Source organism: Lathyrus oleraceus, chromosome 2 (genome assembly GCF_024323335.1).
Source record: "Lathyrus oleraceus cultivar Zhongwan6 chromosome 2, CAAS_Psat_ZW6_1.0, whole genome shotgun sequence".
Classification (NCBI taxonomy): domain Eukaryota; kingdom Viridiplantae; phylum Streptophyta; class Magnoliopsida; order Fabales; family Fabaceae; genus Lathyrus; species Lathyrus oleraceus.
In genome coordinates this window covers 120,078,764-120,150,852 of record NC_066580.1, presented here as the reverse complement: position 1 = coordinate 120,150,852, position 72,089 = coordinate 120,078,764, and the positions used below count along the sequence as shown (strand labels likewise).

General features: G+C 35.8%; 3 protein-coding genes across 5 annotated transcripts; 1 reads left to right on the top strand and 2 right to left on the bottom strand.

Annotated features, from left to right (window-relative positions):
• Positions 1-20,555: 20,555 nt before the first annotated feature.
• Positions 20,556-28,558, bottom strand: LOC127118409 (nibrin homolog). 3 transcript variants are annotated; one of them, XM_051048602.1, is made up of 14 exons: positions 28,421-28,558; positions 28,239-28,292; positions 26,800-27,040; positions 26,535-26,617; positions 26,164-26,294; positions 25,149-25,195; positions 24,909-25,017; positions 24,281-24,367; positions 23,882-24,053; positions 22,403-22,881; positions 22,127-22,188; positions 21,914-22,016; positions 21,731-21,788; positions 20,556-21,471 (listed from the first exon to the last, which is right to left on the bottom strand). In XM_051048602.1, exons 1-13 carry the CDS (start codon positions 28,458-28,460, stop codon positions 21,732-21,734), a joined length of 1,665 nt encoding a protein of 554 aa, XP_050904559.1. In that variant the 5' UTR covers positions 28,461-28,558; the 3' UTR covers positions 20,556-21,471; position 21,731. The 3 variants fall into 3 exon arrangements, with proteins under 3 accessions (XP_050904559.1, XP_050904560.1, XP_050904558.1); XM_051048603.1 differs by lacking the exon at positions 20,556-21,471 and adding an exon at positions 27,156-27,692 and having other exon boundaries at positions 21,539-21,788; positions 28,421-28,514; XM_051048601.1 differs by lacking the exon at positions 20,556-21,471 and having other exon boundaries at positions 21,539-21,788.
• A 14,241-nt stretch (positions 28,559-42,799) lies between these two features.
• On the top strand, positions 42,800-44,998 carry LOC127122189 (uncharacterized). Its single transcript, XM_051052568.1, has 3 exons — positions 42,800-42,899; positions 43,463-44,320; positions 44,421-44,998. The coding sequence occupies exons 1-3, from the start codon at positions 42,800-42,802 to the stop codon at positions 44,996-44,998; spliced, it is 1,536 nt and encodes a 511-aa protein (XP_050908525.1).
• Positions 44,999-53,448: 8,450 nt separating this feature from the next.
• On the bottom strand, positions 53,449-55,527 carry LOC127118408 (2-methylpropanoate--CoA ligase CCL4). Its single transcript, XM_051048600.1, has 2 exons — positions 53,645-55,527; positions 53,449-53,603 (listed from the first exon to the last, which is right to left on the bottom strand). The coding sequence occupies exon 1, from the start codon at positions 55,391-55,393 to the stop codon at positions 53,702-53,704; it is 1,692 nt and encodes a 563-aa protein (XP_050904557.1). The 5' UTR covers positions 55,394-55,527; the 3' UTR covers positions 53,449-53,603; positions 53,645-53,701.
• Between the last annotated feature and the right edge of the window lie 16,562 nt (positions 55,528-72,089).

Below are 72,089 nucleotides of genomic sequence, written 5' to 3'. Positions count from 1 at the left end.
AGAGAGAGAGAATTTAATTGATATACACTGACAGTGTAAAAAAAATTTACACTGTCGGCTAATCACAACCATTGATTTATTTAAAATGTTTGAATTTTATTTTAATCACCTAAAAAGTAATACAAACGGATGATTGTGATGCATTGACAGTATAAAACTTTTTACACTAACAGTGCATAACAATTAATCTCATATATATATATATATATATATATATATATATATATATATATATATATATATATATATATATATATATATTTCACAACAAAATTGAAACAATTAAACAATTAACACATATTACAAAAATAAACAATTTCATTTTGCTAACTTATACAAATATTTGCGATCTCAGTATATTACTTCCACGTATATCTCCATCTAGGGGTGGTAAGACCCGGTCCGTTCGGCGCGTCCGTTTTGTCCGTACTTTAGTGCGGGACAGTTTAAGGATTTAGGTCTTCATCCTCTAATATGTTCGTCCCGCCCCGCCCCGTTTTCTTCGCAGGCTTTTACGAACATGAGTATTTACATAAACTTTTGTATTTTTTAAACTTAAATAGTGCAGTATCCGCGGACTTTCTTCGTCCGCCCTCACTTTTTTATAGAACGAGCTAAATTTTAGGCCAACGTCCTTAAATAAGACCGTCCCTCATCGCCCAATTTTTTCGAGCCTTTGACGGGACGGATCTAAACAGGACGACGGATAAGCCCGTTTGCCACCATATATCCACCTAATTTTAGAAAATTAAAAGATTATATTATATGGAGGGTTTGGGAGCCTCCATTTTCCTTCGATCAAATTCTCAAATAAAATCTTAGTGCTGCCATCCAACTCTTTGCGGTGATAATATACGCAGATATTCACATATCCAATCTATTAAATGTGGAAATGACAATTAAAAGAAAATAAAGGAAGGACTGAAGTTACCTTTTATTTCAAAATAATTAGTAGAAAAATAACGTGAATTTTCTTAACAGAAGTTTTAATAGCATATATTATTAATAAATAACACAGTTAATTATTTTTCTAAAATATCTAAAAGGAGTTCAATTTAAAAAAATGACTTTCACTTAGTTTCTTTCATTTTCTCGCCTTCATTTTCCATTGCTTTTGGTTGGTGTTGGTACATAAGATTTTGATCTAATTGAAATTGATGTTGAAGAGACTATTTGTTTGAATGTTCTAACTCTAAAATCAATTTCGTGAAAAACTTTATTCCACAAAAAGGCAATGATTCTTAAAACTCACCCATCCTTAGACGAAGAAAAAAAAACATTGTAGCTCTTGAAAATTTTGGTTATCTAGAACAAAAAAGACTATTAACTTTATAGTATAGACCAGTGCAAAAAGTGTAAATGCCGTTTATGGTTTGGAAAATATGAAACTAAAATTAATCTTTAGTATGTGAGACCACGAGAGTTGAAATAGCATGTAATAGGAAAATGTTGCAGTTGCTATAACCACATAATTTGGACGGTACACATTCTAGGATAAATAAACAGTTCAAAATTTAGCCATATAGAAATGTTTGATAATATCAGAATATTTGAATCGCATGACTACGACAAATGTAACATATTTCTATTACAAAGGAAGAGAATAAATATAATATTTATCATACAAAATATTAGTTACCTTACCCACATACTAATTAAAATCAACCAGTGAACCCACAATTTTTCAATGCCACAAACCCTCGCATGCAGCCCAACCTGAAACATAAGTTACATATGTTTATTCCGTATGTTAACAAGGGAAACAAGATAGATCCTTCAAGCTCCCTCTCAAAGTTGAGAGATGTTGAAATGAAATTAAAATTCAAGTTAGTTTGCCGAGTTTAATTTGAATTTCATTTATATTTGAATTTGAGTAACTGCATATAAACTCAGTTAATTACATTTGTAACAAATTGAGAATTTCTGAAATTTAGTTTTGAACGGTGGTTCCAGTTTTCATTCTCTCTATCTGCAATGTTTTCATTGTTCATCATCTTCTGCATTCTTGTGCTTCAAAGGAGTTTAGTGTTAACTCCAACAATTGATATCCAGAGTTTCGGTTCTGATTCACGGGAAACACGAGTGTAATGAGGTGTGTGATTGATTTCGTTTCTCAAAATCGCGTTGAATTGAAGATCAAAATCAAAGAGAATCACAAATCTTGATTCTCAAGGTTTGCAAAACACGAGTGTTGGTGAGAACTGAGTGAATTGCACAAGAACGAAGATGAACGGCGAAAACGATAGCGTGAATACAAAGCTTCCAGTATTTGACATAAAGAATTGGAATCAGTGGTTGATTCATATGTGTGTGTTGTTTGGAGTTGAAGATGCTCTTGATCTTGTTAATGACAGTTACACACTGGTTGCAAAAAATACAACAGAAGCACGAAGAAATATGCAACGTGAAACGAGGAAGAAGGATCAGAAGGCATTGTTATATATCCATCTGTGTATGGATGCGAAGGTGTTTGAGAAGAATGTTGATTCGACGACAGCGAAGGCGCTGTGAGATACACTTGTTTGGTACTATGGTGGTGCGACATCAGTGAAGAAAGTAAAGTTGCAGTCCCTACACAAACAATACAAAAATCTCAGCATGAAGAACAATGAGAATGTGCTTTATTACATCTCCAGAGTGATTGTGGTCACGAATAAGATGAAGTCTTGTGGAGGAACGTTCTCTGAACAAGTAATCATTGAAAAGATACTTAGATCACTTACTCCTCATTTTGATTATATAGTTGTAGCCATAAAACACTCTAAAGACACCAGCACCATGAAAATTGAAGAGCTTCAGAGTAGTCTATAGGCACAAGAGTTGCGTCTGACTGAAAGAAACTATGAAAGTGAGCTAGAACAGGTTCTGAAAGCTCGGACTCTTAAAGCTTCTTTTGTCAAGAAGAACCAGAAGCAAGTTTGGCTAGAAAGTAAGAAAAAGTATAGTGGTGGTGCTCATAAGTCAGAACTCTCAAATTCAGATGAGAAGAAACATAAGAATGCTCAGAAGGGAAAGTAGAAGTTTGATAAGAGAAAGGTTCAGTGTTACAGTTGCAACAAGTTTGGTCATTTTGTTGCTGAATGCTGGTCAAACAAGGTTAGCAAGGGTGGGAAAATGGTAGACTGGTGGTATATGGACATTGGCTACTCAAATCACCTAACTGGAAACAAGAAATGGCTTGTTGATTTTGACTCTTGTAAAAGGACCAAGATCGGATGTATTGATAATGAGTATCTGTCGCAACCTGAAAAATACAGTGCGCGAAAAAAACAACCGGCGAAAGAAAAGACAGAAGAGTCGCCACCGTGCGTTATTCATCCCAAGAGAGGGAAAGGAAACGCTCGAAGTAAACCTGAAAAAAGGAAAGGACAAGACAGGGTCTCGCAACCAAATCTTGGGTTCGGGAGTCGGTTATGCGAAGGGAAGGTATTAGCACCCCTACGCATCCATAGTACTCTACGGGATCCACTTTTGTAGTTCTTGTCTAAAGGGTGTGAGTTTATCTTGTGCTGTTTACCCAAAAAAAAGGGGTTAAATGAAAATGACTCGCGCGGATGTCGCATCCACTGCATACGTATCTCATCTGAATATGAGAATCAGAGTCTTCGTAGCTCGGTTGACCTATGGGTTGGGGGATGTGTGCTCGCTAAGACATCGCGTCTTATGCCTACGTATCTCATCTGGAATGAGAATCAGAGCAAGCCGTAGTTCGGCTAACTACGGGGTTATGGATTGGGTTTTGGACGAACGACGTCACTACGCAATCTACCGGATGCTCGACCTTCGGAGACTTACTCGCCTGTAGTAGAAGGAGTAAACGTGTTGCTTTGGGTTTTAGGGTTTGGGATGCTCGAGGGCAAACAGGCAGTCCTTGACGTAGGAACCGCGCTACATGTGGGGATATGAATACAAAACACAAAACATGTATCTCAAAGTAAAATGCCACCAAGGGGCTCAAACATTGCCTCCTATCGAGGTCTTCCAGCTAAGAAAGCGATAAAGTATGAGAGAGAGAAAAAATTACCACACGGATAAAGATCCGAAGTTACAGCAATTAAAGGAATGGGAAACCCAGGGATCCTTCCAAGCTAAACACCATTAAAGAAAGTGAGTCAGTACAGGTAATCGGAATGAAACCTCCAGGGGGTACCCCACAAATAAAGTGGGAAACCACGCAAGTTATCCCTGCAAAAGTTAGGTGCCTTCACAAAAACTCAACAAAAGGGTTAGTGAAGCAAAATAGGGTAACCAAGAGTTGCCCTCAAATCAAAATGTAATCACATAAATCATGCCCTTTCAATTCACTAAAAGCTCATAAAAAGCAACCAAAGGTAGGAGGCCTAAACCTCTTGTCAAACACATGCATCAAAAGGGTATCAAATTCACCCATAATACCTCATATATTTAGAGCATTCAAATTAAAGGCATAAAGATGATGGATATAGGGCAAACCTGATTGGAGAAGAAAAATCAAATGGCAGGGTTTGCTTGAGCTGAAAGTCTGTAAGTCAGAATGAACCTTTCAGAGTTGCCTGGAGGTTGCTGCAGAGTAGCTTGTAGGTTTCCCTTCAGGTTTTGTCCAGTGTTTTGTTCCAAGGAAACCTCAGAGTATTTTGCTTCTCTCCCTTTTTCTCAAGTGAATCTCCCAGTGTAACTCCAAGTGTCTTTTCCTCTACTGAAACCTCAGTATTTATAGACTGATTTTCGTGGGTAATGGGCTCAAATGAGGGAGACCCAAGTCCAAAATAATTTGTTATATTTTATTTATTTATTTTAATTATTTAATTAATTAATTAATTTTTATTTTTTTTTCGTTTTCGTTTTTTTTTTTTTTTTTTTTTTTAGGAAAAATGAAGGGTAAATTTTGGGGTATTACAGCTGCCCCTATTCAATCAACTGGAGACCCGGAAGGAAGATGACAGTTGCTTTCGTGCTTTCGAGGTATCAAGGGATTGAATATAATAAAAGCCCAAAAATTTGCACTGAAGTGAAGTGAAGTAACAATGTCTGTCAGAATCGGCAAAGAGGTGGTCTTGAAAGAAGAATCCGTTTGGTACGGTGAAAGTCAGTCTGAATATCGAAAAAAGAATGTTAAACTGGATACCAAAATAAATGGTAACACAGAAATAACCATGGCCTGAATGCCGCTCAGCAGTCTGAATACTGGAAAGGATTTCGATCTGAACATCGGAAAATTGCCCTGAATGCCACAAGTCGCATCGACCTGAACGTCGGAAACTTCTTCGATCTGAATATCGGAAAATTGGCCTGAATGCCACAAGTCGCATCGACCTGAACGTCGGAAACTTCTTCGATCTGAACATCGGAAAGACTTGGCCTGAATGCCGCAAGTCGCATCGACCTGAACGTCGGAAACTTCTTCGATCTGAACATCGGAAAGACTTGGCCTGAATGCCACAAGTCGCATCGACCTGAACGTCGGAAACTTCTTCGATCTGATTATCGGAAAATTGGCCTGAATGCCACTTCGATCTGAATATCGGAAAACTTCATGCCTGTCAGCATTGGCAGAAATAGGGAATGATAATAGAGGCGGCGCATGGGTCAATGACACTTGCTGGGGATAACAAAGGTAAGTCATGAACAATCTTCAGTCTGAGTACTAGAAACAACTTCTAGCTTATCACTTGGGATACCGAGAATGTTTTATGCTTACATGCGTATGTTTGAATTTTTCAATGGCGTAATGCTCCATGAAAATGGAAATGCTACGCGATTTGGAAGGATGCAATGCAATATGATTCTACATGCAGGGATGCGAAATGCTGGGTAGAATGCCAAGCCGGGGCAAGGGGATCTGCTGGGGAAATGATTACCATCCTCTGGGCTCTGGCCAGGCTGCTGGAGATACACACCACAATGAACTCTGTGGGGAGATGACTAGCCATGCGGTGTTCTGGCCATACCGAGACTCTGATCGGGGAAAGAATGACATTGGAAGCCTGCTGCTGAGGAGAGCTACAATGATTATGGCAACCACGGTTTGCGAGAGATGACTCAGGAGGGGGAGCAAACACTGATACGGTACCGAGGTTCTGCTTCAAGAAAAGAAACCATGGATCTGGCATTGGGATTATCGATCTGGTATCGAACTCTAAGGAGCAACCACTTCTGCTGGGAAGATAAAGTCTGGCACTGTCAACTCCGCTGGGGAGTGTATGATCTGGCACTGTCAACTCTACTGGGGAGTGTATATTCTGAAACAACCGCTTGGGGAAGTACGGTGGTGAGAAACTGCTGGGGATTAAAGAATCCAACCCTCTGATCAGCTCTGGAGGGATAAGACACCGAATTTGTCTGTTGGTGACTTCACTGGGGAAGATATTCACGATCATCTGCAGGGATTTTAAGGAAATGCCCCGAGGGTATCTGTTCTGAATAGACGATCCAAAGCACTTAAAATTTACAGCAATTTTAAATGTTTATTAAGCATGTACCTGTAAAGCCCTTATGTGTCATGATGCAATGTTTATCAAAAATTCGGACGTCATTTTTGCAAACAAAACAGTAAAATGAAAATGAAAACAGAGATATACTGAATAACATGATTTTATTGATTGAACAGCCTCTGAATAGGCATTTACATCAGGAAGCAATCCCTAGAAAGAGGTAATCGCACAAAAGATAAAAACAAAAATTAATCTAATGGCAATGTGAAATGGATTTCTATTGGGTTCCAATTCTGCTATGACTTGCCCGTCTTCAAGATCCTCCAGATGATCAGCTTTCTGAAAGAGTGATTGGACTGTTTCCTATCCTTCAAAAATTTCCAGTCATTAGCACGAGATGAGATTCAGAACTACTCAGAACGCAGTCATTCGCTTAATCCCTAACTTTTGCCTGGATCGCCCTTTTCGGGTTTTCAATCCACCGGGATGCCCATTTTTGCCTAAGTTGCCTTTTCAGGTTTTCAACTTACCGGGTGTACAATCTTTTTTTATTTTTGTCCCTAATTTTTGCCCGAACCTTTTCATTTTCTTGGTTCGTCGGGATGCCCATTTTTTGCCTGGACTATTCTTTTTACTGTCCAGCGGGTCTATTTTATGCGAAGTATTTTTTAACTGCGTCTGAGTTCACAGGGGAAGTGAAGTTTTCACCATCCATAGTTGCAAGCATTAAGGCCCCACCATCAAAAACCTTGGTGACAATATACGGTCCATCATAGTTAGGAGTCCACTTGCCCCTGTGATCTGTCTGAGGAGGAAGGATCCTTTTCAACACTAAATCTCCGACTTGGAAACAACGAGGACGCACCTTCTGATCAAAAGCTCTCTTCATCCGACTCTGATACAACTGCCCATGACAAATGGCTGCCATTCGCTTCTCTTCGATAAGACTCAACTCATTGAACCTTGTCCGAATCCATTCAGCTTCATCTAACTTGACATCCAACAGGACTCTTAGAGAAGGAATCTCCACTTCAACAGGTAGGACTGCTTCCATACCATACACAAGGGAGTAAGGGGTTGCCCCGGTCGATGTACGTACTGAAGTGCGGTACCCATGCAAGGCAAAAGGTAGCATCTCATGCCAATCTCTGTACGTGACGACCATCTTCTGCACAATCTTCTTTATGTTCTTATTTGCCGCCTCAACAACGTCGTTCATCTTAGGGCGGTAAGGGGAAGAATTGTGATGCTGAATGTTGAAGTTCTGACACAACTCCTTCATCATTTTGTTGTTGAGATTAGAACCATTATCAGTAATGATTCTTTCGGGAATCCCATAGCGACAAATGATTTCTTTCTTGATGAAACGGGCAACCACATGCCTGGTGACATTCGCGAACGACGCCGCTTCGACCCACTTGGTGAAATAGTCGATGGCAACAAGGATGAAGCGATGCCCATTGGAAGCAGTCGGCTCAATCTTTCCAATCATATCAATGCCCCACATGGCAAACGGCCACGGCGAAGACATCACATTCAGAGGATTCGGCGGTACATGCACCTTATCAGCATAAATCTGGCATTTATGACACTTCCGAGCATATTTGAAACAATCAGATTCCATGGTCATCCAGTAATAACCCGCTCTCAACAATTTCTTAGCCATTGCATGTCCGCCGGCATGAGTACCGAAGGAACCTTCATGAACTTCCTGCATTAACATGTCCGCCTCGTGTCTGTCCACGCATCTGAGCAAAACCATGTCGAAGTTCCTCTTATACAGCACATCGTCTTTGTTCAAGAAGAAGCTGCCTGCCAATCTTCTCAAAGTCTTTCTGTCATTGTTGGATGCCCCTGCAGGGCACTCTTGATTCTTCAGAAAGCACTTGATATCGTGATACCAAGGCTTGTCATCGACTACCAGTTCAGCAGCAAACACATACGCGGCCCTGTCAAGGCGCATCACATCGATCCTGGGAGTATGGTTCCAACGAATTACCTTGATCATGGAGGATATAGTAGCAAGTGCGTCTGCCATCTGGTTCTCATCACGAGGTATATGATACAATTTTACCGTTGTGAAGAAAGTCAAAAGTCTTCTCGTGTAATCTCTGTAGGGGACCAGAGTGGGTTGGAGAGTATTCCAATCACCATTCACTTGATTAATCACCAGAGCTGAATCTCCGAAGATGTCCAGAGTCTTGATTCTCAGATCAATGGCTTGCTCAATGCCCAAGATACAGGCCTCGTACTCAGCTTCATTATTGGTGCACTCGAAAGTCAGACGAGCGGTGAAAGGCATGTGGGCACCTTTCGGAGTTGTAATGACAGCACCAATTCCACTTCCTCTAGCATTGACAGCCCCATCAAACAACAAAGTCCACTTTTCGTTTGGATCAGGTCCCTCCTCAACAACTGGCTCTTCACAGTCTTTCATCCTGAGGAACATGATGTCTTCATCTGGAAAATCAAACTTCATCGGCTCATAATCATCAATCGGCTGCTGAGCAAGATAGTCTGACAGGATACTCCCTTTGATGGCCTTCTATGACGTGTACTGAATATCATACTCTGTTAAAATCATTTGCCAACGAGCGACCCTTCCGGTGAGAGCTGGCTTCTCGAATATGTATTTCACTGGATCCATCTTAGAAATCAACAAGGTAGTATGGTTCAACATATACTGCCTCAGTCGGCGAGCAGCCCAGGCCAAAGCACAGCAAGTTTTCTCAAGCTGCGAATATTTGACTTCACAGTCGGTAAACTTTTTGCTAAGGTAGTATATGGCATGCTCTTTTCGACCAGACTCGTCATGCTGTCCCAATACACACCCCATCGAGTTCTCAGTCACTGATAGGTACATTATCAGAGGTCTCCCAGGAACTGGAGGTATAAGGATCGGAGGTTTCTGTAGATACTCTTTTATCTTCTCGAAAGCCCTTTGACAATCTTCATTCCACCTGATAGCCTGATCTTTCCTCAGCAATTTGAAAATTGGCTCACACGTGGTTGTTAGGTGGGAGATGAACCTTGCAATGTAGTTCAACCTCCCTAAGAAACTACGGACTTGCTTCTCTGTTCTTGGCTCAGGCATTTCCTGTATCGCTTTTACTTTGTCGGGATCCACCTCAATCCCTTTTCCGCTAACAATAAAACCCAGCAATTTTCCCGATCTCACCCCGAAAGTGCACTTGTTCGGATTAAGTCTCAGTTTGAATTTCCTCAAACGCTCAAACAGTTTCTGCAAATTCAACAAATGTTCTTCTTCTGTCTGAGATTTGGCAATCATATCATCCACATAAACCTCGATTTCATGATGAATCATATCATGGAACAGAGTTACCATAGCTCGTTGATATGTTGCTCCGGCATTTTTCAGACCAAACGGCATCACCTTGTAGCAGAAGGTGCCCCATGGGGTTATGAAAGTTGTCTTTTCCATGTCTTCTGGTGCCATCTTGATTTGGTTATAGCCAGAAAAGCCATCCATGAAGGAGAATACCGAGAACTGAGCTGTATTATCCACCAAAACGTCGATGTGAGGTAATGGGAAATCATCTTTAGGGCTAGCTCTGTTCAGATCCCGGTAGTCGACACACATCCGTACCTTTCCATCCTTCTTAGGTACTGGGACGATGTTTGCAACCCATGGCGGATAATTGGTGACTGCTAGAAACCCTGCATCCAACTGCTTTTGTACTTCTTCCTTTATCTTGACAGCCATCTCTGGTCTTGTTCTTCTGAGTTTCTGCTTGACCGGAGGACAACCTTCTTTGAGAGGCAAGCGGTGTACCACGATGTCTGTGTCCAGCCCAGGCATGTCCTGATAAGACCAGGCGAAGATGTCAACGTATTCTTGCAGCAATTCAATCAGCCCTTTCTTCACATCATCTCCCAAAGCAGCCCCTATCTTGATTTCTCTCTTGGCGTCCTCGGTGCCGAGATTAATCACTTCAACAGACTCTCAATGCGGTTGAATGACCCTTTCCTCCTGTTTTAATAACCTGGTAAGTTCTTCAGGGAGTTCACAGTCTTCATCACCCTCTTCTTCAGCTTGAAAGATTGGATTTTCAAAGTCGAAGCGAGCCATAGCAGAACCGTTATCAATAGGATCCGGTGTTGTGCATCTGCATGAGTGATGGTATGTGCTTATGAGTGTGAAAGAAAAAAAAGTGGAAACTAAACAAAACATTGCCATTTTTTTTTTTTTTGAAAACCTGCAAAAATAGAAAGACAAGGAACGAAATATTTGAATGCAAAAAGACGTCCTTTATTTATGATAAAAAATGCAAGTGTCACATATACGGGCCCTACAATGAGTCATTACGCCCTGGGCGGAACGTAAGACTTGGATATGCATGAATAAACAAAGAAAATTACTCTTCAAGAAGAGTGACTTGGATAATCTCTTCAGAAGACCAATTGTTAATGACTTCACCTGGGATCCTCTGACGCATCCAGTTGTCAATGTCACAATCACTATCCCCATCTTCATCGTTGACTGCAGAGACTTGGCCATACTGAAAGATGCCAGCACTGGAGAAAGTAATCGGCCCCTAACGAGTCTGAGGCGTTGAAGTACACACGTCCGAAACATCGGAATCAAGTTCAATTACATCATGGATTACAGAATTAGTAGGAACAACATCTGCGAATTCATCAGTAGCATCTTCAAACCCTTCTTCCTCAACCCCTTCCACAAACTCTTGGGCAGACAAACCCTCAACCTGGAGGATACCTTTGTCGAGCAAGGCCTGGATACCCTGCTGTAACTTCAAACAACCTCCTCCCTGAGTAGCACAATCCAAACAACCCTTCCCACAACCGGGGAAAACATCGGCCTTCAGCAAGCATCCTTTGACATCCGACAATGGAGTCTTCAGCTTCAACACATCCTTAATGGACTTGGCTTCTCCCTCTACCAAATTAACGTTCGCACCATCATGCTGGGGCATGGGATTGTTGACGACATTCGGAGCCGGTGCAAGGTCGATGGCCTTTGAATCTATGAGGTCTTGAACTACGTGCTTAAAAGCTTTGCAGTTCTCAATATTGTGGCCAGGTGCCCCAGAGTGGAAGCTACACCTAGCGTTGGCGTCGTAACCCACTGGAAGTCTACCAATAGGAGGAGCCAGAGTGTGCAATTGCACAAGTTGTAGGTGTTGAAGACTAGAAAGCAACTGGGCGTACGACATTGGAAGGGTGTCGAAACGCCGGTCCATCATCCTTTGCCTCTGTTGATAAGCGGGTCTGTTACCCGGTTGTTGCTGCTGTTGATATTGAGCTGGTTGACGTTGTGATTGTTGTTGTTGTAGTGGTGCTTTAGCTGGAATGGTCACCCCTGCGGCAGTACCTGTTATGCAAGACATGCTAATGAATATGCAAATGCAATGACATGTTCATCAATTCCAAAGGTATTCTAACCCCTTGATTCCAGTCTCACATTTGATAAACAGTGTAAGAAAAGACTAAGCCGTTGATGAGAACCAAGAAAATTCCAACTAGAATCAAGTGGAAGATATAAACCCCACAGAAATGGATAAACATGTGTGAATGATTATGAATGCAAAATGATGTGAATGCAGTGCAGTGGCATGGGAATCAGGATTGCTGTATCTGCTTGAACATCTGTCAGGTTGCACTGTCTGGAGAGAAATTAAGAGCACACCAACAAAGGTCATGGGATGGATCATGTTATCCTTAATATCAACCACCCATTTTGGTGGATTATGGTTTACACCTTATCAATACCCGAGTTTCATTGATATTAAGGATACCTGATCGGATCAACCATGAATCAAGGGTTTGTCGCAAGTCACGAGCATGGAGTTTAGGTTAAGAACCACCCAAAAGGAGTGTACTAAGGTTTAAACCTGCCAAACATGTTCTACAAAAGGTTCCCATAGTCATAATCCCATCTTTCGGATATTATCAGAGGAACGACTACTCGTATTCCAACAATATTCTTAAGAGAGACTCTTATGAGTGTAGTATCGCGTAACAATCGTATCAAATCTTACATTTGAACGACTTTCGCACTACGTCCTACGAATAGGCCAAGATGGGTTAGGTAAACTAAGGTCCTTGGCTTCTTAGGTCTATATTGGAACAAGTAATGTCTAACCACAACTTACTTATGTGACATTATTGATCTCAACATGACCTCCACCAAGTGAATGGGCTTGCAAGTCAACTCGCTAAGGAATACTCCACACAAGTTGACAGGACTATGCCATTCTCCTATCTTAAGTGCACTCGAGTTCGGGTATAGAACTCATCTCACAAAAAATCACCAAGCAGCCATAGCCAACCAACAGATACAGCAATGATATGTACACAATGAAATAAGGTAAAGCAGGTAAATAAATAACTATACAAAAGCATGAACACCCAATAAACAAACAAACTACAAAAGCTAGGAGGGACTCGCTTAGGGAAGATGGACCAGCAAGAGGTCGACTTCTCAAAATCCCCAGCAGAGTCGCCAGCTGTCGCAACCTGAAAAATACAGTGCGCGAAAAAAACAACCGGCGAAAGAAAAGACAGAAGAGTCGCCACCGTGCGTTATTCATCCCAAGGGAGGGAAAGGAAACGCTCGAAGTAAACCTGAAAAAAGGAAAGGACAAGACAGGGTCTCGCAACCAAATCTTGGGTTCGGGAGTCGGTTATGCGAAGGGAAGGTATTAGCACCCCTACGCATCCATAGTACTCTACGGGATCCACTTTTGTAGTTCTTGTCTAAAGGGTGTGAGTTTATCTTGTGCTGTTTACCCAAAAAAAAAGGGGTTAAATGAAAATGACTCGCGCGGATGTCGCATCCACTGCATACGTATCTCATCTGAATATGAGAATCAGAGTCTTCGTAGCTCGGCTGACCTATGGGTTGGGGGATGTGTGCTCGCTAAGACATCGCGTCTTATGCCTACGTATCTCATCTGGAATGAGAATCAGAGCAAGCCGTAGTTCGGCTAACTACGGGGTTATGGATTGGGTTTTGGACGAACGACGTCACTACGCAATCTACCGGATGCTCGACCTTCGGAGACTTACTCGCCTGTAGTAGAAGGAGTAAACGTGTTGCTTTGGGTTTTAGGGTTTGGGATGCTCGAGGGCAAACAGGCAGTCCTTGACGTAGGAACCGCGCTACATGTGGGGATATGAATACAAAACACAAAACATGTATCTCAAAGTAAAATGCCACCAAGGGGCTCAAACATTGCCTCCTATCGAGGTCTTCCAGCTAAGAAAGCGATAAAGTATGAGAGAGGGAAAAAATTACCATACGGATAAAGATCCGAAGTTACAGCAATTAAAGGAATGGGAAACCCAGGGATCCTTCCAAGCTAAACACCATTAAAGAAAGTGAGTCAGTACAGGTAATCGGAATGAAACCTCCAGGGGGTACCCCACAAATAAAGTGGGAAACCACGCAAGTTATCCCTGCAAAAGTTAGGTGCCTTCACAAAAACTCAACAAAAGGGTTAGTGAAGCAAAATAGGGTAACCAAGAGTTGCCCTCAAATCAAAATGTAATCACATAAATCATGCCCTTTCAATTCACTAAAAGCTCATAAAAAGCAACCAAAGGTAGGAGGCCTAAACCTCTTGTCAAACACATGCATCAAAAGGGTATCAAATTCACCCATAATACCTCATATTTTTAGAGCATTCAAATTAAAGGCATAAAGATGATGGATATAGGGCAAACCTGATTGGAGAAGAAAAATCAAATGGCAGGGTTTGGTTGAGTTGAAAGTCTGTGAGTCAGAATGAACCTTTCAGAGTTGCCTGGAGGTTGCTGCAGAGTAGCTTGTAGGTTTCCCTTCAGGTTTTGTCCAGTGTTTTGTTCCAAGGAAACCTCAGAGTATTTTGCTTCTCTCCCTTTTTCTCAAGTGAATCTCCCAGTGTAACTCCAAGTGTCTTTTCCTCTACTGAAACCTCAGTATTTATAGACTGATTTTCGTGGGTAATGGGCTCAAATGAGGGAGACCCAAGTCCAAAATAATTTGTTATATTTTATTTATTTATTTTAATTATTTAATTAATTAATTAATTAATTAATTAATTAATTAATTAATTAATTTTTATTTTATTTTATTTTATTTTTTTTCGTTTTCGTTTTTTTTTTTTTTTTTTTTTTAGGAAAAATGAAGGGTAAATTTTGGGGTATTACAGTATCTAAATGTTGGAGAAATGGGAAATGTTATAGTGAAATTGAAAGATGGAAAAACTGTACTGATTAAGGATGTATGATATGTTTCTGGCATGAATTGCAGTCTGATGAGTGTAGGTCAGCTTATTGAAAAAGGTTTTTTCAGTAACCATGAAGGACAAACTCTTGAAGTTGTATGATTGTAATCAAAAGCTGATTATGCAGTCTGAACTGGGAAGAAACAAGACATTCAAGATGAATGTTGAAACAACATACACTCAATGCTTTAGTGCTAGAAGTGTTGAAGGGAAAGTGAGTTGTGGCACGAGAGATTGGGACATTTGAACTTCATAAGTTTAGGGCATCTGAGTTCAAAGAATGTGGCACCATATAAATCATGTGATATATGCATGAGAGCAAGCAACCAAGATTATTATTCTCATCAGAAATGCCTCCAAGAGTAACTCATGCTTTAGGCGTGGTGCATTCTGATGTATGTGGAACATTTGAGGTACCTTCACTTAGAGAAAACAAGTACTTTGTGTCATTTGTGGATGAGTTCACAAGAATGACATGGGTAAGATTCATAAAGTTCAAACATGAGGTGGTTGCTGAGTTCAAGAAGTTCAAAGTAAAGGCTGAAAATCAAAGTGGACAAAAATTGAAGATCCTCAGAACTGGTGGTGGAGGTGAGTTCAATTTAACAGAATTCAAGAAGTTCTGTGAGGAACATGGTATTGAGCATGAGGTGTCTGCTCCATACATTCCACAATATAATGGTCTTGCTGAAAGAAGAAATAGAACTCTACTTGACATGACAAGGAGCATGTTGAAGGAGAAGAATCTACCTCACAAATTGTGGGGTGAAGCAATTTCCACGTCAGTATATATGCTCAACAAATGTCCAACAAAGAAGTTAAAGGAAGTAGTTCCTATTGAGAAGTGTGCTGGAAGAAAGCAAAGTGTCATTCATTTCAAGGTGTTTGGTTATGTATGTTACAAACATATACCAGATGCTACTAGAAGGAAATTGGATGACATAAGCACAGTCATGTTGATTATAGGTTACCATAGTTAATGTGCTTATAAGATCTATTGCCCAGTTACCAACAAAGTTGAAGTCAACTAAGATGTCATAGTGAAAGAATCAGAAACATGGGATTGGAGCAAGTCTCAATTTAATTCTACTGTCTGATTCTGCCTCTGGAGGAGATTTTTCCTCTGAAGGTGATTATGACTCTGAAGGTGAGTCTGAATCTGAAGATGACTTTAACTCTAAAGGTGAATCTGACTCTGAAGGTGACTTTGACTCTAAAGGTGAGTCTGACTCTAAAGGTGACTCTAACTCTGATGGTGGACCTGACTCTAAAGTTGATCCTGCTTCAGAAGGAGGTTCTGCCTTTGAAGGTGGAGCTTCTGAAGGTGGTCCTGACTCTGAAGTTGAACTTGCGCAGTTCTAGAAGCCACGAAGAATTAGACAGATACCAAGGAGACTTGCAGACTTTGATTTGCTGCATGATACTAAGATTGACTCTGAATGAGAAGTTATATAGAGTGCCATGATGGTGGACTCTGAACTTGTTAGCATCAATTAGGCTCTCAAGAAGAAGGTGTGGGTTACACCATGAAGGAAGAACTTGAGGTAATTGAAAGAAACAAGACATGGGGATTGACTTCTTTACCTCATAACAAGAAAGTCATCAGTGTGAGATGGGTTTTCAAGATAAAGCCGAAGCCAGATAAATTATTTTCCAAACGTAAAGCAGGGTTAGTTAGTAGCTAGAGGATTCCAACAAAAGTATAGGTTAGACTAATTTGAAGTGTTTGCACATGTATCTAGAGGATTCCAACAAAAGTATAGGTTAGAGGATTCCAACAAAAGTATAGGTTAGACTAATTTGAAGCGTTTGCACATGTATCTAGACATGAAACCATAAGGTTGGTTATTGTTATAGCTGCAAATATGAATTTGCATCTGATACATTTAGATGTAAAGTCATCTTTTTTGAATGGTTCATTGCAAAAATAAGTTTATGTGTTACAACCTCCTGAATTTGTGAAAGAGAACAAAGAATGGATGGTGCATAAGTTGCATAAAGCCTTGTACGGGCTGAAACAAATTCTAAGGGCTTGGAATCTGAAAATTGATTCATTTTTCAAACATCTGGGATTTAAAAATATGAAATGGAATATGGTGTGTATGTGTAGCACACTTCTAATAGAAATGTGATTCTGGTGTGTCTTTATATGGATGACATACTTCTAACAGAGAGTTGTACTTCTGAAATAAATAAGTTCAAATAGGTATTGATGAATGCCTTTGATATGACTGACCTTGGAAACATGGTATATTTTCTAGGGATGGAGACTTTACACTCTAAGAAGGAAATCATTGTGTCCCAATTAAAGTATGAACTTAAGTTGCTGAAGAGAATTGAGTTGATGAATGACAAGTCAACAGTCACACCTTCTAAGACAAATCATAAGTTGGATTCTGATGTTGATGGAGAGGATGTAGATGTTGAAGGAGAAGAGCGATCCAAAACGCAGCGGAATTTAAAATTTCTCCTTTAGTGATCCTTACGAATGGGCATGATCAGTGATAGAATCGTTACCTCTTGTGGCAATTGTAACCTTTGATGCAGATCTACGGAGCGATCACGAACGTTGAACAATGACAACGCCTCTACTCAGTCCACACGAACAGATTTCTTCAATCTCAGTGCTAGCTGCTACGAATGAAGGCTTTGAGTGAGAGAGAGAGAGAGAGAGATAAACGAAAATTGCAACTGCACAAATGCTTCTACACAAGGGTTCTATTTATAGAACCACTTGTGTGGGCTGCAAGCTAAAAAGCCCACTCAAGTGTATGTGGCCCATATCTTATAATATGCCAAAATCACTTAAGCGCGTGGTACCTTACCATATTTCATATTCTACTTAAGTACACTGTACCTTACGATGTTCTACAATTCACTTAAGTGCACCGTACATTACGGTATTCCTTAGTTACTCTATCTCTCATCAATCCATCCTTTTGTGTGTGACCTTGTAGGTTCCCACGATATTGATAATTATATTAAATCACGTATTTAACATAATAAACAGTTAGCGGTATCTAGCAACACATCACTGCTACCCAAGACACGAAAATGTCATGTGATCTGACAAATCCTTATGTGATAATACTTATGTGTACACTTACCCTTTTGCCCTTATGTCTATATTGAACACAAGGCATAGACCGTGCCATCCTTGTCCAGTTCAATATTGGGCCCATAGACATTTATCCTGTTACGCAGGATGGGCAAATTCCATCTAGGTCACTCATGTCCCTTAGCATGCTTCGTGGAGTATCCATCAACTATCTTTATGGTCATCCAGTTACGGACAATGTTTGATCAGCAATAAGGCACTCGACTCTACATCTAGGATCCATAGTGGTTTCAGGTCGAAGGGTGGTATACACCATTATCACCATGAGAATAACTTATGACACTTTGCATAATATTCTATATAGTATTCTCATAGCGGGTCAATCCAGTATAAATATTACTCTTAATATTCATACCTATGTTTAAGACTTGATAACTCCTTATCCATGATCCATGAGATGTGATCATCAGTCTATATACATAATAGTCTTAATGCTTTAATGTTATCCCACTTCACAATAAAGCTCGACTACGGATACTTTAAGAATAATGTCCTTATGTTTAATGTGATCTCATGATTAAGTCACACTTGATACATTAAACGGACTAGCTATTCTAGGGACTTTATTAAACAAACATAATAAAGAAAAAGCTTTTTATTATTAATAAATAATTCGATACAAGTACCAAAAGTATTGGCCTCTAGGGCTTACACCAACAGATGCTACAACCTTCAAACTGTTTGTTGGCTCTTTGAGATATATGTGTAACATCAGGCCTAACATATGTTATACAGTTCGAATGATAAGTAGGTTTATGAGTAAGACATAATGGTTACATTACAAAATTGTAGTCAAGATACTAAGGTATGTAAAAGGGACTCTGAGGCATGGAATTTTGTTTCCATATGGAGTGTCGATGATGCTGAGCTGATATGTTATTCAGACTCGGACTGTGGTTATAGAGTGGACAAAAGAAGCACAACATGATACATGTTTATGTATCTATGAGCTCTCATTTTTTGTGTTACAAGAAGCAACTAGTGGTTGCTCTGTAAACTTGTGAAGCAGAATACATAGTTGGTGCATTGTCAGCATGCCTGGCTGTTTGTCTGATGAATTTGCTATAGAAACTAAAATTCAAGGTGAGCAAACTAATCAGATTGATCATTGACAACAAATTTTCCATAAGTCTTGCTAAGAATTCAGTGTTGCATGGAAGAAGCAAGCACATTGATACAAGGTACCATTTTCTGCGCAATTAAGTTCAGAATTGAGTGTTTGAGGTTGTTCACTGCAGTACTCAGAAGCAACTTACAAATGTAATGATCAAGGCGATCAAAACTGAACACTTCATCAATATGAGGGATGTAATTGATGTTGTTGATTTTAAGTCTTGAATATGATTAAGGGATGGTGTTGAAATGTAATTCAAATTCAAGTTAGTTTGCATTTGCATTTGAGTTTAGTTTGAATTTCATTTACATTTGAATTTGGGTGAATGTATATAAATCCAAAGTTAGTTACATTCATAACAGATTTTGTGAATTTGAGAAATTGAGCTTTAAAGTTAATTACATCCTTTTTCTCTCTTTCTCTGCAAATCTTTCATCTTCATCTTCTTCTCTTGTGCAATAATGGAAGTTCAGTGTTAACTCCAACAAAAGATACAAGAAGTGTGTAGCTATAAAGTGCCAAAAACTTTTTTGTTTCGATAAAAGACATGTTTCATTTCAACCAGAAAGTTTGATCATATTATAATGGATTTGACAAATCAAATGAATTCGTGTGGAGAAAAGAACTCTGAATTGCAGACGGTGGAGAATGTGTTAGAGACTCTTCCAGTCAAGTTTGATCACATTGTGGTGGCAATTAAAGAATCAAAAGACTTGTCAGAGATGAAGCTTCAAGAATTGCAAGCATCTCTTTAGGCACGTGAGATGAGGTTGAAGCAAAGAGATTCTGAAAAGGTATCTAAACATACATTGCAAGCAAAGTTCTTCAAGAAGATTCAAGAAAATTCCTTAAGCAATAACAAAGTGAAAGCAAAATGGAAGAATAAGTTGAATAATAATGATAATGTTGGTAAGGCTTCAAGAAGCCAAGGTAAAACTAGCAAGAATGGTGCAAATTGAAACCAAAAAATTAAGAAGAAAGTTGACATGAAAAAGGTTGTCAGAAGTTTGATCATTATGCTCGAGACTGCTACTACAATGAGAACAATGATGAGGACAAAGGTGTGGCTCAATTTACTCATGATGGTAGCAGCGAATCTGAAGATGTTATCTTGATGGCTGCAACACATTTGACTTCAGAGAAAGCAAATGTGTGGTATCTTGGTACATGTTGCAAAAATCATATGCAGACAACAAAAACTGGTTTGTAAAGTTGGATGAACTAGTTAGAAGATCGATTTATTTTGCAGACACCAGCACATCGACATCGGAAGGAATGATCAACATTAGGGTGAAAAAGAAGGATGTACATGAAACTATCATCAATGATGTCTTGTATGTTTCCTCAATGGCAAATTACATTATAATGGCAAGTAACTTGATCAATTCGGATCATCTGATTTGTCAAAGCCATCACAATGTGAAAAAGTTAATGGAAATAAGAAGCATGGCAAATCTGAATTACGAAGGATATTGTGGTTAATTCAATTTGTTTAATGATATACCCCAACAGGTATATCAATGTTTGTTTGACATATTATTTTTAAGCATATACTTGTGCAAGTATATTGTATTAAGGATATACTCGTGCAAGTATATCAATCTAATGTGTCTATAAATACCACCATTCATTGTAATTAAAACATAACTCAACACAACACATCATTCAATAAACTATTTTCCTTTAATCACTCTCTAATTTTCTCTCAACTTATCATCAATTATCAAATAACTTGTAATTCAGGTTACCCAACATATCATTTAGTTGGAAAAGTTTGAAAGACCAAATGAAGTACGAGAAGAATAACAATCAGATATAATTTCACATATATTTTATCACTTTCTTGTAGTAGACATTTTTGGAGTGCAAGCATATTCACATTATATATCTGGTAATAAGGCATAAACAATGTTGTGAATTTACTAGCTTCCAAGTGTGACTTTTCTCAATTGACCTAAGTTCCTTCATTGTGGTCTTCCTTTAGACCTTATTCTTATTTGCCTCATTATGGCACATTGATTCAGCATCAGCCGGCAAAGCAAAATGTATAAGATCGTCATCATTACTGACTGTATTATTAGATAATAGTTCCCAACCTGCAAGTCTATTAGGAACTTCTCTTGTTCTCTGTGGTCTCATATGTGTTCCCACTCTCCTTAAAACCTTTATTGTTTTCTCACTCTCCTTCCCAATGAAGATTTTGAATTTCTTGAACACTTCAACTATCTCATTTTTTAATTTAATGGTATACAGCCACAACATTCTTATATGTTCATCAAAAAAGTGATGAAATACTTGTTTCCACCTAGTGATGATACTTCAAAAGCACATATATCAAAATGCACAACCTTTAGTGCATCATTTGATCTCTTAGGCATGTCTAATGCAAAAGCAAGTCTACTTTGTTTGCCTTTTAAACAAGTTTCACATGTGTTTGCATTCAGTTTAGGAAGGTCATACACTAAATTCTTAGAACTCAATTCACTTGGTCTTCTAAAATTTAGATGAGCATGCCTCATATATCACAGCCACTCAAGTTCTTCCATGCTTGACATGCACACCTCCTTTGCAGTTTGAATGCTACATTTGAATGTTAACAAACTTAATTCCAAACTAAATAACTCAACTATATACCCACACAGGTCTATAATATAAATGGGAAACTAACTACTTCATTGAACTATATACCAGGACCTAAGTATAAATGAGAATGCTATTTTTAGAAATTATCAAACTACGACACATGTGTGTTGTTCATGCTTCAAGCCCAAATTGCTCTTGGTTTAGAAAATTTAACGTTTTGAAGATAATTTAAACACAAAAATTGAAAGAGGTTTACTTTATCTAGTACTAGTAAGCATGCCGCGAAGAGAACCGGCTGTGCCTCGTTTTTTTGCCTGCAGTGGTACAAGTAAAAAAGTTAAGGTATATACTCAACAAGCCTAGGTTAATGTGACCTCAACCCCCTCCCCCTCCTTCCTTCTCTTTTTCTCTTAAGGTACAGGAAGAGTATTGGACTAACCTTCTGATTATTAAATAGATCATCAGCCACGGCTTCTCTTTGTTTTCGCCTTTTTTCCTCCTTCACATATTCAGCTGTCTCATCATTTCCATAGCCAGAATCCCTATTGTTGAAAACAAATGAAACATAACATAAGAAGAAATATAGTGAAGTAAAGATAAACAAATTACTTTTAAAGTAACACTCAGAAGTCACAATTAATATTATTCTTACTTGTACGGATATTTTGCATATGGAACAAGGTTGTTGAAACTATTTCCAGATTGAGTTTGTGGCTGCAATTCCATTTCAAAGAAAATTGGACTAATTAGTCATAGATATTTATATTTAATGATTAACCTTGCATGAAAAGATATAGCTGCATGGAAAATAAAAATCAGACAAGTCAAGAAAAAAAGATCAACTAGTTAATCAAAAACAAGTTTGGTTCCAGTTTCAAGTAAACACATGATAAGCCCCTTATATAAGATGTATAGTACCAAACCATACCTTTCTAAATCGTTTGAAATTTGGAACGCTGCTGTTTGGTGCAGAAATTCTGTTTGTTAGTGTATTTATATCTCGAACAACTAAATTTTGGCTGTAAACAATATCTGAGTTTCCACTTCCATAATCATCAACCTTGTCTTTCTTCACTTCGATACCGCCAGTGCCATCCTTGAAGCTGGTAGCATACGTATCAGATCGGATAGAAGTATCCAGGGATATGTCTGCTTTTGCACGTTTTATTTCATCCAAACTGGTAGAAATATCATCTAAGATTGGTTCCATTCTCTCATCTTTTCTCTTGAGCGAAGCGCTGGAATCATCACCATCATCATCATCATTTATTTCTTCTGTTTTTACATATTTTACATTATTTCCACCACATAATGCCTCACTTGCAATGGGTGATGTGGCTGTTTCAACTTCAGCATCTGAATCTGCTACAATTGTCTCGTCTGTAGAGCATGACGATGAGATAAGCACTGCAACAGTACATACATCTTGTTATTGTAACACATTAGAGTACAGAGATCATCACTAAGAATGAAGTTTAAATTGTTTCTTTTCATGCAAAAACAATATATTTGAGTAAATATTACAAAATGATTGAAGCAATGTATTGCATAAAATCTGTCAGCACATGTCCAGTCCATAACAAAACCCATGCAGCTTTTCCTTGCGATATTATGCTACCTCCTTACAAATTGACGGGTTTTGTAGCTTGAATATCTAATTATTGTAATTAGTTTATTATTTTTGGACTTTGTTTTGTTTAAGATGTAGGTATATATTAGTTCTGAGATGATTTTCCTCGAGAAGTTCCAAAATCCATAGTCTGTTCGTGAGTTCAAAAGTGCCCATCTTATTATGCCTATAAATGTGATGTTTTTACTCGATATCGTGAAAAGGTGAGCTTGTGGTTAAACATATATGTTATTCCACAATGGTCTGATAACCACATAAATTTCACAAGTTGCAAAAATATAACAAAAGAATGGAAGTTACATCCTGTCCATGATTGAATCTTATTTTATGAATGAAATATAACAGAAGAAAAAAAATTAGAACTGATCATCAATTACTGGGAACAAGAAATAATACTGCAAATTGTTGATTCAACAAATATTTCCTATTCTCCTTTATTTTATATCTATTAGTCGCGCAATTAGAGAGTCTCAACAAATATAGGCGGTATAAGCCATGTCATAATTTTGAAGTATTTGTTGTTAGTTGATCAGTTAGTTAATCAAATGGTACGATTTTTGTTTCTTTTCTTTTATGGAAGAAGGTGAAGCAGAAATATTAGTACCCACATACATGAATAAGGTTGAAGTAGGTTTTCTTGCACTTCACTGTCAATATTCTAAGCAGTTAACCAGATAAACAAAAACAAAGTAAGAACTTAGGTTCTTCAATCATAGGGAGAGAAAATAAAAGGGTTTGGAATATGCAAATAAATTACTAGAAATATAGAGTATTTACCGCACGGTGATTTTAAAATAGACAGGTCTAGATCTCCACTGAGAGCAGCATTTATTATACCCATCTCATTGACTTTTTGCAAGGAACTTAATAACTTAATAAAATCAGGCTTGCATGCCGCTCCTTCTGGGATGATACAAACCATACGATTATCATCTCCATAATCTGATCCCTACATGGAATAAATGCGAAATCAGAATTTTCAAGCAAAAACTTCAGTGTCTTGCTATTCAATGATAACTACATTCCTGACTTGGATTAATGCCAGAAAGAGCTGAAAATCAAAAGATGGTATAAGCATATAAAATAGCTAACTAACTTATGTTACTCCCAAAACACTAGTATCTACCCTTTTATCTACAGAATTCACAAATAGAAAGAATGAAATTAAATACATACTTGGCTAATTGAAGAGAATTCTTGAAATGAAATGGTTTTAGCACCAGCTACTTCCAGTAAAGACTTTAGCTGATCCCCAAATTTATACTGTAACAAGGTAAAGAATAAGATAAAATATAAATACATTGTGTCAAGATTAGATATGTTCCAGCCTACAACAATACTAAGGGCCCGCTTTTTTTCTACCACATGTTCAATTTTCATTTTCAGTTTTTACTCTGTATGTGAGTGGCAAGAATGATATTTGGTTATGAAATTTCCTTTTTAATTATGATGGGGAGGAGATTGAAACAAACTAGAGAAAATGCATTTCTGGAAACAAGGAAAACAATGGTTTTGAAAATTTTCAATCTACTTTTAAAATGCAGTTTCAAAAATTTTCATAATGCCTTGGAAACCAGAACACCAAAAATAAACAGGTCCAAGGATATTTTAATATTATCTTTCCTAAAACCCTGGATGCGTATCCTGCATATTTACATTTCAATATTCAAACAAAATTCCAACTACATTAAGTGTGCTTGCATATAAGAAAATGGAAATCAGAATAACAAAAAAAACAGCATCTAGAAATTATAATTCTTAAGTTCAGTTTCATAGTAAGTATAGAAGATTTGAAAACCGCTACCAAATGCACAGATTCCAACACAAAAGTGTATCCTTTCAAACAGTTTTCACGGGCTTTGGGATCAACAACTTTGATAGATGCTCCTTCCACTGACACTGTTGGAATATGTCTGCGTGCAAAAGAGAAAGGAGCAGAAATGGAAAAAGACATAGAAAACTTATTTAGTTAGTCTAACCGGTGTCAGGTCAAAATATAAAGCCAGCTCAACCAAATTCAAAAGTTAAGGTACTTAGTACTTACGAATGACTGCTCGGAATTTCATTGCTAATTTTCTTTTCTGCAAAAAACTATAGACGCAACAAACAGTCACAACTTAAATCTTCACCAAGTGTGAAATAACAAATATAGACAAAATCTTTAGAATAAATGATTTTTTAAATGTAGACTAAATATTCGATAACATGTTTATGCTCGAAGAGTTCTCATGCTATGATAAATTATTTTTTAAATTTTTACTCCAAGAAACACTAAGCACTATCTTAAGTCAAGACTTGGTACAAATTATGTCATAGGATGCAGGGTTTACAATGCTACCGGTCACAAAACAGCTACTCCCTCCATCCCTGTTTATAAGACCCTTTGGGACTTTTTATGCATATTAAGGAAAGTAGTGGTGTAATTAATGTAAATAGTTTGTGATGATTGTTACTAAACTAACCTTTGTGTATAATGCATTTGATGTTAACTTTACATATTCCAATGCAAATCGGTAGTATTAATAAGGGATTTATTTGAAAAAAGATTAACAAAAGTATTTAGATATTTGTAAGGAGTCTTATAATTAAGGGACAAGCCAGTAATCTTAAAGGATCTTATAATTAGGGACGGAGGGAGTAGTGAATCTATAACAAGTCCTAGACTCATAGTGCATGACTCTAATCTTGGACATAGAAGAGATTGTGTGATACCCATAAATATCAGTGCATGGATATGTATCAAGTCCTAGACTCATAGTGCATAAACTACATAAGACATTTTTAGCTGTATATCCTTTAATATCAACTCTCTCATTATAAATAACCCATATTTTTGCAGAATAAAGCTATGTCTGTCCTGAAAACATTTTGTTTCCGATGCACAAAGTAATTAAAAAATAAACTACAAAACATGAATATGATAAGTATGCAAGCAACTAACTTTCATGTCATAAAACTATAAATACAAATATTAATAGTCACTTGCTCTAACAGATTGATAGCATAATGAAAATTTTAAAACCCAAAATAGCAATACAGAAGACCGAATGCTTCTATACCTCGAGCCAAGTTTTGAGAACACAAGGTTTTTTTGCAACAACTGCATCAACAAGATCCTTCTTTAAGGGCGTGAGTTGATCTACTAGCACATGTGTGCACTCTTCATTTAAGGTATGAGCAATACTAGCACCTAAATTGAAAGGTTACTTCAATCACTATTCACGTGAAAACAGTTTGATCAAATTAAGACAAGTTTGGTACTTCAACCAAAATGATGTTTCTTGCTTAAAGAGGAGAGCTAAAAGGGTATAATATGTTACTACACCACTAACATAACTAACATGCAATATCATGTTCAAGTAAGTAATTACTTAGGTTAAATCAATTAGACCGTATGTGCTCGTGATTTACAAGTTTTTCCTCTACTGACCAATTGATGAAATTTTCTTTGCCAAAGATCGATCCACTTTATTTGAGGGACAGATGAAAAAAATGAGGGGGACATGGCAAAACCTGTCACAAATGAAATTCAAAAGTGTTTAAGAGCACATAATACAGACAAATATCATGAGATTTAATCTACCTAATACCTATAGAAACCTAGCCTAGAAAAGCACCTCAACAACACACACTAAAAACTAAAATTGGCACAAAAGAAGGAGTAGAACATCACACTAAAAAGATAGTTAACATACTTGTAGGTAGCACTACCAGTGCCAAAAGAAACAAGGTCGCCATCATGTAATGCTGTTTCTTTGTTTGGTAACTCATGAACTTTTTTCTTAATCCCAACATTCTTGCTGACAAATGTTCCGTACTTGGAGCAGTCTCTTATCTGTACATTTTGTTGAGGATTTGACATGTTCATTGTATTAACAACTATTTCTGCATGAACCCGAGAAACCCCTTTATCCTTAGTGATGATCACATCACAACCTGTAAGCACATAGTAACAATAACTTATACAATATTATCACGATATCCATAAAACCAATGATCAGCAACAACTATCACATGAAAAGATATAAAAAAGTTGACCAAAAAGCAGTACACTGTCATTATAACCATCCAATCTGAAAAGCATGCCATGATTATACTTAATTTCATTCGGACAAATCACATCCATGCCATGGTTTCACTTTTTAAATATTCAGTAACATAGTCACTCGATTAAGAGGGTAACTTAACACTGAACATGAATGCATGAGGTAGCTATGCCCATTAATGTCACCTAGAAGATTAGAACAAAGATGTTAAAGATTTAAATCTGATTGTTGCATCTTCATTTTTCATTCAGCTCTCCCTACCTCAAGAACAGTCATTTGAAAGAAACTTCTATTTCAGTTAATTGACTTGAGACATGGCTGTAACTTATGGTACAAAGTGGTTAAGATAAATTATAAATAGGATTCTCATGCTTCCACATGACAACATTTAAGCCTTCAAGTCGACGAGTTGGTCTTCTCTTCGGTCTTGTATAACAGTCTCTTTGATCAAGTATATGACCTTTCTTAACAAATTGTAAATTTAGCATATGGTTTGAATGTCCCCGACATTATACAAGCATCAAATCCTTCAGCGATGATAGCTAAACAAGACACCAAACCGACAAGACATTAGGGTCATGGTTTAACTTCTTTAAACTACTCGAACCAAAACAAAAACTGCAAACGAACCACCCAAATAACCAAACCATGGACATCATTCACGATTCAACTTTCCAGTTCGATTTATAAAACATTTCCCTAAAGCCGTTTGCCTAAATGGGCATGTTAAGCAGTAAAAAAAGTAAAAAATCACTCTGCGCAACGAACCATCTTCAGCACTTCGGCTGAAACACTCTTTGACATTTTGACATATAGCATCCATACCAAATTCTTATATATTCACTTCATCAAGGAAAAATAAATACCAAAACAAACAAACAAGCAAAAAACACACTTTTTGTCATTCTTTATTTTTTAAGAAAAGGAATAACTATGAAGTGTTTGTTAGCAACAAAAATCATAAAATCAATAAATCACCTTAGCATCATCATCTAAACAACTATTTAATCAACAAAGGGGATTACAAAAATTCATGCCAAGCATAAACTTTCCTTCACTAATAAGAAACAATACATTAAAATTAATACCTTTACGACCAACTTTGTAAGTTCCAGTTTTGAAAATGTAGTAATTATCTTCACCTGTCGTATACAAATACAAGATTATAAAAATGGAATAATTGCACAAATCAATGACCTAAAGTTAAATAAATGAATTGAAAAGTAACAATACGCTTTTGATTTTTGATTACTCAAATAAGAACAAGTACCGGAAAGAGGATCTTCTACGGGGAAGAGACCCCAGACCATGATTCTTCTTCTTCTTGGAACACTGAAGCAGCAAAATAGTGGTGAGAAAGGTTAAAGACGAAACGATATAGGGTCAATGTAAAATTTAAATTAGAAAAAGTTTTGATGTAATTTAATTCATATTATAAATATATATGATTTTTTTTTGTTGGAAATAAATATATGAATATTACTAAATATATATAATAAAATTTCCATACAAATATAAAATATTTGATCTTAAAATTAAAATTTTCATTTATTTTTCATATAAATTTTTTTTACTTTTACCATTATACTGATCTAATTATTTATATTTACCCTTAATATAAATATTCAATTGTTTATATATATATATATATATATATATATATATACACACGTGTGTGTTGAGAAATGATGTCCAAAAAAATAGAGTATGATCAGTTTCTTGATTATCAAGAAAACCATGAAGGAGGGTAATATACTCCGCTTTAGTGGAAGGCAACAACATTTTGAAGTGTTGCTTTCCAACTGATTGCTGTGTCAAACATAGTGAACACATATCCAGAAATAAATTTTCTAGAATCCATACAACCTGCATAATCAGAGTCGACAAATCCTCAATTTTTGCTTTGCTATCATCACCACAAGTTCCACCATAAATCTTAACTCTGCTCAGAGACTCATTTATGTACCTTAGAATTTACTTTAATGTTTGTCAGCGCGTTTTTTCAGGATTGGCAATGTATCAGCTTACAAGGCTCACTGCATATGTTATGTTTGGCCTCATGCATACCATAACATACATTAAAGAACCTACTATACTAGCATATGAAATGTTATTCATATAGGCTCTTTCAACTTCAGTAATAGGACTTTGATTCGAACCCAACTTGAACTGAGGATTAGTCGGTGTTACAACAGGCTTTGAATTCGACATACCAAACTTGTCGAGAATCTTCAGTAGGTATGTCTCTTAAGATAAGCATAATCTCGACCACTTTCTATCTCTTTGGATGTCGATCCCGAGAATCATGGAGGCAACTCCTAGATCCTCCATGTCGAACTCCTTATCGAGTTCAACATTCACCTTCATAACATCCTCAACATTGTTGCTTGCTATGAGGAGGTCATCCACATAAAGCAACAAAATAACAAGTGAACTTCCAAGTCAAAATTTTAGGTAAACACAGTGGTCAAACTGGATCCTAGTGAAACCTATTTGTGTCATGAACTTGTCGAACCTCCTATTCCATTGTTGAGGAGATTGTTTCAGGCCATATAACGACCTATTCAGCTTACACACATAATCTTCATTTCCATTTTCTACATACCCTTCAGGTTGCTTCATCGGAATTATTTCATCTAGATCACCATACATGAAGGTTATCTTCACATCCATCTGTTCATGTTCTAGGTCAAACTTTACCACCATAGCAAGCAGCATTCTAATGGATTTATGCTTTACAATAGGTGATAACACATCATTAAAGTCGACACCTTCTTTCTGAGTGAACCCATTAGCAACCAACCTTACCTTAAATCTCTTTGACATCACTCATTTGATTCCTTGCTTAACCTTGCAAATCCACTTACATCTGACTAACCTGGCCCTACAGGTTTCTCGATCACCTCCCAAGTGTTATTATCATGAAGAGATTTCATCTCATTATCCATGGCTTTCAGCCATTCGGTCTTGTCTCGACTCCTCATAACTTCCTTATAGTATTTAGGTTCTTCATTCAGGACCTCACTTGCAGAGATTAAGGCATGAGCTATGAGATGTTCATAACCAAGTCTCGTAGGTGACTTGATGACTCTTCTTGACCTATATTTTATCAGCAGGTAATCATTATCAGTCTCCCCAACTTCGTCAGCAACTTATACTTCTTCTTCGACTTCATTTGGGTTATGGAATTCAGCATCACTATGCTCCATCTCAACAAGAATCTCTTCATGTTCCAATTCTTCTTCAGGGATCTTCGAACTTCTAACAACATCATCAGTTTTCTTATAATCCTTCTCAGCTTCATTGAAAACTACATCTTGATGCATGAGCAGCCCCCTTTTGGATTAGTTTAATCGAAGTAATGGCAGCATTACAATGCTCCATTTCAAACTTTTTCAATATCTCAATTGCATACCTTCTTTGATGCATGAGCAATCCCTTTTTGGACTTGTGGAACTCAATGCCAAAGAAGTATGTCATGAGGCCTAGGTCGGTCATCTCAAATTATTTCATAAGTTCACTCTTGAACTTAGAAATACACTTTTCATTATTGCCCATTATCAACAAGTCGTCTACATATATACAAAGGATGATCATTCATTCACTTGTATCTGTCTTCACATACACACCATGCTCAGATACACATTTCTTGAAACCAATCTCATTTAGAAAACCATTTATCCTTTTGTTCCAAGCTCTTGGATCTTTCTTCAAACCATGCAACACTTTCTTCAACTTGTTGAACTTTAGCTCTTGGTTTCTCACAACAAAATCAGGGGGTTATTCTACATACACCTCTTGTTCAATCGCTTCATTTAAAAACAAGGATTTGACACCCATTTGGTAGATGGGCCAATTGTTGTTATTCACAATACCAATAACTATCCTAATGGTTTAAATCCTAGCAATCGGTGTGAATACCTCTTCAAAGTCCATGTCTTCTCTTTGCAAGAATCTTTTTGTAACTAATTGAGCCTTATGCTTGATTATTTCATCCTTGGAATTTGCCTTCACTTTGAACACCCATCTCACACCAATTGGCTTCTTCCTATCTTCTAGATCAACCAATTCCCAAGTATTGTTCTTCTCAATAGATTTTAGTTCCTCTTTCATAGCACAAATCTATTTTGGATCACTTAAATCCTCTTCTATTTTAATGGGTTCAGGTTCAGCCATAAGTGCAAAATGGACGAAATCACCATCATCATTGACTTCGTTGTCTTGGAACAGCTTATAATCTTGGAGTCTTTGAGGAAAACCTTTTTTCTTTGTTGATCTTTTCACATTCTCTACAATTGGGCTTCGACAACAAGGCATTTATGCACTTCCCAATAATGCAGAATTTGAATTTTCAAGTTTGTAACTAGTTACAACTTTTACGTAACCGGTTACAGACTGCTGCAAGGGCTTCATCTCGTCGAAAATGACGTCTCGGCTGATCACAACCCTCATGTTTGCTACATCAAAAAACCTGTAACCACCGATAGAGTGATACCCTATAAGTATCATCATTTCTCCCTAATCATCCAGTTTCTTTCTAAATTGCCCTGGAACATGTCGGTACGCTACGGAACCAAAAATTCTCAAATGGTTCAAATTCGATTTGAATCCCGACCATGCTTCCTCTGGTGTTACCTTCTCAAGCTTCTTTGTTGAACACATATTCAACAAATAGGCAGTTGTGGATACTGCTTCTACCCGCAACTCTTTCGATAAATTCTTCCCCTTTAACATGCTTCTTACCATGTTCATGATCGATCGATTCTTCCTTTCGGCAATACCGTTTTACTGCAGTGTACAAGGTGGTACAACCTCATGTATAATACCTTCTTGATCATACAGCTTCTCAAAGTCTTTTGATACATATTTGCCTCCACCATCCCTTTTGAGCACTTTGAGCTTGTGACTGTTTTTCCTATCAACCATGGACTTGAACTTCTTAAACACTTCGAATACCTCATCCTTTATCTTGATTTGGTATGTCCATAGCTTTCTACTATGATCATCGATGAATGTGACAAAATATATGTTGCCACCAATTGAATCTACTTGCATCGGTCCACACACATATATGAATTCACCACCTCAAGGTGATAACATGCATCCTTACTGAATTTACCCTTATGTTGCTTCGCTTGCACACTTTCTTCAAAATTTTCAGCTGGTATGTTGATCAATGGCAACCCCGTTACCATTCCATTCTTTTGCAAGTCTTTGAGATATCATAAATTGAGATTCCGAAGACGATAATGCTATATCCACTCTTCTCGACTTTCCACTGTAGCAAGACATATATGCTCCATAACCTTCAATTCAACTTTGAAAGTTCTATTGGCATCCATCTGAGCTTTAAGGACCAAAACCTTGTTTGTATCCATAACGCGCAACCCCTTATTTTCCATGTGAATCTTGTAACCATTATCAAGCAATTAGTCAATACTTAGAAGGTTACATTTGATTTCTAGAATGTACAATACATATTTGATCAAGGAGTTCCCATCATCCCTTCCCATGATCAAACATCATTGATCCCATCGGTCGTTAGAGTGGTGTCATCCCCGAACTTCACTTTGTTCTTCATGGCACAATTGATTTTAACAAACCAATCCATCCTCCCCATCATATGAGTAGAACAACCGGAATCCAAATACCATTCTTCGTTGCACTGGACTCCTTCTCTCACAGTTACCATAACATCTTCTTCTGCATGTAACTAGTTACAACTTTCACGTAACCGGTTACAACCTATTTTTGCAGCATTCCCAAAATTGATGGTGTTGTTGTCCTGCAGCCTACTACTATTGTATTAGCCTTTTGTGATCATGACCAAGAGTGTAATCTCCCCATTAAACTATTTTCTTGCAACTTTGGCTTCATCTCCTTGAGGTCCCTTCTTATTAGCATTTCACTCTCTTAAAAAATGACTGAATCTTTGACACTTAAATCATTGCTCATTGCTTTTGTCAAACCTCTTTTTTTCACCTCTAAAGTTGCTTTTACCATCATTTTTGTTGTTGTTGCTATCACCCCTTATACAAGTCAAATTCTTTTAACTTTAGGACTCTCTTTCACCAAATTTCTAAAAATTCCCTTTACTTTTCATGGGCCATTTTCCTTTCGATCTCTTGTCCTTCTCGTTAAAACGAGCTTACAAAGCGATCTCCGCCTTTGCCTTATCATTATCTCTCTCCTCCATCCTTTGCTCATGAACCTCAAAAGAGCTTTGAAACTCCTTTTTGCTCATCATTGCAAGATCCTTCGATTCCTCAATCGCTACAACCACGTTGTCAAATCTTGGTGTTAAAGAATACAGGATTTTCGCGTAAGCATACTGCTTTGTGACTTTTTCTTCACATGCCTTCACTTGATTCACTAATCGAGTGATTCTTATTATGAAGTCGTTGATCATCTCCTTTTCCTCCATTTGAATCAATTTAAGTTGACGTTAGTGAGTTTTTAACCTCACCACCTCCGCCTTATGATCCCCTGTGTATGTTCTCTCTAAGATTTCCCACGCTTGTTTTAACGATTCACAATCACCAACTTTTTCAAAGTTATCACCATCCACACATTGATGGATAAAAAATAACGCCTTGAAATCTTTCTTTTTCTCTTCCTTATGTGTTACTCGTTGTGCATTTGTTGCACCTTAGACAAGGGGGTTCACCTCGTTCTTGATCACTTCAAGAACATCTTCGCAACCAAACAACACTTTCATTTGTTTGCACCATTTGTCGTAATTCTTCGCATCAAGGATTGGTAGGTTTGCAGTGATACTTTCATTGGAGACAGAATTCATGTTTCACACTAGGTGTTTGTGGATCAAATTTAGGCTCTGATACTAAATGTTAGAACTTGGAACCACCATATTGGTGAATAATGGAGAAAATTAGTGTGTGGAGAGGGAGAGAGGAATTGAGAGAGAGATAATTGAGTGTGAGAAAGCATATTATATTAACTATCGATGAGAATACCTCCAATGCATTTATACAAGCATTACAAGATGATTGAGACACAATTTACACAATTATATAACTAAAAAAAATAGAGTTTACGAACCTATAACCAGTTACACTAAACATGTAACCGGTTACAATTGCTACAAAAATAATCCCTTTCAGTGATAACCGGTTGCGTGGTTACGTTAACCGGTTACGCCCACGATGCAACTCCAGTTTCTTCGGCTCAAAAGTGATTTTTGTCTTGCTGTAACCGGTTACAACACTTGAATTAGCTTGGACAGATTTTTACTCATGTAATGCGTTTTGGATTCTTTGTTATCCTATTTGACTAGTTTCAGTGGTTGCTACTATCTAGTTGGATTTGGGTGTATCTCGTTGCAGTTTATTGTTTGAGAGGGATGTCATACACATGTATACTTTGATGATTGTTAGTTAAATTTATAAATTTTTAGACAAATTAAAAGTAAACAACAATTGTCATATTACTTTTAAGTTTGTATCAATTTTGTTCTCCTCGACAAAGTTATAGCAATTTCAATTTTGAGAGGTTTACTGAGGTGACGATGACATTGTTTTGGTGTTTTAGTTTTGCCACACTTATAATTTTTTTTAAATATAATTGATTTTTTTTTATAATTATAATGATTTTTATTATTATTAAAAGAAAGTGATTTATATTATTATTGAAAAAATGTAAAATAAAATGTTACCATAGTTGTACCACCAAGTAAATGCATGGGTAAATCAGTTTTCTAAAATATAGACTTTACCCCATGGCTTCAAACTGCCGGAGGTATAGACTATCTACTTTTAATATATAAATGTTAATTACCACCATAATTACTTAATTACCCTAATTACAATCCATAATACAGCTACTTTCATGTTCCTATAAGTAATTTCGTACTAAACACTATTTATACTACTAAAAAATATTACCGTTATTTTATTGTTGTTGCAATCTTATCATTCCAAAATGAAATCAATATTCTGAAATCAAATTAATTATTATTGTAGTTTTTTTGCCAAATATTATCGTTACTTGATTTTCTTTAAATGACAAAATGAATATTTAATTGTATAATTATATGTTATTAAATTATAACTTTAAAATTAAAAATAACTATTTAATATAGTTGATTAATATTAATTGAGTAATTTAATATTATTGTTAATTTACCTACCAATTAATTATTATTATTGTTATTATTATTATTGATATTTACTCGCCATATATGATAAGAATATTTTTAAAATTTAAATAATATATTTATTATTTGATTTGATTTGATTTAATTGAGATCCAAACTCTATTTACTATAATTATTCTGTTGAAAGGATAAAATATGTTAGTGCAAAGATAACAGCGGTATAAGATTCAATATGCCAGCGTGTTATTGCAAAATTACATCTATGTAAAATTCAATTAATAATAGATTGACATTGGAATGACCCTATATTATTGTTCATAATAAGTAACCGATTTTAATTTATAGAGTTTGGATCTCAATTAAATTAAATCAAATCAAATAATAAATATACTATTTAAATTTTAAAAATATTCTTATCATATATGGCGAGTAAATATCAATAATAATAATAACAATAATAATAATTAATTGGTAGGTAAATTAACAATAATATTAAATTACTCAATTAATATTAATCAATTATATTAAATAGTTATTTTTAATTTAAAGTTATAATTTAATAACATATAATTATACAATCAAAACGATGTTATATATGTGTAACATCAAAGGTTGGATCCTTTTCAGCATTTTGTCACACACCTCTATCAAATTTATATACTCTTTTTTTTTCCAGGTTATTAGGTTTGTAATTTTATAGTCATCTAAATTTGCAGTTACATTAATTTTTGAATTTTTTTTCAGTGAAAATGAGTAGAAAGGTTGATTCTGTGAAAGACATCAATGACTCAAAAGAAACTTGGCGTCTTGTAGTTCGAATAATGGATGTTTGGAGTGTTGTGAATAATAAGGGTATTGAACATTTAGAGATGATTGTTATGGATTCCTTGGTAAATTGCTTTTCTTTTTTTAAGTATAGATTTTTGTATGATAGTTAGTAATTACAACAAAATGCTTTTTTGTATAACATATAAAAAGAAGATTATTTTCATTTTGTTAGGGTGATCGGATTCAGGTCCTTATTCGTCATGACCATTTACTGAAATGGAAAGAGGTCATTAAGGAGAATATGACCTGCATTATAAACAATGGCAGTGTCTATAACAATGATTTTCAGTGGAAGGTATGTGATCATTCAAAAAAAATTGTGTTTCTTGGTGGTACCACAATGAAGGCAATCGAACTTCAAAATATTCCACCTAAAGGATATTTCTTTAAAGATTTTGGTGAGATACTTCAAGGCAAATGCAAAACCGATAGACTGGAAGGTAATTTAAATTCTATTATAACTTATATAACTTATATATTTGCAAACACATTCAATAATGAACCTTACTTTAATGTAGATATTATTGGTGCTGTTAGTGAGATAAACAATATCCAATCCAACACTCCGGGGAAGAAAATTGTTGTTTCTGTTGTGCTGAAAGATTTGAAGTAATGCGCATTGTTTTCATAACTTATGTGTTTGATAAATTTATATATTTTGCATCACTGAATCCCGTCATATAATATTGTTTATTTATATTCCAAAATAGGGGTAATTGCATAAATTGCAATTTATGGGAAATCTATGGATCAAAATTTTTGGCTTACTACAATGATCCTAAAAACAATGGAGTTATTGTAATTCTGCTCACTCATGCAATGGTAAAAGATGGCCAAGGTATTACACTATCAGACTTTATAAATACATAGCTGATTTGTATTTTTCATTATACGTTCAATAATTTTTATATTAATTATACAATTTACAGTGTCAAATGCATGGAGTGGTTCCAAATTGTTGATAAATGAAGACATCCCTGAAATTCAAGATTTTATGTCTAAGTATGGATTTTATTTATTTATTTATATTCAGATTATTATACATAATTTTTAATTTCAAAAACAATCTTATTTCTATAGGTTGCCTACTAATGAACAGAAGGAGAAGCCTACTCAATCTGCAAAATCTCTTTCTAATTGGTCTGGTGGTTCTCAGTATTCGCCAGTAGAAAGGTTTGTTCATAATGTGAAATATATGTCCTTAAGTCAGTTCTGCAAAATCAAACATGTAAGTTGAATACTATAGAGCCGAATTTATCTTTACTATTACAATTATATTGTTTGCTTTTTGAAATTAATATCATTTTTGATTTGCTTTTAGGAAACTTTATGTGTTACTGTAGCAACCACATTGAAGTTTGCTGTCTCAAAGTATGGATGGTTTTATTATGGCTGCACAAGGTGTTCTTCGAAGGCACCTAATCCTGAAAAAGCTTATGAATGTTCATGTGGGCAAAAAGTCGAACAGCCTATACCAAGGTACATATAATCTAGATGAATTGCAAATAAATTTGGTAATGGATTTGTTATTAATCATATTATTTTCTTCGTTTAAAATACTATAGGTACAAGATTGAGATATATGTTAGCAATGGTGAATCAAAATATCGATTTGTATTCTAGGATTCCGAATGTGCTGCTATACTTGGAATGACTACTGAATTTATGCATAACTCTATGGTGGAGGTACATTGTTATACATAAGTTAAAATGTTAATAGTTTATCGAGTTGTAAAGTTCAGATTATCACTCATGGTTGATATTTTATTTTTCCATTAGAATGGAGAAGATGATCCAATGGTTTATCCTAATGAGCTTGAAATGCTGTTGAATAAGAAAATGGCTTTTAGAGTTAAGGTGTAGCCAACGTTTTCCCAAGCGTCTGTTTGGAAGCTTTGTGATGATGAAGCCTTTGTTAAAGAGATTGAAAATGACTACATAGTAGAAGACGTATAATATTCACTTAATTCATGTATTATTTAAACATTTAACAAGTATAATAAATATTCGATGTTTCAATGTGCAGAATCAGTCTAAAACTGAATATGCAAAGTTGGTCCCTAACAAAGAAAATTTGGAAACTTCCGCAGTAAGTATCTTCATTTGTTAACATAATAATTTTCTATGATAAATATTGTATTATTATAATTCATTTTATATCTGATAATTAATTTTTTATATTGCAAGCAAACATTATCTGCATCTGGTGAAAATGATCCAGAATCAATCATTCTAATGACTCCGGCTAAGGATGTTGTAATTGCTGACAAGGGTGAAGAAGTTGATTTTGAAGCGTCTGACGCTACGCAATTATCAGGCACCAAACCATCCAAGAAATTAAAGATATAACCATCTTCTTAATTAGAATTTTCGGAAATTTGATATTGAAATATATTTTATGAACTTTTTAGCACCAGAATGAGTTTAAGTATGAAGTTGTTAAGAACATGATATGTTTTGGTTGTAGGATGTGTTCTTAGTTTTTTGAAGTGTTTATTTTGTGGGATTACAATTGACATTTATATTTCATGTATGGTTTAAAGGATGATAATGAGTATTTAATTCATGTGTGTGAAATTATTCAAAATCCTATGTTGTTATGTTGAACATTGTGTTTTGTGTGCTCTTTCAACTACAAAATTTATATGAGTATCATATCTTCAAATGTTAATAAGTATTTTAGATTGATAACAAAATACGTTGTCATCTTATGAAATATGTGTATACGACTAAATTATAAATAGATTATTGCATGTCATGTTTGGTTTCAGCATGCCTAATGGTGTTAGAAATTAAAAAAACAATTACATAAAAATTTATTATGAAATCCTTCAAAACTAATTATAGAAAACACATAGAAACACATTTTTTTACAATTTTTTTCAAAGTCTAATACATATGTTAAAATTGCAGGTAGTTCAGAAATGTTGGAGCAATGTTTGAATCTTGCATTCAACTGAATTAAGGATTTATAAAAAAAAACAAGGTATAATTATCATATACAGTGAATTGTCTTTTGATTGGTAATGGAAAATCTACATTGTTTGTTTGAAATGATTAAGTTAAGCATGCAACTATACTTTTTACCAATCTCACGTCATCATATATAGTATTATAACTCAACATATTTAAATTATTTATTTGCCAAAATATAGTTGGGGGTTGAAATGAATAATTATGTCCACTGCCTCCTTTCTATTGGCTAGGTCAGTGGAGTATTAAAATAATTCAGCCGTAAGATAATTAATGTTATGCATGATTTGTAATAAATCAATAAGAATATCAATTCTTTATACATTTAGTTGTACAAGAAAATGATTGTAAATAATTAAAGTGGGCTAAGAAAATGGGTCCCACTAAATCCCACTATATATTATATAAAATATAATTAAAAAATTGATTCAAATATATCAAAATACATTAAAAGAGAGTTTTTCATTGGGTAAGGTGATGTATGATATGAGTAATTTCCAATGGGTGAATTATTTTATGGATTTGGGATAAAAAGAGAATTTTGAAATCTTGAATTATGGTGTGGATTTGGAATAAGAGGTGGATTTCCAAAATATGGGGTGTTTTGTTGATTTGGGATACAAAGAGGACTTCCATCATTTTGCATAAAATTGGAGCATGTGTTATGTTGATTGAGGTTCATTTTCAAATGAAATGTGTACACAAAAAAATTAAAATTAAATAAAATAAATTGGTCAAATTTAGACTAGATGTGAGTGAAAAATGTGATAAAATAAATTACCTATTTATACTACTAAAAAATATTACCGTTATTTTATTGTTGTTGCAATCTTATCATTCTAAAATGAAATCAATATCCTGAAATCAAATTAGTTATTATTGTAGTTTTTTAAGGTTGCGGACAGGTTTTGAATCATCACTTCCTAAAAGGTTGTAGACAGGTTTTGTATAAACCCAGTTTTTTAAGGACCAAAGAATTGTACGAAGTTAAATCATTTTTGTTGCTGAACTTATTTCTCACAATTTTAACTAAAATTGTGAACCTTTTGTTTCAATATCTTTTGTTGCATTAAACCTTACTGTATCAATTGCAATTAATTTCAACATTTGGTAGTATTCATTACTATATTTTAAAACAAATGAGGTTCTGGTATTTCTTTTACATGGTTTATGTATTTTGGTTAAATAATCATTTATTATGAAGGTTAATATTTGCGCTTTTATACCTCAAATTAGTAACTGATTGGAAAATTTCATCCATTACTAAATAAATATATTTTTATTTCTTATGTCCAAAATCTCAATGATAAATGGAATATTTATTCATAACATTAACAATGGAATGTTTATTATATATCAATATATCAATAAATTGTAAAAATATTTTTGTATTATATTTTTTGATTATTTCCTTAATATAGTATACAAAAAAATTAAGCAAATTATATTACTATAAATTAATAATGTTTTACTTTATTATGTCCCAAACTGGAAAAAATTATTTGTGGAAATTTTTTGAACCCATTTATCGATCATTTAACATCCATTACATTAAAAAAAACTCTTATGCAATAAATTTGTGTACGTTGATCCAACTATATATATATATATATATATATATATATATATATATAAACAAAAAAATATATTATATTTTAATTTTTTTAAAATAAATTATTGCACTTGCGCGACCCGTGCGAACGCACGGGTCCTTTACTAGTTGGAACGGAAATTTTACTTGTATTCACTCCCTTCCTTTTTAATTTTTATTTTTTTGATTTTTTACATAAACTAATTATTATTGTTATTTTTTAAATAATAATTTTTTTATCTATAATATTCTTAATTATTTATTATATTTATACTTTTTTTTAATAATTTTTTAGGGATAATTTTGACAAAAGAGTAATTAATATTATTTTAAATTTTATAAATGATAATTAAAGAAAACATTTTTTTTAAGAAAATGACATTTATAAAAGAATGGAGGGTATGTGTTAATCAAAATACAATCAACAAAATATCTGTCGGGTATAGGTTTTAAGTCATATACCCAAGGTTTTGTGACCTTTACCTATGGAATTGTGTTGTCGCTATATATAAGATAGAGTTGTGTTGTCGCTATATAGATTTTTTTAGAATTTCAACATTGAAATTAAAGTTGAATGAATTGTTTCAAGTCTTAATGAATCCCATTAAAAGTGATCGGTTGCACCATTGAATATGCTCTAAATCTTCTTACGGATTTTTGGCTTTTATCCCCCAAAATTGGTGTATATTCCTATATATCTAATATATTTTTGGTCCTTGACATTGGTTTTAAAAAGAAATCATATCATATCTCAAAATTTTGCATTTATGAATTGTGTTATTTTGATACAAAATATTTAGATGGTTAAAGAATTTAACTATATGTTTATTTTCATCTATTAATGCATAAAGTTATTATAATTTATTAATATTTTATTTAATATAAATAACAATAAAAATTTAAGGCCAGTTTTCATATTGTAGTTAATAAATATAAGATTTTCTTATTATTCATTGGATAACAGATACTTAAATAAACATTATATATTGAAGAAACAAAATATGACAACCTAATTTCAAACTCATAATTACAAATAAAATATCATCAAAATTAAATTACTACTATTTATAATTTGGGGTGAGAATAGACTGAACCGAATTAAGCTTTTTTAAGCTTAAGACTCTCTAGCCTAAGTATGAATGGTAACATATCATAGACTTATTTTTAGACATAAGTGTGACATTTTCAAAGATCTGATTGATTAATTAGCCTATTTAAAAGCATATTTCATTTGAACATATGAAAATAAGCGATTTAATTCATATTTATATAGACTAAAAATGTTAAAGATCAATGATACTAAAAAATCATTTTCATTGACTCATTTGAGTGTACCTAGCAGCATAAATTTTGTGATACTATTTATTTAGGAAAACTTATGAAAATAGCTTATGACATTGTTCAAAAGATATTTTCAGTCTATTTTCACAAGTTCTTCAAAATAATTAATAAATTTGCCTCGACAACATAAAAAACGCCTTTTCCTATTACTTGCACGCCGAAAATTTCCTTGGGAACACAACAGTCTTCACGCCTTCTTCTTCAAGAATGCTGCTAATCAATTCGATGTTATATATGTGTAACATCAAAGGTTGGATCCTTTTCAGCATTTTGCCACACGCCTCTATCAAATTTATATACTCTTTTTTTTCCAGGTTATTAGGTTTGTAATTTTATAGTCATCTAAATTTGCAGTTACATTAATTTTTGAATTTTTTTTCAGTGAAAATGAGTAGAAAGGTTGATTCTGTGAAAGACAATGACTCAAAAGAAACTTGGCGTCTTGCTGTTCGAATAATGAATGTTTGGAGTGTTGTGAATAATAAGGGTATTGAACATTTGGAGATGATTGTTATGGATTCCTTGGTAAATTGTTTTTCTTTTTTTAAGTATAGATTTTTGTATGATAGTTAGTAATTACAACAAAATGCTTTTTTGTATAACATATAAAAAGAAGATTATTTTCATTTTGTTAGGGTGATCGGATTCAGGTCCTTATTCGTCATGACCATTTACTGAAATGGAAAGAGGTCATTAAGGAGAATATGACCTGCATTATAAACAATGGCAGTGTCTATAACAATGATTTTCAATGGAAGGTATGTGATCATTCAAAAAAAATTGTGTTTCTTGGTGCTACCACAATGAATGCAATCGAACTTCAAAATATTCCACCTAAAGGATATTTCTTTAAAGATTTTGGTGAGATACTTCAAGGCAAATGCAAAACCGATAGACTGGAAGGTAATTTAAATTCTATTATAACTTATATAACTTATATATTTGCAAACACATTCAATAATGAACCTTACTTTAATGTAGATATTATTGGTGTTGTTAGTGAGATAAACCATATCCAATCCAACACTCCGGGGAAGAAAGTTGTTGTTTCTGTTGTGCTGAAAGATTTGAAGTAATGCGCATTGTTTTCATAACTTATGTGTTTGATAAATTTATATATTTTGCATCACTGAATCCCATCATATAATATTGTTTATTTATATTGCAAAATAGGGGTAATTGCATAAATTGCAATTTATGGGAAATCTATGGATCAAAATTTTTGGCTTACTACAATGATCCTAAAAATAATGGAGCTATTGTAATTCTGCTCACTCATGCAATGGTAAAAGATGGCCAAGGTATTACACTATCAGACTTTATAAATACATAGCTGATTTGTTTTTTTCATTATACGTTCAATAATTTTTAAGTTAACTTTTAAAGTATGATTTTATCTTACAATTTTTTTTAATGTATAATTAATTTATTCACTGCATGTTAGCTATGTATTTTTTTAAAATTAGATGAGCAAAGAGGTGTATTCAAGCGAATAATGGAAGCAATAAACAATCAACAAGGAGGCGTATTTTTTTTGTATGGATACGGTGGCACATGGAAAACCTACATGTGGAGAACTCTAGCTTCCTACATAAGATCAAAGAAACAAATTTATTTAACTGTTGCTTCATCGGGCATAGCTTCACTACTACTTCCAGGAGGTCGAACGACTCATTCAATGTTCAAGATTCCAATACCTACAATGGAGTCTTCTACATGTAATATCGACAAAGGTAGTGATCGTGCAGAGCTACTAAAAATGGCAAAGTTGATAATTTGGGATGAAGCTCCAATGACACACAGATTTTGTTTTGAAGCGTTTGATAAAACCCTTAAAGACATAATGGGGCGTTCTAATTGTTCTGACAAATTATTCGGAGGGAAAGTAATTGTATATGGTGGAGATTTTCGGCAAATATTACCAGTTGTACCAAGGGGCAGCCGTTCAGATATAATACATTCTACAATAAATTCATCATACATCTGGGATCATTGTGTTGTGCTGAAGCTTACAAAGAACATGCGACTCCAACAAGCCGGCAATATTTCAAGTACATCTGAATTAGAATTGTTTTCTAATTGGATATTAAAAGTTGGCGATGGGAAATCGGAAGAACCTAACGATGGTTACACGGATATTCCTATTCCAAATGATTTCTTAATTTCTAACTATGATGATCCACTAGAAGCCATTGTTAGTGAAACATATCCGAATTTTCTTAACAATTACAAGAATCCAGAATTTTTGCAATCAAGAGCTATATTGGCAGGAACAATTGAAACGGTTGACATCATAAATCAATACGTTTTGGGATTCATACCAGGTATGCGTTATCCATTATAAACATATTTATAGATACATTCATATATTTATATGTACTAACATAGATTTATAATAATAAAATTTCAAAAATTTTCCCAAAGGTGAAGAAAAGGAATATTTAAGTTCAGATTCTGTAGACACTTTTGACGGTGAAGGAAATGAAGCTTTTGATGTTTTGACCCCGGAATTTTTGAATACACTTACAACTTCCGGTCTACCTAACCACAAGATTAAATTGAAGATTGGGACCCCTATTATGTTGCTTCGAAACATTGATCAACCTGAAGGTCTCTGCAATGGAACAAGGCTTATAGTTACAAGATTGGCAAACCACGTTATCGAGGCAAAGATTATATCTGGAAAGAATATTGGAGGGGTTATCTATATTCCAAGAATGGATATGACTCCAACACAATCTCCATGGCCATTCAAAATGACTAGAAGGCAATTTCCCATAACTATATGTTATGCTATGACAATTAACAAATCTCAAGGTCAGTCATTGGATTATGTTGGATTGTATTTGCCTAGAAGTGTATTTAGTCATGGTCAACTATATGTTGCAATATCAAGGGTCAAAAGCAAAAAAGGGCTTAAGATATTAATCCATGACAAGGATAACCATCCATTGAATTCTACAACAAATGTCGTGTTCAAAGAAGTTTTTGAAAACTTATAGAACGTAAGTTTTTCATTAGTTATATTATATGAACAAATGTCGTTGTCTATTATTAGAATTTTATTGAATGAGTTGTATAAAATATACATTATGTTTTAACATTTGTTTATATGGATGTAATTGTTTTTTACAGGATAATGAATCATCACTTCCTAAAAGGTTGCGGGCAGATTTTGTATAAACCCAGTTTTTTAAGGACCAAAGAATTGTACGAAGTTAAATCATTTTTGTTGCTGGACTTATTTCTCACAATTTTAACTAAAATTGTGAACCTTTTGTTTCAATATCTTTTGTTGCATTAAACCTTACTGTATCAATTGCAATTAATTTCAACATTTGGTAGTATTCATTACTATATTTTAAAACAAATGAGGTTCTGGTATTTCTTTTACATGGTTTATGTATTTTGGTTAAATAATCATTTATTATGAAGGTTAATATTTGCGCTTTTATACCTCAAATTAGTAACAGATTGAAAAATTTCATCCATTACTAAATAAATATATTTTTATTTCTTATGTCCAAAATCTCAATGATAAATGGAATGTTTATTCATAACATTAACAATGGAATGTTTATTATATATCAATATACCAATAAATTGTAAAAATATTTTTGTATTATATTTTTTGATTATTTCCTTAATATAGTATACAAAAAAATTAAGCAAATTATATTACTATAAATTAATAATGTTTTACTTTATTATGTCCCAAACTGGAAAAAGTTATTTGTGAAAAATTTTTGAACCCATTTATTGATCATTTAACATCCATTACATTAAAAAAAACTCTTATGCAATAAATTTGTGTACGTTGATCCAACCATATATATATATATATATATATATATATATATATATATATATATATATATATATATATATATATATATATATATATATATATATATATATATATATATATATATATATATATATATATATATATATATATATATATAAACAAAAAAATATATTATATTTTAATTTTTTTAAAATAAATTATTGCACTTGCGCGACCCGTGCGAACGCACGGGTCCTTTACTAGTATATTGAAGAAACAAAATATGACAACCTAATTTCAAACTCATAATTACAAATAAAATATCATCAAAATTAAATTACTACTATTTATAATTTGGGGTGAGAATAGACTGAACCGAATTAAGCTTTTTTAAGCTTAAGACTCTCTAGCCTAAGTATGAATGGTAACATATCATAGCCTTATTTTTAGACATAAGTGTGACATTTTCAAAGATCTGATTGATTAATTAGCCTATTTAAAAGCATATTTCATTTGAACATATGAAAATAAGCGATTTAATTCATATTTATATAGACTAAAAATGTTAAAGATCAATGATACTAAAAAATTATTTTCATTGACTCATTTGAGTGTACCTAGCAGCATAAATTTTGTGATACTATTTATTTAGGAAAACTTATGAAAATAGCTTATGACATTGTTCAAAAGATATTTTCAGTCTATTTTCACAAGTTCTTCAAAATAATTAAGTTTTATTTTTGTATTTTAATTCAAAGTACAATATACAATATAGTAATAATCATAATAACAATTTTTTTTCTTCATATTTATATAAATAAGACAGTCTGATAGGTTTGAAAAACTTTTTTTAACGTATGAGATATAGTCTTTTTAATTAAATAGAGTTATAAAAAAGCATAAATATTTTCTATTTAAAAAAGTCTGATTTGACGTATGCCTATGTAGATTAGGTAATGGGTCCCTGTTAATTTATCTGACTTATTCCCACTCCTACTTGTAACATCAAGAATAAATATACAATATAGTTGAATACCTGCAAAATTAATATATATGATACAAATTGATTAATGAATATCATGTGTTATAAATTTTATTGAGAAAATAGTATAATTCAAGTCAGTGTAATAAGTTACAGTTTTATGTCAACGAGTTACATCCTATTATGCAGTGTTAATTTTCAAACAAAAACTTAAAATAACTAAGTGCAAGTGGTTGATATAATATATCGACCGATTACACCTGTACTATTTTAATTAAAAATTGACTCAATACGTAAGTGCAACAGATTGACATAATATGTCAACCGGTTACACCTGCGAGTTTTCAGTTTTATTTGTTTGATAATTGTACCTCATCTTGTAGTTGTATAAATACCATTTTGGATAGTTCATTAATTATTAATGCCAATAGAATTTAACCCTCAATCATTATCTCACATTCTCTCTCCCTCTCTTCCTCTTCAGACTCAACTATTCACCAAACTTATGGTTTCAAGTTCCAACATTTGGTATAAAGAGTCTGATTTGATCCATCAAACACCTATGTGCAAACAAGAATTATGTTTTCAATGAAAGAATTTCTACAAATCTCCTAATTCTTGATGCGGAGAATTACAACACATGGTGCAAACAAATGAAGGTGTTGTTTGGCTATCAATATGTTCTTAGAGTGATTACTCCACTTGTAGAAGGCGCAACAGATGCACAAAGGTCTACACATAAAGAAGAGAAGACTAAAGATTACAAGGCGTTGTTTTTTTATCCATCAGTGTGTTGGTGATTACACAACTTCGAAGCAAACATGGGAAATCTTGGTGAAGGTGTATGCAGGGGGTGACAAGGCGAAGATTGTGGTTACAAACTCACAAAAGATAACTTAAGTTGATCCAAATGAAGGAGACGGAGACCATTAACAATTTCATGACGAGAATTACTCAGTTGGTGAACCAAGTAAAAGCACGCGGAGAAACGATTACAAAGCAGTATGTTGTCGCGAAAATTTTGTGTTCTTTGACGATAAGATTTGATAACATAGTCGTAACGATTGCGGAATCGAAAGATCTTGCAACGATTGAGCAAAAATGAGCTGCAAAGATCTTTTGAGGCACATGAGCAGAGAATGGAGAAAAAGAATGTTGATAAAGCAAAGGCGGAGATCACTTTGTAAGTCTGTTTCAATCAGAAAGATCTTGCAACGAAATGAAAGTGAAAAGTGAAAATGACAATAATCAAACTCTTACTAGTACACTTAGCTAAATTTGATAGTTTAATTTATTGATTCTCCTCAAAAAGTAAAATATTATTTATCACTCTTTAGTTTTTTATACCTATCCTTTTTTTAAACCTTAAATATTAACGAGTTATTAACAATTTTGTAGGGAAAGTATGTAATGCATAGAAAATATGATTCAAAATCTCATAAACATAATATTGAATTTTATCCAAATAAACCAATTTTTCAAAAAAAAAAATCCCAAAATAACTCACTTTTCAGATTATTTCCCAAAGTACCTCACTTTGAAGAGGTGACGCTAGATGAATTGGCGCCTGCTTTTAACTTAGAGAGGTGACGCCAATTGGATTGGCTAGTACACCTAGTGTTGCCAATCCAATTGGTGCATGTGTGATAATTTATAAAGGAGGCGCTAATTGGTCGGGTACCTATGTGTGTTTCGTAAAAAAAATTGAAAAACAATGTACATTTTAAATAAAATTCGAAATCGGACCAATTGATATTAATATTAATATGCGTTTACACAAAAGACTAATGTTGTTGACCGGGATGATCTAACCGACCTTCGGTCCCACATCCCCTAGCTACCAGAACGCGTGGCCCTACCCCACGTTGATGATTCACCTCAGGTGTTTGAGTATTTGAAGGCCCAGGAACATCACCACCACTTACAGGAGATTGCCTAAGATATTTAGACAAATCTGCGTAGTCTTGTGCATGCAATGAAGCCTTACCGCCATAGTTGAGTTCGTGACCCGTGCTAGAGTAGTTGGGTTGTGTTTGAGTTATTGGAGGGAGACCAGGACGATTGGAGGGTGACATTGGTGTGACTGATGCATCGAGGAAAGGTTGAAATGATTTTTGTGGTGTTTGGTAGCCATATGGTTGTTGCATGTTTTAGTTTTGTGATGTTTGGGCTTCTTGGCTATAGTAAGAGGAAGGACGGTTGGTGTTAAATGATCGTTGGGTGTTTTGGCTAAGGAGGCTATGGTAGGGTGATGTGTTGGGTGCATAACGATGTTGTATGTCTTGATGATGATCTACTTGTTGGTGGTGGTACGAGGTATGCTCTTGGTATTGTGGTTGGGTGTTTGGCATGTTAGGGTCGTAGGTTTGTGTGTTTGTGGATCGGTAATTTTGATGGATAAGGGGTTGTGAGTAACTGGTCTGACAATGTTGTTGGGAGTTAGATGATGAACATTCTTGTGTGTAAGTTACTTGGCGTGGGTCGTATAGTTACATATCCTCGGCGAGGAACTCAAATCCAACCGATTTGTACCAAGCCATATAATTACGACTTGGTTTTTGTTGGGTTGGCATCACAACGTCAATTAAGACATGGTCTTGTCAATGCTTCCATTTTTGACACTCAGATCTAGCGAAGCTTTACCAAGGGTTAAAGTTCCATTGGTCGTTAACTTTTCATAGATGTCATTCTCCAAGGTTTGTCGGGGGATCTAGGATGTGTTGAAGCATACCGAACTGCAATTTAACACAATCACTATGGTGCATCTCCACAGTGGTGAATCTTATGATCGGTATGCATGCAGTCCAAACGAATGCGTCTTGTTCATTGATTTCATGGTCATGATCCAAGTTTAGATGTGGACGCCAAATTAACTGAAATGTGAACATATATTAGATTATAAATTTGTTAGAAGAAATTAATAAATTATTACGAATTAATTAGGTTAATGGCAATACATATGTTGGTCAAAGGTGATCCAAGAGATTGCGATACTGGGTAATACAGTGTCTAGGACATCTGTTGTAACTCATACCACGTGTCGACCATTTGCATCTTACAAGTAAATATATTATTTAGAGATAATAATTCGTAAAGCAAGTAAATATAGTACATTGTTAAGAACTTACTTTTGTGTGTATGGGAATGTGAACGGATTGTGGTTGACGGGCGCTAGGGATGGTAGTCTGGACCAACCTCGTGCTTGGAGCAAAATAGCACATCCAGAGAATGTAGATGTGTCTTTGTGTGCATTTTTACACAAAGAGCTATAAAGATAAGTCAAACAAGCGGACCCCCAACATTAACTTCTTATTCTATCTACATGTCTTAGTAAAGGTAAATACATAACATGCATACTATAACCACTATCTTCGGGAAATAAAAATAAACTAATTAAAAGCATAATATAACACCTAGTTTTTATTATTCGAGCCTCTTCGGTAGAATTTTCATCTAATTGTAAGTTGTTGCAATATGCCTTAAGGCGTGAAAGTAATATACCTTTACCTCTCGAGTTATCATATAACAAGTCAGCATCCAAGAGGTTCATGCAAATTGAATTCACATAGTTGGTTTTACCATTTACTGCCTTACCCTCGATAGACAGTCCTAATAACATGTAGACATCTTCTAACGTCACAGTACATTCACCGGTTGGAAACCAGAATATGTGTGTCTCGAGACGCCATCTTTCACATAAAGCAAGAATAAATTTAGTATCGACCGACCAAGATATTATTTTGCTTACATGTCTAAAACCAGCGAGTTCGATATAAGGTTGAATCATCGCGTCCATGTGAACAAATTCGTGGACCTGAGTTCGAAATCTAGAAGCATCCTAAAAAATAAACAACAAAATAAGTTACCACATAAAAAGTTATGTTAGAAAAATAATACAAGAAGTAAACACTTACATAAGTTGCTATGTTTGCAACTGTGCCTCTATGCGATGAAACATAGTCATGTATATAATCCACCGCAACATATGACAAATATGGACTTGCATGACGATGAAACATCCAACAGTGTTTTTTATAACCCGTATCCATGATCAGATGGTGAGTTAAAAGTGGGAGACACATTACGCACTAAAGAAGAATGTGTGCGAGCTATCAAAAAATTTCACATGAATAACTCTGCCGATTTCACCGTGAAACACACTGACTCAAGAAAGCATGTCATCGAATGTCATAACATCATTTGCAAGTTTCGGTTGGTTGCGACTCACAAGAAGAGAATAGATTCTTGGGAGATAGCTTCTATAGACCCACCTCACAGTTGCATTGTCACTAATGTTGTACAAGATCACCATAAATTAAGCGTTGAATTGATATGTCAAGACATTTTGCCGCTTGTTAACAAAGACTCATCAGTGAAAGTGAGTATAATAATATCTCATATCGTCACAAGATATAATTATACTCCCTCTTACAAGAAAGCGTGAATTGCAAGGACAAAGACGGTTGAACAAGTATTCGACAACTGAGAGGATTCATATAAAGAATTGCCACAGTTTTTATGGGCACTTAAAACATACGCACCAGGAACTGTTGCAATTATGGAGACATTGCCAGCATTTACGCCAAACAGAACTTGTGTTGCTGGAAATAGAATTTTTCACCGCCTCTTTTGGGCGTTTCAACCATGCATAAAAGGTTTTACATTCTGCAAGCCTATTATTCAAATTGATGGAACATGGTTATACGGGAAATAAAAGGGTACTGTGTTTATGACTATTGCACAAGACATCAACAATAATGTATTTCCCATTGCCTTTTCTCTGGTTGAAGGTGAAACCATTGGTGATTGGGGTTTCTTCCTTCGCCATCTCAGAACACATGTCGCTCCACAAGTCAATCTCTGTTTGATTTTAGATAAACATGTTGCCATTGAGAGTGCTTGCAATAACCATGATAACGAATGGCATAATCCTCCTTCTACCCATGTCTATTGCATTAGACATATCGCACAAAATTTCATGCGTGCAATCAAAGACATGAACCTTCGCAAAAAAATGGTGAATGTAGGGTATGCTCTAACTCAACCGTCATTTCAACATTACTGTGACAAAATTAGATTATCTAACGCAGAAGCAGGGAAGTGGGTTGATAACATACCATTAGAGCAGTGGACAAGGGCATTTGACAGAGGTTGTCGATGGGGCCACATGACAACAAATCTTGGGGAATGCATGAACGACATATTCAAAGGCATTAGAAATCTACCAATAATCGCATTGGTCAGAACAACCTATTTTAGGTTGGCATCTACCTTAGCAACCAGAGGTGAAAGATGGAGTGCAGTGTTAATGCCAAGTCAATTATTCAGTGAATGTTGTATGAAATTGATGAAAGAGGAAACTATTAAAGCTACCACACATGCCGTTACAATCTTTGACTGTCATAGACAAAATTTCAGTGTACAGGAAATAATGGACCACAATGAGGAAATGCCAAATTTATCCTATGTTGTCAGACTAAACAAAAGTTGGTGCGACTGTGGAAAGTTCCATGCCTTCCGTATTCCTTGCCCCTATATCATTGCGGCATGCGCGCATACTCGTCAGGACGCTTACAACCATCTATCTGATGTTTACAAGACCATTACCGTCATGAATCTGTATAACGAAAGCTTCTCAGTGCTAGCAATGGAGGAATATTGGCCTCCATATGAAGGGGACATAGTTTGACACAATGATGAGATGCGAAGAAAGAAAAAAAGATGGTCAAACAGCACGCATATTAGAACAGAAATGGATACGACTGATAAAATGATAAGATTATGTAGTATATGTCGTCAACCCGAACACAATAAGAAAAAATGTCTCAATCTAGGAGCAACCTCTGCATCATAATTTAGTACCTCCTTTCAATTTTTGTAACCTTGAATTTTTATATATTAATAACTTTTTGTTACAACAAGGTTAACAACAAACATCACTCAAACATAAGCACACTTAAAACCGAACAAGTCTAAATAAACAACACAAACAAAAAATATCGAAACAGATGAAAATACTTAACCACAATATTTAAAAACAACATTTCTAACGGATCACAACAATCAAATTGATGTCATCTGGTTCAAACATCATTTCCCTAGCATCCTTATTAGTTTTTACTCGCACTCAACCAAAAACACTATCGAGTCTCTCAATACTTCTAATTTTTTCCCCTTATGATATTTTTCCATCTAACCAACGAATCATCTCCCTCTTTAGTTGCTCGAAACGACATATGTTCCAGAAGAGCATATCCATCGGAGACTGGTCTCTCGAATAAATCATTTTTCCATAGCGGCGGCGAAGACAAAACATGTTTGCAATATGATGTAACGAGATGTGGAAAAATGAATCACACAACACCTCTATTTATAAAAAAAAATTGCACATTACACTGAGGCGCTAGACCAATTGGTGTCTCCTCTCATTTAGTATACATGGACGCCAATTTGATTGACAACACTATGTGTTGTAGCCAATTCAATGGGCACCCCATCTTAAAAATTAAGGATAAACGTCAATTGGTTTGACACCTACGCCTTAACATATATATTTTTTTTAAAACTGGGATAGTTGGGGAAATTGTTTGAAAACTGGATTATTTTAGATTTTTTTTTTTAAAATATGAGATATTTGAGTAATTTTTTTTAAAATATTATTAAAAAAACCTCAAATTGTAAAAAAAACCCCTTTAATTTAATCTTTAAAGAACCATACACCCTTAAAATCTCAAGGTCATATGACAATGAGTAAGAAAACATCTAATTAAACAACAATAACATTTGAATATTACAACTACTCATCACTCATTAAACATCTAATTTCCTCTCAATATAACTCTTCCTATCACATCCACCAAAACAAACTATCACATGGACCTCTTTATTTTTCTCTCCTATTTAATGAATGTATGAGTATATAAAAAAAAATCCAAATTAAATGCGACTAGAAAGTAGTTGTGGTGGTGGCAATGCCAATGACCCCATCTCCCCAGCAACCTTTCTAAGCACATGTTTCTGAATCTTCCCCGTTGAAGTCTTAGGCAATTCATCTTTAAACACAATTGTCTTAGGAATCATAAAACGCGGCAACTTCTCCCCACAAAACTCCTTTATCTCCTTCTCCGTCGGCATTTCCTTCAACTCATCCTTCAAACTCACAAACGCACACGGTGTCTCCCCCCAAAACTCATCCGGTCTTGCCACCACCGCCGCCTCCTTCACCGCCGGATGCATATACAAAACAGCCTCAACCTCCACACTACTCAGATTCTCTCCACCACTTATTATCACATCCTTAATCCTATCCTTAATCTCCAAATACCCATCCTCATGCATAACCGCAACATCCCCAGTATAAAACCAACCATTCTCTCTCAAACACTGCGCCGTAGCTTTTTCATCTTTCAAATAACCAAGCATAACACAAGCACCTTTCACAACTATCTCACCAACCGTTACACCGTCGTGCTTCACACTTTCACCGTTAGCTCCCACCACGTCAACCTCCGCCACACCCGCCTTCCTCACTCCCTGTCTCGCCTTCATCCTCGCCTTCTCCACCGCCGATAACCTATCCCAACCTCTCTTCCACGCGCAAGAAATGGTCACCCCAACCAACTCCGTCATTCCAAACCCATGGCTAACATTAAACCCTAACGACTCCGCGCGTGTAAGAATCGCCGCCGGAGGCGACGATCCTCCTGTCAGTACATTAACAGTATTTCTTAACGGTTCTGATTTGTTGTAATTTAACAGAATGTTAAGCACAACCGGTGCAGCACACATGTGTGTTACACCGTGAGTTTCAATCAAACGGTAGATCGTCGGCGCGTCCAGCTTACGCGTGCAGATATTCGTTCCTCCGACAACCGCCATTCCCCACGGGTAACTCCATCCGTTAGAATGAAACATCTGCAACGTCCAGAGGTAAACCGGTTGATTAGGCACTGACCAGTCAATGAGTGAGTCCAGCGAAACGACGAACGCTGCTCTATGGCAATGCACTACGCCTTTCGGAGCAGAAGTCGTTCCGGAGGTGTAGTTCAAAGTGATCGGATCCCATTCGGAATCCGGTCGGATCCATTTGAAATTTGGATCACCTTTAGTAATAAGACCCTCGTATGTGTTGTTAATAACAGATACATTTTTCGGTAGTGAAGGAATCTGATATGGCGCGAGAGTATCGTCTTCAATAAGAACGAGATCAGGGCGTTGAATGTTTGAGGGGAATAAATCAAGAGCATTGAGGGTAAGAGAAAGGGAGAGAATGTCCACAAAGATGAGTTTTGATTCGCTGTGGATGAGGATCACGGAGAGAGACTTATCGTCGAGCCGGAAGTTGAGGTTGTTGAGAATAGCACCGGACATTGGAACAGCGAACTGGAGTTCATACATGGCGGGAGTGCTGGGGGAGAGAACGGAAACCACGTGGCCTTTTCTGATACCGAGAGATGAAAGTGAGGAAGCGAGTTGAAGACATCGACGGTGAGTTTGGGACCACGTGTAGGAAATGGAGTCACCGTACAGAATTGAAGTGGAGTCACCGTAGACAATGGCAGCTCTATCTAAGAAGGTGAGTGGGGTAAGAGGGGTTGAGTTGGCTTTGTTTTTGGTTAACTGGTCCATCGTATGTAAACTGTTTCTTGTTCAAATTCTGAAAATTTAGTACAGTGTTGTATTGTACTGTCCCATGGAGTTATGTTGTTTAAATAATAATAGCTCTGTGGTTTCAACTTAGTATAAAATAAATTTTTAAATTAATTAACGTACTGAGCAGATATTCACTTATTTTATTTTGAGAAGAGCAGTTAAGTTATTTCTTTATTAGAATCAAAATAATTAAACTCACTTTATTATTATAGTTAAGAAGTAATAAATACTATATTTATTATTTAATCATATTCGTTATAATTATACTACCAAAATGAGTAATTGTTCATATATGAAATAAAACAAATAATAATAACATATTGATATAGTTGTTTCTATTAAAAAAAAAACTAAAATGTTGACTTCTTTATTATAAGTTAAAGAGAGTCTAAAATAAATTGTTGGGTGTTTGTGAAGTGTGCTTGTCTTGTTTTTGCTTATCTTTTATCCTCCAAACATTCTCATATTTATAGATCATCATCTCCTTCTCTCCCCATTTTGCTTGACTCCGTATATCCTTCATAAATTCATCTGCCTCTTATATGTCGCCCTTTTAATTTTCATGTAACGTTGGTCTCTTCTTTAATTATAACTCTCTGCCATAATGTATCACCATGTAACTGTTTCTTATGACCCTTCAAATGACATCTTGGCCTTGTCATCAGATCCGTCTTGTACTAATTGGACCATTCTCATCTTTATGGGAGATCGACTCCACCTTGCTTACTCGGATATCCTAACCGAATTCTGATTAGTAGATCTGATGTCCTAATCGGATTCCGGTTGGTTGATGACAACCTGACCATCTGATCTGCTAACCCTACCATACTCAGTTATCATGCCAACTCAGTCTCAAAGAACTCATGTGCTCAAATAGGCTTCGTCGATCTCATACCTCGGTTGGTCAACTGATTTTTCGGGATGTACATAAGCTCCCCGAGCATGAGATCTAAAAGGTTGAAGTGCTCGAATAAAGAAGCCCGTAAATTTTTTTTAAGCTCTCTCCATTCCACTTACGCTGTGATGTTTGTTTGTGGTGATGCATCTTTAATCATGGCACCATATCTTCATCAGATTTTCTCTTTCCTTAGTAATGATGATTTTTATGGGAATTTGCTCCATCTCAATGATCTAAAGTGTTTCATACTCTTTAAAACCTTGTAAGAAGTTTTCCTCCTAGTTAAAATCATCTCTTTGTCTTCTGGTTTATCATTCGCTGGAAGAAGTCTTTCTCTCTTCTAAGAAACTTTCGAAGTTCTCGTTCGTTATTCAAGACCAGGTATATTTTATTTTCGCTTCCACATTCTTTTATTCAATGACTATTATTGATGCATATGACGAGAATACAAAAGCATTAAGAACCTTGAGTTCCCGCGAAATAAAAGATCTTTGGGATTTTCATGTGAGAGGATGTAGAGATACCCTAACTCAAGTTTACTTTGATCGTATTATAAAGGAGGCTTACGACAATATTTCAGCCTCTTTTAACGATTCTGATTCTGACACTTTTTCATAAGGTGCATTCGTAGATGTGTTGATGGAGATTATGAAGTCGTTTGATCAAGAAGTAATGTGTTACGATCATAACTCCATAGAGGAGGTGGAGATAGTTACAACTTCGACCTTTGAAGAATGTATCTTTTATTGGGAATAAAGACGATGTTATTTGGAGCCCTGTATTCTAGGGGAATGTGTTTGTATAACTCGTCTTAGGGGAGTTAAAGATGAATATTTTCATTTCTATGTCGGGGTATTGGAAGATTTTAATATCCACCTCCCATTTACCAATTTTGAATCTAATCTACTAAAAACCCTAAATTCCACCACTTCTCAACTTCATCCTAATAGTTGGGGGTTTATCAAGGCTTTTGAAATAGTCTGCGAGGCCATAGATATAAATCCTACCATATGCTTATTTTTCTCCTTTTCTGAAATCAAAGGTGTTGAGAAGGATGGATGGGTGACCATTAGTGGCCTTCCCAGTAAGAGTTTTCTCCAAGCTTACACCACAAACTATAAAGGCTTCAAGGACCAATTTCTACGAATTAGGTGTGGATCGAGATATCCCCAAATAATATACCCGTTAGATGGGTCCTAGTGTTTTCCTATCTCTTGGACCGGGAATCCTCTTTCGGTATTCGGGTTTAATTTTGACAAATTAAACGACCATGAGGTTAGATCATTGGCCATCTTAGATTTCGTCTGTATGATAAAGGCTCAGGATCTATTATTCTTTACTCGAAGAGAAATTCTTTCTTTCTTGGGTAATGATTATTTATTTGCTTTGTGTATCACTTGGGATACCATCCTGCATTCCGCTAACTTCTTTTCTCACTTTGACTTTAGGAAAAATGATCGACATATCTATGAAGGAACATAAAAAACTGATGTTGGAAGCCCAGGCAGCGAGGAGAGTATTCAACCAAAATGCTGCTAAATCGGACGTGTCCGGTTTAGAAACCTGTTTACTAAAGAAAAGAAAGGTAGTCTCAAACAAGATAATTCCCAATGTCTCGGAATCCCAACCTTCGAATCTTTCGCCATCGAAGAGTTTTCGTCCGAGTTCTCCAAAGAAGATGAAAACTCTATTGAGTGACGAAAGTTACAGGGCCAATTGGGAAATTTCATCTTTGATGTGCGAGACCGGTGGGAGTGACCAAACTAGATCATACAATGAATTCAAGTTATGGAGCAACAATTTTAGCAGATTGAAGTTCCTTTACGATCATCTGAATGCCACGAAAGACGTAAACAAGGTAAAGACCATAGAGCGGTAGAAACTAACCCAAAACACCAGTTCTTATCTGATGAGATGTGATATTTTAACTCGCGGGCTATTTGAAGTCGGGGATGATTGCAAATAGAGCGAGATAAAATTGAACCAAGAAATCAATCAGCTTAAGGAGCAACATAAGGTGCAAGCGGTTAGACTATCCGACCTGGAGAAGCAATTATTAACCATGAGGGAGAAATTGGAGGCTATGAATCAGGATTAGACATCCACGGTTAACAAGAAGTCCGAGAAAATGAAATCACTTCAAGATTCAAACGTCCAATTGCAAAGCTCTTTCCAGAAAGCTCAAATTGACATCCTTGACGTAGGTGATATTGCCTTTGATAGGGAAAATTCTCAAGCCTTATGTCTCTATCCCAATCTTAACTTTACCGAGATGAACTTATCCAAAGTTGTCGTTAATGGTCATCTTGTGGATATGGAAGAAGTCGAGTCCTCCCCCACTGACGGTCCGATCCAGGAAGATTGTACTGCTATTAGTAACCCTGAAGCCAGGGGTGAGGATAAATATGAAGAGTCGTTTTTTGTTGCTCATTTTGTAATGTTTTCAGAGACATTGGTTTTTCCTTTTTGTTTTGTATTTGGGTCCTGTTATGACCCGTACCATGATGTTTCATATTTTGTTCAATTTTTATTGATTTCCCTTATCTTTACAATTGTTTTTCTAAGATAGTTTTTACAGAAGTTTTGAGTGCTTGCAAAGTTTTATGAATGCATGACTTATTCCAAAGTTTTTTAGGAGCTAATTTATGTATTTCTATGTTGACAAACTAGCAGTAGATTTAAATGGGCTTGTATGTATGTTATGGATTACTTGTAAAATTTAGACTGACGGTCCCTGACCTAGTTTAGCATGACCAAAGTTTTCTCCCTACGATGACTTATGGTTTCTAATATTCTGAAGGACCATGTTGGGCTTGTGATGCAGATCCATCCGAGAATGAAAGTTAAATTTCAATCACAAAAAATAGTGAATAGTCTATGGTGAAGTCGGTCAGAGAAATCGAGGAGCCCTAGTGGGTTCTTATTGATGTCCTAGAACTTTGTGAGTTCTAGATATGGAGGATTCAGAGAACCCATGTGAGGTTTAACTAATCGTCATTCCACCTTTACTACCTTTACACCTATCTATATTAAAAGTGTGATGGCCTACGAGTGTTTTATCTCATATATGACAATGTGTTTGTTCACCTGAATCCCAGATAAATTAGTCGACTTTAAACGAATCAGCTTATTTTTTGGCTGAAAAACTCGTACCACGTGGGTTTGAAGCCCCAATGAGCCATGCCTTTATGTTTTAAAGAATTTTATCAGTTTTTGGACACAGACCGACTAGTTATGAATAAACCATGTTCGAAGTTTGGTATTTGATAAGTTAACCACGCCGCTTAAAGTCAAATATTTTGATTTTGCATAGCCCGTGAAACCGATTATGCCAGAGGCTTTAAGTTCGCTAGAACATCAATTAGGCCAGAGGTTTTATTAAACGTTACTCGGCGGAAGCCGATTATTTCATAGGAATTAAGTTTTCTTGGGCTTCAGTTAGGCCAGAGGTTTTATTAAACGTTACCCGACCGAAGCCGATTATGCCAGAGGCTTCAAGTTCGCTTGGGCTTTAATTAGTCCAAAGGTTTTAGTAAACATTACCCGGCCGGAGCCGATTATGCTAGATGCTTCAAGTTCGCTTTACCTTTAGTTAGGCCATAGGTTTTATTAAACGTTACCCAGCCGAAGCTGATTATGCCAGAGGCTTCAAGTTCGCATTGACTTCAGTTAGGCCAGAAGTTTTATTAAACGTTACCCGACTGAAGCCGATTATGTTCTAGGAACTATATTACATGCTTTACACATTAGATTTTTATTACATAGACTAGTTACGATAAAACTCAAAACTGATTACATTCTAGGTCCTAAATCTTTCAATATCTTCCAACTCGTAAGCCTCATTATTTATCCTCTGATTGATACAAAAGGAACCTTCCCCATTCAGGATAAGATCATTTTTTTCCTGAATTCCACCACCTTCATTATCATCAGACTTGCTCTGTGACATCCGCTTTGCCAGACCCTTACGTCGAACTTCCTAGTAATTCTTGGTGTGGTTGTAATGATATCCAAGCCTACCAAGATGATTCCTTCATTCAGAGTATGACGTCCCCAAGTCGAAATGTTGATCATGACTGACATCATCATATTAGCTTTACAAACCATTGCTAATAGATTCTCACAAGTAGTCGAATGAGTTGTAATATGGTAGGGCCACCAATTTTCATACATGTTTCTGGTCCATATATTTTTTTATCCTGCCTTACTCCCTGCTTACTCTAGACAATACAATTTTTTTTGTTGCCTTTGATGCTTCCCATCTAGTGAAGTGATCGATAGTCCTTACTAGAAACTTCATCTGTACGACCGCCACGAGGAGTGAGCTCAAAATATTTGTCACATGTTTACGTAACCTCCATGGTATGCTTAAGAGGTCATGTACGAGAGGGTGGTTCCCTATGTTTAAATTGACTCCGATCCTTCCATATTCATCCTTCGATATCTGACTAGCTCCAATTTGAGTTGGGTGAACTGATCGGAAGTTATTCTACATCTTTCTTGTAAACTTCCTAATTATTAGGTGGTTTTTTGATAGCTCCCCTATTTTATCGATATTAATTAAATTTACTTTTAACTGATCACCCGTGATTGGTTCATCAACATAACTCCTTCTCTTAAGTCTTAGACTATCTTTATAACATTTCCTGACTATTTCTTGATCACCTTTCACTATTCCAACCCATTTATCTTCTAGAGGATACTTTAACGTAAGATATAGGGTGGACAATGCCGCTTCCAGAGCATTGAACGATGGCCTTCTAGTAATAATGTTTTATGGGGACACATCATTGATAATTAGATATCTTACCTGGATACTTTTCACATGGTCTCTACTGCTAAAGGTGGTCATTATGGGCATATGCCCTAGCACTTGTACATGCTCTCTAGAGAATCCTACAAAAGTACCCTTGAATGGTAGTAACTCAGTGGTATCTAAATTCATCCATTTGAATGTGTCCCAATATAAGACATCTACTGAGCTTTTGGGGTATACCAAGACTTGCTTTATGCTCCAGTCACAAATATTTACTTTAATCACCATGGGATCATTTTCGTGAGCCAACACTCCTTCTGAGTCTTTTCTGGAGAAACTAATACAACTAAATCCTATTTCCCCTCTGAAGGCGACTTCTGTTCAATGTGCATCACTGGTCGAGCATACCTTTTCCTAGCCGAACTAGTTTCTCCTCTTCCTGCAAATCCCCCTTCTATCGTATTTAATGTATGAAGGGTTATCAGAGCTTCAATAACTTCTTCTACATTCATTCCTTTCTTCGATTTAGGATTTTCCAACTTGGGTCCTCTCGGGGAGGACTTCTCTTTTCGGGATGACCTCCCACGTCTTTAGCATACGATAATAACCGACCTCTCTGAATTAAGATCTCAATTTATTTCTTCAACTGATGATAAATTTAGGTATAGTGTCCTCGAAGTCTATGGTATGCACACCATTCATTTTTTTCTTTTCCCATCATAGTATACACCCCTTTTAGGCATAACGGTCTGGGGAGCAGCTTGAGGTGATAAACCTCTTTCAAGATATCTTCCGTCTAGAGTTTAGTGGCGTGTACTCTTGATCTTTTTCTTTGGCATCTCAAGATCTTTTTTCCATATTACTTTCCTCTCCTTTAATGTAATATTCCGCTCAAGTGATAACCTCATCCATGTTGGACGCCTGTTTTTGTGCTAAAGATTCATTGAACTGCCCGACTTTGAGGTCGTGCTGAAATTCTCTGACAAACATTTCTTGATTTGGATGAGATACCTTAATTTTTTCTTCATTAAATCTTGCCATATATTCTCGAAGAGACTCCGCGTGCCCTTGTCGGATGTTAAATAGACTGGTAGTCGACACGTTCTTATGCTTGCTTGCCGAAAAGTGTTGTACTATCTTCTTGGTTAAGTCTTGGTAGATGATGATAGAGAACCTAGTAATACTCATATACTACCTCAAATAACCCTCCTTAAATGTCCCTACCATTATATTTCATTTGAGTGAATCAGAAGCCCCTACTATGGCCATCTGATTATTAATGGAAATAATATGCTCATGTGGATCAGTTTTACAATTGAAAGATACTAGTGACAATGGCTTGAAGTTCTTCGGGACCTGATCATCCCTTATAACTTAGGATAAAGGCAGACAGTCCAGAGGCTCCTCCTTTGTATCCCCATCCTAAAGACTTTGTGTTTGCAAAACATGAACACTGTCTTGCAAGGCTTCATTTTACTAACAAAGTGCTTCTACCATCGCAAGCAATTGAGTTATATCTGGTGGAAGGGGTGGGTCGCTTTGACTGAGAGAGGATCATGACATCGTCCAACTGACGTATTAACGCTTTTAATGATGGTTTTCTGTGGTCTGAGCAAGTTTTACCGAGTCTCCACAGTGGGCGCCAAATGTTCTTGCTAAAAAACACTAAAAGGTTGACTTCCTTGTTTTAAGTCAAGGAGAGGCTAAAATTAATGGTTAGGGTGTCTATTATATGTGTTTGTCTCATTTTTACTTATCATTTACCCTATAAACATCCTCCTATTTATAGGTTTCCATCTCATTCTCTCCCAATTTTGGTTAACTTTTCATATCCTTCATAAATTCATCTATCAATAATGTCTGCCGCCCTTATAATTGCCATGTAACGTTCACCTCTTCACTGATTATAACTCCTTTCCAAAATGTATCACCCTATAACTGTTTCTTATGACTCTTCAAATGACATCCCGACCTTGTCATCGGATCCGACTTGTACTAGTTGGACCATTCTCGACTTTATGGGAGGTTAGCTCCACCTTGCTTACTCGGATATCCTGGCCGGATTTTGATTAGTAGATCTGATGTCCTAGCCGAATTCTGATTGATGGATGACAACCCGAATATCCAATCTGCTAACCCTACCATACTTGGTTATCATGCCAACTCGGTGAAGCTACGTTGAATATACTCGAATGCATCGCACAGTCGAGAATACAACAAAGTCGCCACCAAACTTTATTTATCCCAAAAGGGGAAGGGAAGATATCGGTAAAACCCAAGGGGAAACATAGAAACGGGTAAGGAAGTCAGTTATGCAAAGGGGAGGTATTAGCACCCCTCACATCCATGGTACTCATTGGGAGATGTTTTGAATGATCTTGCTTGGATGGGTGTTGTTATCTTCACATACCTGCAAAATAGAAAAAGGGTTAAAGAAAGAGTGCTCGAGGAGGATTGAGGCCCTCATGCCTACGTATTCTCATGGCGCAATGAGAAATTCAGAGCCTCATAGTTCATGGAACCAGAGAAAGAAATGGGGAAAAGAAAGAAAATTGCTCACCAAGGATTCACATCCTTGTGCCTACGTACCCTCATAGTGCAATGAGGAAGCCAGATCTCTATAGTTCGGAGCACAAAGAGTTATAGAAAATATATGATTGGGGGGTGGTCTTTAAACCGGAAAAGAAACTTGTCAAAGTAGGAGACTCACATGACAAGGGTTTTACCAAAACATCGGGACTAACATGGTAAGGAAGAAAGCAGAAACTCGTCAAATCCAGAGACTCACGTGACAAGGATCTTACCAAAGCATTGGGTCTAACATGGTAAAGAAGGAAAGCATGAACTTTTCAAAGCCAGAGACTCACATGACATGGGTTTTACCAAAGCATTTGGACTAACATGGCAAGGAAGTGGTGTTTAAACTAAGAAAGGATATGGGGTTAACCATAGAGGTGTGTCCCTAAAGGAGGTATATAACCATGAAGGTGTCAACTTGAATTATGGTGTGTTAACTAAGAAAGGAGAAGGGAGTTAGCCATAGAGGTGTTTCCCAAAAAATAGAGGATTTCAATGGTGTTTAAACCATAGGAGAAAGAAAGAGGAGCCACTAGGACGTTGCAGACTTGACATTGAATTGACTTGAATTGCACTAAATTCTGTGAATAAAGGTGAATACTATGAGCAACTAAGGTATACACCTCGTTCACAGAGGTACTCTAGATAAGGGTAGGAAAGGTTCCCTCTGATCATTATCTATTTCTTAAGGATCATGGCATGTTAGCCTAGTCAATATCTGAAAGTTTGTTGAAGCAGGTTCCCAAAGATGCTTGTAAGGATGAGTCAGGTGATTGTGATATGCTGAGGAGATCTGTAGTCCACTAGGAGTCTTGCACTTGTTGAAAGGTTGAAGCTCCAAAGAAATAGAGGCAAGTTGTAACACCCCGATAAAAATAAGACAATTATTTAATTTAAGTTAATATTATATTTATTAATTTAATTAAATAATTGGAATTATTGGATTATTATTATTATTATTATTATGGGAATAATAATTATTGGAATATATATATAAGTTGGAAATAAGAAAAAGAGTTCCATTTTTGGTAAAAAGAGTTTTCACGTGAAAACAGAGAAGCGGCTCAAAAAGAGGAAAAGGGCAAAGAGGCAGAGCAAGAGGAAGAAGGTTGGAGAAGAGAAGAGCTTGAGGCTAAAGGATTGCCGGATTAACTCAGGTAAGGGGGGTTTATCGTCGTTTAATGGGTATTATGGGTTAGCATGTAATGGGTAGTGATAAACCGTTGAATTGACCCTAATTGGGATTTGGAATGCTGAGAAATTGTGATGAATAAGTTGTGTGAAAACTGTAATTTGAATCGATAATGGTGTGTGTCGTAAATTACTGGACGTGTAGCTTTTTACGGAATCGGAATCGGAGGTCCGGAAGTCCTCCAACGGCGGAAAATGCGGAGAATTCTGCATTCTGCTTTGTGTTAGCGCAGGAACAGCTTCTGTCTTGCGTTAACCGGTTAACCCAGGGTGTTAACCGGTTAACACTGTGTTGTGTTGTGTAAAAACTGCTGTTTTGCTTGCGTTAACCGGTTAACCCAGGGCGTTAACCGGTTAACACTGTTGTGATTGCTGAGATATTGCTGTTTGTGCTGCGTTAACCGGTTAACCCAGGGCGTTAACCGGTTAACACTGTTAAGTTTTGGGCAGGAAGCGTGTTTGTACTGCGTTAACCGGTTAACCCAGGGCGTTAACCGGTTAACACTGTTAAAAAGTGGAAAAATGGATATTTTAAATGTTATGTATATATGTGATGGTTGGCCTATATCGGTGTGTGATATAGTAGGGATTATCCCTGTTGTTTTGAGTAGTAAGGGTATTAGTAGAGCGTGCTAATACTGTGATTAATTATTTGACATGATATGATGTTTGATACATGTGTGGATGATGTATGATGATATGCATAATGTTGTGAATGTATATATTATGCATGTGTTTGTGAATGGACTATTTTATGGCTTAGAGTGTGAGCATATGTCCATTGTGAATTATTGTTGATGATGTTGCATTGCTAGGTGATTAGCATGCATATTGTGGCCTTTATGGTGGTAGCTAATTCCCATGGTGAGGAATTAGTGATGTTAGTCATTTTGGACTGTTGTTGACGTTTGTATGCTAGGTGATTTAGCGTGCATAGCATGGCCCTTGGGGTGGTAGCTAATTCCCATGGTGAGGAATTAGTGATGTGAGTCACTAGGTCTCAAATGAGTGGGACTAGTGAGCTTGGTAGCCGTACCTGGATTTGGTCGGTGAGGTTGAACTATGTGTTCACGAATAGTCGGTACCGCATGCATGGAGTCTCATTGCATAATATATGTGTAGCGTATAATATGAATGGATGTATTCCAATGTTATACGTGTGTTTGTGTTGGCATTGAGTATGAGTATGAATTGTGTTGGCATTGAGTATGATATTTGAGTTGATGTGCCGTTACTGCATGTGTGATATGATTAGGGTGATTGATGTGTTAAATTACTTAACATTGCATGATATTTTATAATGCTTATTATATCGATTGAGGAACTCACCCTTACAACTATTTTTCAGGTAACGAGCAATGATTGAGTAGAAGCTAGTGCTTGGAGTCTAGTGTAGTCCCTTAGTGGGTCATGCTCTGATAGATGTAACATCGGGATGGGATGTTTTGAATGTTTTATTGATTGGTTGTGAACCATTTTACATGTAATATGTTACATGTTTTGAATGATCGATTTGATCTCTATCCGCTGCGTATTGTGCAAATGTTTTATGTTTTGAGTTAATAAAAGAGCATGACAGTTATTTATGGTGTGTAATGTTGTGTGACACCCTTGATTGCATAATTACTCTGATTTATATACGTTATTTTAATTAAATATTTGGGGTATTTTAGAAGGGTGTTACACAAGTCCCATCATGTGACCAAGGGACTTATAGTCACTTGAAAAAGACTAAGAGGAAATGTACCAGATGAAAGGATCTAGTTGATCATAGTGGAATTTGATTAAGCTAAATTAAACAAGTGAGATTGATGAACAAACAATGATGCATGTGTTGGTGTAAGCCCTATAGGCCAATACTTTTGGTACTTGTGTCGAATTATTTATTAATAATAAAAAGACTTTTTTCTTTATTATGTTTGTTTAATAAAGTCCCTAGAATAGCTAGTCTATTTAATGTATCAAGTGTGACTTAATCATGAGATCCCATTAAACATAAGGACACTATTCTTAAAGTATCTGTAGTTAAGCTTTGTTGTGATGTGGGATAACATTAAAGCATTAAGATTATTATATAAATAGACTGATGATCACATCTCATGGATCATGGATAATGAGTTATCAAGTCTTAAACATAGGTATGAATATTAAGAGTAATATTTATACTGGATTGACCCTCTATGAGAATACTATATAGAATGTTATGCAAAGTGTCATAAGTTATTCTCATGGTAATAATTGTGTATACCACCCTTCGACCTCAAACCACTATGGACCCTATATGTAGAGTCGAGTGCCTTATTGCTGATCAAACATTGTCTGTAACTGGATGACCATAAAAACAGTTGATGGGTACTCCATGAAGCATGCTGAGGGACATGAGTGACCTAGATGGAATTTGCCCATCCTACGTAACAGGATAAATATCTAAGGGCCCAATATTGAACTGGACAAGGATGGCACGGTCTATGCCTTGTGTTTAATATAGACATAAGGGCAAAAGGGTAACTGTTCACATAAGTATTATCACAAAAGGATTTGTCAGATCACATGAAATTTTCGTGTCTTGGGTAACACTGATGTGTTGCTAGATACCGCTTGCTATTTATCATGTTAAATACATGATTTAATATAATTACCAATATCGTGAGAACCTACAGGGTCACACACAAAAGGATAAATTAATGAGAGGTAGAGTAAATAAGGAACATCGTAAGGTACAGTGCACTTAAGTGAATTATAGAACATCGTAAGGTACGGTTCACTTAAGTAGAATGCGAAATATGGTAAAGTACCACGTGCTTAAGTGATTTTTCGTATATCATAAGTTATGAGCCATATACACTTAAGTGAGCTTTTTAGCTTGCAGCCCACACAAATGGTACTATAAATTGAACCCTTGTGCAGAAGCATTGGTTTAAATGAAAATTTTCTCTCTCTCTCTCTCTCTCTCTCTCTCTCTCTCTCACACACACACACACACACACACACTCAAAGTCTTCATTTGTAGCAGCTAGCGCTGAGATTGAAGGAATTCGTTCGTGTGGACTGAGTAGAGGCGTTGACACCATTCAACGTTCATGATCACTCCTTAGATATGCATCAAAGGTTTCAATCGCCACAAGAGGTAATGATTTCTATCATTGATCATGCCTATTTGTAAGGCTCACTAAAGAAGAAAATTTTAAATTCCGCTGCATTTTGGATCGCTATTCTCCTTCAGTGGTATCAGATCTACTTACGAAACCATGCATATGATAGCTGTTTATTTTATGTATTTTCTCTATCAATATGATTAAAAGATAAAATGAATTAAATAATATATGAGTAATTAAATTTGGAATCATGTGTGTACAATTTGGATGATTGATGTTGACTATGCTTCGGAATCCGATGTTAGTATGGTGAAGCAGCGATACATTGATCGTCCATAAGTTACACAATTGAGATCGATAAAGTTATATATATGATATAAGTAATTCTGATGCAAAATACAATATATATGATATACTGTTTCTATTTCGTTCATTCAAACACTTAATGGTTATTTTCCTTTGAGCGATCAATGGTCATTTCCTTCGGAATCCGACGAACGTATGGTGAAGCAATGACGTGTTGATCAATCATACTGAATTAACAATCGAGGTATGTTTGACGGTATGAAATTGGTGCATTAGGGTTCATGATGGTACAAGGGTTGTGCTGTCAAAGAGTTATGCGATTAGGGTTTTGACTGCGTAAGTGTTGATGTGATTGATTTCGAATGGATTATTCATTAAAATTTTGCGTCGGGGCGCTGCCCCTAACAACCCCATAAGGGGCGCTTCCCCCTTGACCCCCATCCGCTGAACGGTCAGCGGAACCACCGACTAACTCTGCATAGTGTGATAAGTCACCGAAATTTAATTAACAAAATTTAAATTAATTATAATAATAATGTGTTTATTATTATTGTCTTGTGGTGATCGGTTATAGCCTTAGTTTTCCTTTATTTTGTTTTGGGATTTTAAAATACGACCTGCATGTCGTGCCTCTCTTTTAATCTCTTAATGTAACTTCTTTTCTCATTTCACTCCCTCGTATATAAAACGAGTTTCTTTTATGTAATGTAATGTTATGAAGAAAGAGAAGAATTCAATATCAAAGGAGGACAACCTTGAAGATCTTGCTTGGAGAATCTTAGATCGTTATTAGGTTAGCTTAGGTTCTCTTATTGCCTTGGGAGAACAATTGCGCTAGGGCCATAACTGTTTCATTTTGTATGTATGTTGATGCATGTGAATGTATGTTGATGCATGTGAGAGACGATTTATATGATAAATAAGCCGGTGAGATCAGAATAATTGCAAATTCCCTCAAATTAAATATTAAGTTTATGTTTTCCAAGTTTTAGCACTCATCAAGACTAGTATCAAATAATGTAGGTTTCACCTACGCGAGTTACATGTTCTATATTAGTAAGGTGTGATGGGATAATTTTAATATCCAATTGCTAAAACAATGGGTCAAACTTAACTAAACAAATTATAATAAGATTATATATACGTTTAGAAGCAAGAGTTGGAAATGATCCATGTGATGGATTGGAATAAGGAGTTATTCACCCAACTAAAATATTCGAGAGTTTTATTACATACAATTGGAAGGAGTTCCTACCTAAATAACCTAGTTTTGTATAATCCGCCTACGCGGACTTAAAACAAAGTGAAATGTGGATCTCGACCCACTAGAAAATCTTCCAACGAGATTTTCCGAATCAAACGGCGAGGGTCATTTGTTTTGAGTAAAATAGTGGGAGCATATTTAATTAAAGGCATAATTAAATATGTTATTTTAGTGATACTTATATTTTCATGTAGATTACCATGACAAAAAACAACTCTAACAACATTTTGCGATCAATCCTTGATAAGGAAAAATTGTCTGGGACAAATTTTCTGGATTGACACCGAAATATGAGGATTATCCTCAAACATGATATAAAGTTGTATGTCTTGGAGAAACTTGTTCCTGAAGTGGAACCTCCTAGTTCTGCACCTAAGGCAGAAAGATATTCTTATAAGAAGCATGTCGATGATGCCAATGAAACTGCTTGCCTCAGCTAGCTACCATGAACTCAGAGTTGCAAAAGCAACATGAGAACATGACATCGTTCGATATGATCGAACACCTGAAGATGCTCTATCAATAGCAGGCAAGACATGAAAGGTTTGAAGTTTCAAAATCCCTTTTTCAAGGCGAGTTAGCTGAGGGAGCCCCTGTAGGTCCCCATGTGCTCAAGATGATTGGGTATGTGGAGACTCTTGAGAGATTGGGTTTTCCCCTCCGAAAGGAACTTCCGACTAATTTGATCTTGCAATCGTTGCCAGATAGCTTCAGTCAATTTGTCTTTAATTTTAATATGAATAATATGGACAAATCTCTTCCTGAACTGTTAGCCATGTTAAGAACTGCTGAGCAGAATCTGAAGTTAAAAGGGAAGTCCATTCTGATGATCGGAAATGGAAAGAGACAGAACAAAAGACCCACCAAGCAGGGTGGTAAAGGGAAAGGCAAGGAAGTTTCCAAACCCAAACCCACAACTCCTGCTTTGAAGCCTAGTGGAGGAATAGAAAAGGAAGGCACATGCTTCCATTGCGGTAAGACCGGACACTGGAAGAGAAACTGCCCAAAGTACCTAGAAGATAAGAAGAACGGAGTAGAGACTTCAACTTCAGGTATTTTTGTTATTGAAATTAATTTATCTACTTCTGCATCATGGGTATCAGATACCGTGTGCGATTCTCACATTTGTACCAATGTGCAGGGGATAAAAGGAGTAGAGATTTGGCAAAAGGTGAAGTTGACCTACGAGTTAGCAATGGAGCAAAGGTTGCTGCTTTAGCCGTAGGAACTTATGTATTGACTTTAACTAGTGGTTTAATAATCCAGTTAGAGAACTGTCATTATGTACCTGCAATTAGCAGGAATATTATTTTTGTTTCTTGTTTAGACAAGTTTGGTTTTTCATTTATAATAAAGAACAATTGTTGCTCCATTTATTTGAATGATATATTCTATGCTACTGTATAAATGGACAATGGACTATATGTCCTTGATCATGAAATGCCTATTTATAACATTAATACTAAAAGGATGAAGCCTAATAAGTTAAATCCAACTAACCTTTGGCATTGTCGATTAGGCTACATAAATGAGAAATGCATTTCCAAACTCTATAAAGATGGACTATTGGACTCTGTTGATTATGAACCATATGAGACATGCATATCTTGTTTCATTGGAAAGATGAAAAAGTCTCCATTCACAGGAAAAGGTGAAAGAGCTAATGATATTTTATCCCTCATACATACTGATGTATGTGGACCATTGAACATACCAGCTAGAGGAGGTTTTCAGTACTTCATCACATTTACTGATGGTTTCAGTAGATACGATTATGTGTATTTAATGAAACACAAATCAGAGTCCTTTGAAAAGTTCAAGGAATTCAAGAATGAAGTACAAAACTAAATAGGTAAGAATATTAAAACTCTTCGATCAAATTGAGGTGGTGAATATTTAAGCCTAGAGTTTGATGACCATCTGAAAGAGTGTGGGATTCTATCCCAACTTACTTCTCCTGGAACACCCCAATGGAACGGTGTATCTGAGAGAAGAAATAGGACCTTGTTAGACATGTTCTGATCCCTGATGAGTCACGCCGATATTCCAAACTCCTTTTGGGGACATGCACTATTGACTACAGCTTACACACTTAACCGTGGTCCATCCAAAAAGGTTGAGAAGACACCATATGAGATATGGAGTGGTAAGAAAACACATATGTCTTACATGAAGATTTAGGGTTGCGAAGTTTATGTGAAACGACTAATTTCAACTAAGCTTGAGCCTAAATCTAACAAATGCTTATTTGTGGGATATCCTAAAGAAACAACAGGGTATTACTTATACAATCCTTCTGAGGGCAAATTGTTTGTCGCTTGAACTGGAGTTTTCCTAGAAAAGGATTTTATTTCCAAAGGAATCAGTGGGAGGAAAGTAGAGCTTGAAGAAATTTAAGAATCACAAAGCATTGATACACCTATGGAGGAATTATAGCAGGAAACACAAGTAGTTGTGGAAGAGAAACATGCTCAAGTAGAACAAGAAGAGCATAGGTCAAGCAGGATACGTCACCTACCTGAGAGATATGGATATCTCATAACTGATCAAGGTGATGTATTACTCATGGATCAAGATGAGCCTAT

Bases quoted from the DNA above. Each gene is read 5' to 3' on its own strand.
- LOC127118408 (XM_051048600.1), bottom strand. From the start codon at position 55,393: ATGGACCAGTTAACCAAAAACAAAGCCAACTCAACCCCTCTTACCCCA.
- LOC127118409 (XM_051048602.1), bottom strand. From the start codon at position 28,460: ATGGTCTGGGGTCTCTTCCCCGTAGAAGATCCTCTTTCCG. The intron at 26,618-26,799 runs GTATGTTAACTA...CATTTGTGACAG, and splicing joins ACTGGTAGTGCTACCTACAA to GTTTTGCCATGTCCCCCTCA. The intron at 26,295-26,534 runs GTCAGTAGAGGA...CTTTCAATTTAG, and splicing joins AAAGAAAATTTCATCAATTG to GTGCTAGTATTGCTCATACC.
- LOC127122189 (XM_051052568.1), top strand. From the start codon at position 42,800: ATGAATGCAATCGAACTTCAAAATATTCCACCTAAAGGATATTTCTTT. The intron at 42,900-43,462 runs GTAATTTAAATT...TTTTAAAATTAG, and splicing joins CAAAACCGATAGACTGGAAG to ATGAGCAAAGAGGTGTATTC. The intron at 44,321-44,420 runs GTATGCGTTATC...ATTTTCCCAAAG, and splicing joins CGTTTTGGGATTCATACCAG to GTGAAGAAAAGGAATATTTA.